The following is a 72089-nucleotide window of genomic DNA, read 5'->3' as shown; positions in this document are numbered from 1 at the left end:
CAATGGCCAAAAAAGATACACCCCTGCTCGCAACGATGATCGACTCAAAACCCATAACACTACCATCCTATCTATTTGGCAAGCAAATGTTGACTACCAACCGGTACTCTCCATACATGATGTACATAAATATATCGCAAAATATGAATCCAAAGAAAAAATAATAATTGAAAGCTTCCACCACATGCTGCGAAGAATTGTCCTCACTTCACCTGATGCTGACCCAGCAAAATCTGCATTTCAAAAATTCCTTGCAGAAACCCTTGTTGATCGTGACATTGGAGCACAAGAAACCTGCCATATGCTACAAAAATTACAATTAACATTGTGTAGTTGATCATTCTTTTCTTTAAATGTAAGCCAAAAAAATTATATGTGCCTTCCACAAACTAACACCACCTCTTCTACATCACCACACATCATAGATACATATATCCAATGCCCATCTACCCTAGAATCCACATCACTTATAGAAGTAGCAAGATCTTGGTCATATGATCCTCATCGGAAAACAAACAAATGGAAACTTAGACCTACAAAAGCAATTATTCGGGTCATACCACGTTACTCCTCCATACCATCCATAATGAAACCTTGCTATGCTGACTTTTGTCGAGTTGAACTTATGCTATACAAAACCTTTCGCCATATCGTACAAGATATAAGAGATTCTGTTGTAGAACTCATCACAAATTGGAAAACATTTTGTCCTTTCTACAAACCTTGGCATCAACACTGCACACTATCTGATATTGAATCTGTTGCAAATGATAACTCAACTATTCATGAAACCAATCCTCCAGACACCATGGAAATAAATGAATGAGAATTACTATCCCAATTATACCCTACAAACGAGCTCCTCATAAATGACTTTGACATGCTTAGCCTTCGTGGCTTTGATGACAACCATAACTGGAATCATACCACTATCCCATTAGATCTACAAAATAATGGCATACAATTCATTGAGAATGGCCGCTCCAACACATTCTTCAAACACATAAATATATCCTGACGACCCTTACTACATTATCTCCAATGAAAAGAAAAGCTCAAAATATTATTTCTAATCATTTTTCTAAGAATGATATTTTAGCTGCTCTTAGAATGATAATACAAGACACTGTTGGTATAGGAAAATCCCTCATTATAAATTGCATAAAGAAATGCTCATAACCCTTGCAAGCTCAGAACCTTCACTGATTATGCTCCTCGCCCTTACAAGCGTTTCAACCTTCAACATACAAGCATCAACAATCCATTCCGCCCTCCACCTTACTATAAAGGATCTTACGCCCTTAGAAGGAAATGCTCTTGCAAAATTCCAAGAACTTAAACATATCAGGTACATACTAATGGATGCAATGAGCTTCATTGGGCCAAAGCTTCTCAACCATATTGATGAACGTTTTCGAGAGGCATTTCCACTACAAAGAAACACTCCTTTCGGTGGTTGTTCCATTATATTAGTTGGTGATCTTGGCCAATTACAGCCCGTCAAAGACATACCTCTATATCAAGCACGAGCCACGGAACCGCACTATGGAACACATTCAACACAATCGTCACATTATACACGATATTTCGTCAACAAGGCGACAGCATCACCGAAGTTACTTTCAGGAACATCCTAGGGCACATTAGAAATGAAAATCCAACAATTGACGACTACAACATACTCATGTCACGCACAAACTCCTTACCAGAAGATGAAATACATTCTTTCCATGATTCCATGCATCTAATCCCAACCAATGCTCAATCAATGATCCATAATAAGAAAATGATAAAATCTATAAACACTCCTGTTGCAAGATCCATTGTTGAAGATGACAACACATATTCCGACATTTCCTTAAAAGACGAGCAACTTGAGCGAATTGTGTTTCTATGCAAAGGCCAAAAAGTGATGCTAACTTCCAACCTTTGGGTTTCAGCCGGACTTGTTAATGGTTCCCTCGGAGAAATTATATCCATCTTCTACAAAGAATCAATTGCACCTCCACAACTTCCAACATTTGTTGTCGTAGCTTTTCCCAAATACATCGGGCCTCCTTGGGATGAAAGAAATCCCACTCACTTGCCTATTCCAGCAATAAAAAGAAATGGATGTACGCAAATTACACTAAATATGGCTTGGGCATTAACCATACATAAATCTCAAGGTATGACACTTCCAAAAGCAAAAATTGACATTGGAAAAACTGAACGTCAAGGTCTCACATTCACAGCAATTTCAAGAGTCCCTTCTCTACAAGATCTTCAGATTTGCCCTGCGTTCAGTTTCGATCGTTACAATAAAATGAAAGATAACAATAACATTGCTAGCAGAAAACACGCAGAAGAAATTCTCCATTCAATGCCACCTCCAGACAATCTTCTCCAATCCATATGTTAACATCACCAAAAGGTTTCCTATATTTATTAAGCTCAATCTATTTCATAACATACCTTTCATATCTTTGGACAATAATCAAATTTAATCATTATTAATACATGGTTGCAAATATTACATTTTCATTATATTTTCTATTTACTTGGTTCTAACATTTTCTTTCTTTTGCAATAGGACATATGGACTCAGAAATAGCACAACTATATAACTACTGCAACGAAATTGAAGCATCAATACTTACATTGCAAAATATACAAAACATATTTCTACCGGTACCAAATCCAGAAGTACCATTATACCGCCTCCATCCAACTATACAGTTATTACTACAAATAAAATCTACTTTGAAACACATAATCCACATTCATCAACGTGACAGAATGCGAAAAATATGAGCAGACTGGCAATCAAGAAATATGCATCTCCAACTACGCATAAATCTTCAATGGTGTTCGATATGCCATCATTCGCCTTGCATTTTCGACTAACAATATTTAAATCCCCATGACAAAGGTAAATTCATTTCCATTCATTCCAAATTCATTTTAACACAACTCGCATGCAAACTATTACTAATAATTTTTTACAATTAATTTACATATTACAAATTTTAATAAAATATACATTTTCCAGGTTCATTGCTGCTTCTTCAAGTCTTCGATGCCTCCAAAAAGTTTCGATGCATTTTCAAATATGGAATGACAACCACAATGTTCTTCACAATGTTATATTTATTTTTTCACCTCTTCCATTACAATCTACTACTTGTATTTTTCAATTGAAACTTGAAAAAGCATCTTTGAAGATCAAGAGGCATTCTTCGTTACAAACATTGTACTATCTGTAAATTCCACCTAATGTATATCACTTAGCTTCATCTTCCACCGTTACATGCAATCTTGTTTATTAATTATTATTTTCAATAACCTTTCCCATGTAAACTACTACTAATGAATTTCCACAATTAATTTACATATTTCAAATATTAATAATACTTCTACATCACTTTAACAAAATATACATTTCGCAAGTACTTTACTACTTCTTCAAGTCTTCGATGACTCCAACAAGTTTTGATGCATTTTCAAATATGGAATGACAACCATGATGTTGTTCACAATGTCATATCGTTTTTTTCACCTCTTCCATTACAATCTACTAGTATTTTTTATAGAAACTTAAAAAATCATCATTGAAGATCAAATTATGATTAATTCTCAATTCCCCCAGATATCAAAAAACAACACCATAAATAGGTAGCATATGGAAAATTTACATCTCCAAAGAAAAATATCACATCTTATACAATCTTTCGTCCCTCAAAATTGTTTAAAAAAAAAAAACCTTAAAATAATATATGAAAACATGTTCATATAAACAACAACAACTACATGGATAATGGATAACCTCTACATGACACTACTATTATTTACAAAATATCCATATTCATAATACACATAACTAATAATTTCAACTATAACTCATTATCATCCACCCTTGCTTTCAACAATGTCCATTCACATGTCGCTATTCTTCCACACGTTATGCCTTACAATGTTTCCTTTGTAGCATTAGGTGCAAATGCTAGTTATTTTTCTATGAATAATAACATGTTTCATAATTTGTGATACTTGTCATTATTTTTACAACTTTTTTTCTTTAATAATCATTTTCTATGTACAATAATATTTGAAAAATAAATAATTTTAATTATTTTTCTCCATGATAATCTAAAAAGGAATTGTTATCTTTTTTACACAGTAGGATTCTATTTTGGAGCTTATGTATCTATGTATCTTCTCTTTATCCAAACTATATCTTAGTAGTGTGCATTGAAGATCAAAAGCTTTTGTTGTGGTGAATCCATTTGTTTCTCACATAGGAGATATAATTCCAGTTTCAATCAGTGCTTTATCTTCTTGGGATCCGATTTAAAATGGTACCTACCAATCCTCCATCCCTCCATCTACAGACCTTCTTACATCCTACTCCATTTGCTTGTATTTACCCCCTATATAGCTTGTTTGTGCTTACTACTAGCAATTACATTTTTGAATATTACCTTCATGTCTTCTTTAAGTCTATTTAATATGAAGACACAATAGGGCACTGGAGATCAGAATAAATTAAATGTAGTTATGATTCTTTATTATAATAAATTTGACACTAAATTAAATAATTAGTCTTTATTCATTTTTAATGACAAAAAATAATGTTATTTATGTGTTCTTTTGTAGATGGGCCCTATTTTTATTTTTTTTTGGTGTAAGTTTGGCAATACCTTTCTTTTCTATTCATCATATATAACGCAGGTAACAAAAATACGTCCAATGGTCTCAACCTACTTGAAGGAAACCAAGTTTGTTGGCCATCGATCAACATCATATGCTATCCAAAACTTAAACAGTTTGAGCATGTCCATCTAGGCTAAATAAGCTCCTATGTCTACTATATGTTTAAACATACTACTATCAATGTAAATGTTATTCGACCAGATCATTGTGACAAAACAACAAAAAAATTCATTACTTCCTAACTTCTTAGCATTCAATCATCTGACGATTCTATGGGAGTCGGGTCCTTAGCACTTGACCTTGGCATTTTGTTCTGCAATAGGCTTTGAATTTGTTTTTCCATGTGGCCTAAGCGGACATTCTCAGGGTAATCTTGCACCTATATTGCCTATATCTCCCTTTGAATATATTTTAAGCTAGGCCCCTCTTGCTGGGTTTGTGGTGGATCCTCCAAATTCCTGGTTGTTGTCATTTCTTTTTCCAATAAGTTCTTCATGACCCAGTAGAGCTGGACTCTCTGTTTGAAGAGAGTCTTCCTACCTCAGGTGTGTCCCATTTCTAAAAGCACGGGTCCCAATCCTCCGCTAGAAGCGGCTCTGTCACATCCTTTGGTGTTCAAATATGCCTCTCATGACAAAATTAGGGACTTGACCTTTCCTGGAGTTCCCCTACTGTTGTTAGGTCCCTATACTACTAGTGTAACCCCTTATTGTTATTAGTACAACCCCCTTATTATATTGTTGTGCCCATGTAGTCCCCATATTGTTATTATTGTGCCCCATAGAAGCCCACTATTGTTATTATTGTTCCATTACATTATTATTGTTATGTCGACTGTGATTATATTATGACCCCTTAGACTCCTATATATAGAAAGGAGGTCTTGTCATTTGTATCATCCAAGAATTGTTCATTTGTGTAATGTAAAGGAGGTTGCCCCCTCGAAGAGGCTGAATTCTAAGGCGTTTATCTTTATTTTCTGTCTTTTTGTGAGCTGGTTTCATAACATTTGGTATCAGAGCTATGGATTCTAGGGTTTCGCTGCTCCAAACAAGTCATCGTGACATTTTCGCTATAACCTTTTTGATACGAAGTTTCAGAAGCTAAAAAAAAAATCCATTTGAGAAGGAATCGGTTTGAACCTCGTGTCCGAATTTCAGATCTTGTCTCGCTATATTTTTGGAGATATGATATGAGGAAGTTAGGGTTTTTTGCAAGCTCCATAATTTCATCTCAAACAGGTCATTGTGGAATTTTCAATATAATATTTTTTCTACGAAGGTTAAAATTCTGAAATTAAAACCCATTTGAACCGAAATCGTGGTGAAGCTGGAGTCTGAATCTTAGATCGTGTCTCGCTATATGTTCGGAGATATAATCTGAGGAAATTATGGTTTTTGCAGACTCCTGAATTACATTCTAAACAGGTGACCTTGGGAAAATCGTCATAATTTTCTCTCTGAGCAACAAATTGAAATTTCATAAGAATTTACAGAAAGAGGACGGACTGTAGTTTTCTATATATATTTTTCAGATCCGAAGGTTGAAACAGTGACACGTGGAACATCGTACAAGTTCGCTCTACTAAAACATTATATAATCAGGTCATCTTAGGAGATTAGGCATAACTCTTTCTTGGAGAATTGAATTCTGATCAGACTTGCGGGGTTAGAAAGAGGACTCAAAGGGCTACTGCAGGAGACAATTTTAGAACTTAGAGATCTAAAAGTACAGAATTATAGTTGTTTCAAGATCAAGCTCCTAAAATCAAGGAAAGGCGATATGAGGAAGTTTGATGGAAAGGATCAGGTAAATTGGATACTACAAATGGAGCAATATTTTGATCTACATGAAGTGAAATTGTTACAAAAGTTATGTTTTGCATCTTAATATTTAGAGCCAGATCAATTTTTATGGTATAAAGGGCTTTGTTCTCGTAAACCACTTGTTACGTGGTCAATTTTCACAGAGGAAATGATAGCACATTATGAGGATACAAAGAGAAACACCTTCTTTAGCCAATTGATAAATCTCAAACAAAAGTGTTCAGTGGCAGAGCACATTGAGGACTTTCAAAAATTGAATATAAGGGAAAATGCTATTCCAGAGAAGCAGAGGATTGACGTCTCCATAGGCACTTTAAAGGATAACATTCAACATGAGGTTCGTCTTTGGGAACCTGATTCATTGGAGAATGCATTCAAGTTGGAAAGAAAAGTGGAAAGAAAAATTATGGCAACAAGGAAGTCTACCCCTCACAACTATAAAGATGGAAGTGTTGTTTCTCCTAGCCTTCCAAAACCTACAAGGTTGACGCCACGACAATTGGAAGAAAAAAGAGCAAAAGGGATTTGTTATAATTGTGATAACAAATACATTAAAGGTCATAAGTGTGCTGAGAAGAAATTATTTTACATTGGTTGTGAAGAGGAGGAAGAAAAGGATCAAGAAACGTCAAAAGAAGAGGATATACACTAGGAACCAACCCCAGAGAAAGAAGAAATGAATCCGACCATATCTTGTAAAGCATTGGCAAGAATTACCACTCTTCAAACTCTCAAGATAGAAGGACATATCAAGAAGTGAAAGATCACATCGAGAAAGAAGAAAGGAATCCGGTCATATCTTGTAATGCATTGGCCGGAATTACCACTCCTCAAACTATCAAGATAGAAGGACATATCAAGAAGAAAAATGTTCAAGAAGTGAAAGATCACATCGAGCATCAATAAATGCATCCAACCATATCTTGTAATGCATTGGAAGAAATTACCACTCCTCAAACTCTCAAGATAGAAGGACATATCAAGAAGAAAAAGATTCAAGCAATGAAAGATCACATTGAGCATCAACAAAAATTTCTCCAACTTTTAAAGGATAACGCCACTTTGGTGCAGAATCGAATGAAACAACAGGCAAATCAACATCGCAGTGAAAGAAGTTTTGATTTAGGCGATTGGGTAATTTTACGTCTACATATCAAGCAAGATATTTATGAGAAGGAAATGTTGGCAATACTACATGCACTTAAGAAATGGCGACCTTACCTAATGGGAAGACACTTCAAGGTAAAAAATGGATCATGATAGTCTTAAATACTTTTTAGAACAAATATTATCTTTAGAAGAATAGAAAAAATGGGTCACAAATATGTTGGTTTATGACTTTGAAATCATCTACAAAAAAGGGAAGGAAAATTTTGTTGTGGATGCACTCTCAAGAAAGGATGAGGTTGTGGAAGCATTGTTTTGTGCTATTTCTATTATCCAACCAGATTGAATAAACAAAGCAAGGGATGAATGAAAGAAGGAGGAAGAAGTGTGGCCACTCATTCAAAAGTTGCAAAAGATCCCATTTCAAACAATATTGCCAGAACTTGACGAGGAAGGAAAATTCATATTGGAACTACGAAATCGATCAATTTCAGAATATCTCATCAAGTGGAAGAACTTACCCGCTAAAGATTCCACATGGGAGGACAAGGATTTTACACAGAAGCATCAAGAACTACTCAAGCGTTGAGGACAACACTTTTTGAAGGAGAGGGGCATACTAGGTCCCTATACTACTAGTGTAACCGCTTATTGTTATTATTACAACCCCCTTATTATATTGTCGTGCCCATGTAGTCCCCATATTGTTATTATTGTGCCCCATAGAGGCCCACTATTGTTATTATTGTGCCCTTACATTATTATTGTTATGTCGACTCTAATTATATTATGACCCCTTAGAATCCTATATATAGAAAGGAGGTATTGTCATTTGTATCATCTAAGAATTATTCATTTTTGTAATGTAAAGGAGGTTGTCCCCTCGAATAGGCTGAATTATAAGGCGTTTATCTTTATTTTCTATCTTTTTGTGAATTGGTTTTATAACAACTATAGGCATGCATGAGGTTTTGCATATTTTCCTCCCCTATTTTCCCGACCCTCTACAACAGGGTTTGAATTTGTTTTTCCATGCGGCCTAAGCGGACATTCTGGTGGTATTGTTGCACCTGTACTGCCTAGATCTCCCTTTGAATATATTTTAAGCTAGACCCCTCTTGCTGGGTTTGCAGTGGATCCTCCAAATTCCTAGTTGTTGTCATTTCTTTTGGAAATAAGTTATTCATGACCCAGTAGAGCTGGATTGTCTGTTTGAAGAGAGTATGCCTACCTTGGGTGTGTCCAGGGTCTAAAGGAACGAGTTCCCAATCCTCTGCTAGAAGCGGTTCTACTGCAGCCTTGGTGTTCAATTTTGCCTCCCATGACGAAATTAAGGACCTGACCTTTGTTGGAGTTCCCCCATTATAGGCATGCATGAGCTTTTGCATATTTTCCTCCTGTGCTTTCCTACCCCTCTTCCAATGGGTCTTGTTGGTCGCGGCCATCGATGTTTTCCTTTTCCTGTCAGTCTGTTTACAATTGCGACGCCGCCCTCTTTTCCTTGATCCCACTTCTTCCTTCACCATGTTGCCTTCGATTAGAGTTTCCTTCAACCATGGGGACTCCCAAACTCTTGCCTTGTCCCGTAGCAGAAGTGTTGGAGTCGGAGGGAGAAGAAGATTAGATGGACCTGTAAGAGTAGTGTAAGAAGAAAATTTAAAACCAAACCAAATGTCAGTGTTTCCATCCAGCCATTCCCCTTGGAGTGCGGTCAGTGAGTCGCATATCTTGGTTTGAGGAGTGAAATCCAATTTCCCCCCAACCCCTTCATCAGTTGCCTTCATCCTCTCAGTACCAAGACTTAGGTGAATTCCCTTCCTCTGGCTCACAATTCTCCCCACCAATCCATCCAACTCTCTAGCTCCCTGGATTAAGCCCTACCATTACCAACTTAACAAACTCACATGTGTTGAGACAATCAGGTATTGGGATGCGGGTGGCAAAACAGACCCTAACTAAATTAACAGACTTGACGGGGTTTGGTGACCACGACTCACCATTCATGCCCCTCTGCACCTTACAATTCCCAGAAAACTCGACCTTGAGGGGATTAATAGACAGGTTGGTAAAGGGCCCGCCCAAGTTTGATTGTATTCCCTCCCTCCCTAATTATTAGGCCTAGAAGTTATATTTCTTTTATGGAAATTGTGTTATTGAAGGTTTTAAATAGTTCTTATTTGTTTGTTTGTTTGTCTTTAATTGGAGATTGCAATGATATTCATATAATAATACTATTATATTTTGATTTTGTTGAAAAATTTATAGCAATTTTTTGGCAATAAAGAAAATAGTTTCATTGTAAAACAATTTCGTTTATTTTAAGAATGATGTTCTATGAGATGAAAAAGTAAGTTATCTTATTAATTCCCTCAAGATAATTCTTATATGGATTATAAGTAAATGGTGGAATTTAATTCCCCACATATGATTCATATGTAGAGTGTAAGTAAATGGTCCTAATAAATTTCTTCTATGTGATTTCTATATAAATCACAATATTGATGAATATTTTCTATATGTACTCAAGTGTACCTAAAGTTTTGGTCTAAATATAACATTATTTTAAGATTATTTATTTGAAATTATGTAAAGTATCTCTAAAATATAAAATTATTTTTCATTTGCCTAAGAAAAGAATATCTTATTTTAACTTAAAGTGGAGTCAACTTTTCAAATCAAAATGTAACTTTTTTCTTCAAATTTATCCCTAAATTGGGGTTTCAATTTATTTGAGAAATTCGTAGAAATGATTGTTTATTTCCAAAATGTTAACATCAACTAGTCATATACTTCGAGTTTGCAGACGCTTTTTCTTCTAATTTTTTGGGAAGATTTATAATGGCCTCTTTCTAACTATTCTAAGTTTTAAAGATTTTCGGGTTTCAATTTATTTGAGAAATTCGTAGAAATGATTGTTTATTTCCAAAATGTTAACATCAACTAGTCATATACTTCGAGTTTGTAGGCGCTTTTTCTTCTAATTTTTTGGGAAGATTTATAATGGCCTCTTTCTAACTATTCTAAGTTTTAAAGATTTTCTCGATATATTTGTTTGGTTAAATTTACCGAATATCAATTTGTTAAAATCATATATTGAATATGTAAATTGTGCATAATAAAAATGGCCTTAATATTTTTCAAAACCTAATTCATTTTTACATTAAAGCTTAAACCACAAAATAAAAATAAAAAAATAACACTCAGAACTCCAAAGCATAAAATAGTCATGCAACTACTTTCCAAAGTGTTAACATGACACTAGATTTAAAAAATGTCAAACTTTAGTTTGTCAGGGTCTTCCAATTTGGAGACATTCCGCTTCTGATTTCTTTGGACATTTAACAGATATCAACATCAACTTGCTGGGTGCTTCCAGTTTGGATATGCTTTCAACTCTGAATACTTTTTGGAAATTTAAGAGAGTTCAACATCTTACTTGCAAGGTGTTCCTAGTTGGAGACATTTCAGGTTAATAATTTTTTTTGGAAATTTAACAAATGTCTACATGCCTGACCTTGGTGGATTTTCAAAATGTCAAACATCAACTTCGCACCAGTTCTAAGGGGCTTCCTGTTGGCTTGTTGGGGCTTGACCCAGGTTCGGAGTTAATTAGCCAAGCAAATCCCTGTACTACTGGCCCTTTCTGCAACAGTCCGCGGAGAATGGACTGAGGTCTCACCCGAAGTAGTATGGGGGGGTGCTGGAACCAGGTTTCCGCACCATTGAGATGTCTGAGAGGTTGATTCGGTCCAACTGTTAGTCCCTGCGTGCAGGTTACTTCGCGCACTTCCCTGTCCTTCACACCCTGATGTATTCACCTTCGTGCAGCCCTAACCAAGGACTGTGGGGCTTCCACGCTGCTGGAGCAGCGCTCTACACTATTTACCGGTTAATTATCTTCGCGTAAATGGATGCCTTATGTTATATTTATTTATACAGCACATTCATATAAGTTCACGCAACAAATAAATAGTAAACTTGCAATTCATACCCAATAATACATAAAACAGGAAAAGATACGCAGAAATATGGTAAAACTTCTCTTTATTAATTCTTCCCACGATTACAGACTCGACCTGCCCTGCGCACTCAACTGTAGGGGTCCACACACTCAGTTGCAGACTACTAGGCCTTTGCGCACACAACTACAGAGCCTTCTCCTACTCTACGACCCAAAGACACAACTTACACTTTGACTCAATCAATTCCTTAGACTCATCATGCTTCTATCTTATTAGTTGTTTTCTACACTTAGAGCCTCACTCTATTTATACAATCCCATGGTCTGCGGACCATGGGTAGATCTTCCAAGCCGACATTATATTACAAAAACAAGGGCAGACAACCCTGTGACTCTATTATGACTTCGCGCTCCGCACCCACAAATCGCGGAGTCTTTACAACGGTCTTGGTAAAAACTTGGGCTTTAAGCCCCAAAACATGCCTTGGGGGGGGATTCCATGCCCAACACTTCCGCTTCGGATATTGTTGGGAAATATAACTTCAGAATCAGTCTGGGAATTTAACAAATATCGGCCATTTAACAGATATCCCTCTGCAGTTAGTTGTTTCAACTTTTGCAAAGCTATTTCAAATTTTTTCAAAAGACTCCAGGCCTGAGCTCTCTCATTTTGATACCCTGTCCTACTGTGTTTCATTCTCTTGAGATTTCCTAATGCTGAGGATGATCTCTGGTTTGTGCAATTTCTAGGTTCAAATCGAAGATAAGTTCAGATTCAGATGGTTTAGAAAGAAGATCAGGCTTGCACCCAATGGCTTTACAGGTGAATTCGATGCATATTATGCACGTTTAGATTGCTTAAATTTTATAAAAGAATGCCTTTAGTTGGTTCGACTGTACCTAATGGCTATAAGCTTTGCTTCAGCATGAACTATTTGCGACAATGTCACGGCTGAGTTCACTGTATGTACTAAACTTAAATTGCAATAAGTTGAGAATCAACCATGGTATTTGATTCTGAACAACACTTCACCAATATTTTGGATGCTGCATTGCCTTTATGGAAGCAAGTCCAGTACTTTCAAAATTTTCAGACAAGATTGGCAGATGTGGTTGGAGATAAAAACACATTAGGCATTATAAAGAATGCATTGTTCACATGTACCATGGGAACTAGCAATTTTGTAACAAATGAAAGTTAGCAATATCATGAGTTTCTACATAAAGAAGCCAACAATTTCATTCAGGTCTATGATATTTTTCATGCACCGATTTCTTGGGTTTTTCCATTCAACTGTGTTCCATTTTGAAATATTATCTTTGGGTTCTCAGAACAGAATAAGGGTAAGACATTTATGATGAACAAAATAAGGGTAAGTCATCTATGATGCATGAGTACTCATGTACTATAAAATGAGAACTATAAACTGATGAATTTATCATAAGTTTACTTAATTAGAGAATGAGAGTGATGTGCGAGAATAAAATATATCTTATTCATCAAAATGCTTGGACAACCAGTGCATTATATAGGCACACATAGACAACCTATAGGACAATCTAGATTCAAATAATTCGGATCACCAACTCACAACACAAACTATAAAGATGTAATTCATGATAGATAGACTCAACCACTAACTACGAGAACATTACTCATCAACTCTATCTAGACTCACCATTTCAATTGTATTCCAACATCCCACCTTAATGGAGAAATGGATTTTCAACAATGCCTAGTTGTTGTCTACATATTTCAAAGTTCATATTTCCAAGAGGCTTGGTAAAGATGTGAGCTACACTGCCACTTGTATTACAATAGACTATATGAATCTCACTTGATTGTATCTTTTCCCTTACAAAATGATGTTGGACTTCAATATGTTTTGTTCTGACATGATAAATTGGATTATTTTCCAACTTAATAGAACTTTGGTTGTCACATTTGATACTTGTTGGTCCCCTTTTTTTTCTCCAACATCATCAAGAATCCTCCTTAACCAAATAGATTCACAAGTTGCATTGGTCAAGGCTTTATATTTTTCTTCTATGGATGACAAAGAAACAATTGGTTGTTTCTTGTTGCTCCATGATACGATCCCTGATCCTAAATTGAATGCATATCGTGATGTCCTCCTTGGAGTTTTACTGTTTGCATCCTTCTTTAAGCTTTGTGGAGTCTCTTGCCCTCTTCTTGGAGTGTCATGACTGTTGGATGCTTCCTGCTCTTGAACCTCTACCTATTCTTGTACCTTTTGTTGTACATGTTCTTGTTCTTATTCTAAACTTGCTTCTATTTTGACATAATCATCAGTTTTCCATGCATTAATATTATTTCCTTCATCTGCATTCTCATGAAACACCACATCCCTAATTGCACGTAATTTATGTGAACTTGTATCAAACAACTTGTATGTTTTTTTGGTCATCACAATAATCAATGAATGTGCACTTAATTGACTTTGCATCAAGATTTCTTCTTTCATCTTTTGGAATATGAGCAAATTCCTTGCATCCAAAAACTCTTAAATGATGCACTTTTGCTTTATATCCATTAAATACTTCAAAAGGTGTTTTCAGATCTAAACATTTGGCTGGACCCCTATTTTTCAAATAAACAACAGAGTTAATGGCTTCAACCCAAAAACCATTAGAGATATTTTTACCTTGAAGCATGTTTCATGCACATTCCACTAGTTTTATGTTTTTCCTCTCGGAAACTCCATTTTGTTGAGGTGTATGAGGCACTGTAAATTGTTGTAGAATCCCATGACTTTTACAATATTGATTAAATGCTTTTGATTTATATTCTCCCCCCTGATCATATCTGAGAATTTTGATCCATTTGTCAGTTTGTTTTTCCACCATATTTTTGAATTCTTTAAAGTACTAAAAAATATCACTCTTATTTCTTATGAAATAGACCCAACTATATCTTTATATATCATCAACAAAAATAGGAAAATATAATGCACCACCAAGAGATCTAGTTTGAAAAGGTCCACATACATCAATATGAATAAATTCAAGTATTTCTCTTTGTCTTTTTCTTCATGTACAGGAAATTCCTCTCCATGATTGGCAAGAAAACTGAGCTAACTACCCAAGAAGTGGTTTACAATTACAAATTCAGTTGCTACAAATTTGAGCTCTAAAAATTCTTTGTTTACAAAATATGTCAGCTTAAACCTTGCTCAAAATCTCTCGACTCTGTTATAATGTCAAAACCCAATTAAATGGTTGACCATGTGATGCCTTGGTTGGAGGTGTTACATAACAATGGAACCTTAAACATTAAATAATATATATCATTATTTAAATCATATGGCCAATCTATCATGGGAGGTCGTGAGGTCAACCCACATAGCCTAAATATAAGTTATCCAAAACTAAAATAACCACTGATCTGCGACCCAAAGGATAGGCCATTGGTCAGTCTTCGTCAAGGTCAGGGATTCAAATCTCGAAAGCTCCATTCCATCAAATCCATCAGCTATTTTGGAAAATTCTAGGCCTTTTAGAGGTTTCCACATGACATCCTTTGATTGACCAACATCACTACTAGCCCAATCAACATATGTCAGTGCCACATCATCATTATTTTTATTATTATTACTTTCAAATGCTTATTTTTCTTTTTTTTTCTAAAGCAAGAGTCGTACCTTCGTTATCATTAATTCAGAAAATAATTTACATAAAATACAGCCGTCCACGTGGACCCGTGGACCAAGTAAAAACTACTCTCTAAAAACCAAGGGCATCGAGTTAAGGGTAAAAACCCCGATCCCTACCAACAAAACAACAAAACCCTCAAATGCCAGATAGTACCAAGGCCAAACATTCGACCCACCGAAATCCGAATGGGGGAATAACACTCGTACAAATGAAATACCCAACATCCTCGAAACCTGCCATAAAACAGAAATCAGACTTGAAGCCTTTAATCTCCACCGTCAAAACTCCTTGCCTGAGCCAACGGCTGAGGAAGACATCGCAATGCCAAGAAGCCCGCCGATTAACTGCATGGACCCACTGACATGCTCGTTGATTCCTGACCGTAGATCCTCCATGCTTGATCCGATGGCTGAGGAAGATATCGCAATGCCTAAAAGCCCACCGATTAACTGCATGGACCCACTGACATGCTCGTTGATTCTTGACTGTAGATCCTTTGTGCTTGATCTGACGGTTGAGGATCATATCGCACGGGTCTAAAGCACTGATAGTTAGCATGTGATGAGGGCAGTATTCATTCCCACCCCTTGGCCACGTGTAGCGTGGTGAGTGGAATCGCTCCCATTTCATAAAAACTGCTTCCAGCTTGAAAGGCTCGCGATAAACTGAAAACCACTCCGCGAGCGGAATTGTGTCCCTGTGAAGAGAATCTAGGGTATTCCGGCCACTAAGAAATCCTGGATTCTGGCTTCTCGCTCCATCCCCTCTACACCAGTTTATGAACCCATGTAAAGTAAAGCTCCATCCCTCTGGCCAACTACCCGAGAAGCAAAATCTGCCGAGCAACCCATGAAGGAAGAGACTGAGGAAAAAATAGCAATTCATAATGATACCAAATTATCTGGACATAGCCTCCATGGCTTTATTTCGATACACCATCATATCTTCATCCGCTTGGTAGTAACACTGTGCCTTAAGTCTGTTCTGAGGCAACCCTTGCCAACCCATCGTGACCCTGCTAACGGTACAATTCACTCCTTGATTAGCCAGAAAATCCGCCAGTTTGTTGGCCTTCCTTCGCACATGGTTAAAACTTACAGTGTGAAGGCCCAGGAGGTGGAACTGGATCCGTTGAAAGACCTGGATCAACCTCCAATGTTTTGAGACCTTCTCCGGCTCCATACCACAACTAATTCTTTTGACCGAGTTAATGATTAACTCAGAGTCAGCTTCGATAATCACATTTTGATGATTATCCTACTCCAGGAGTTCTAAGCATTGCTCCATAGCCATTAATTCTGCCATATTGTTAGTGGCTCTGCCTAAATGGCAATGGAAGATGGAAAGGATATTTCCGTTTTCATCCCTTAACACCCCTCCAAAGCCAGCAGTGCCCGGGTTGCCTTTTGAGGCCCCATCAATGTTATATTTCAAAAAACCCTGAGGGGGAGGATACCAGTAGTCCTGCTCAGTGTCCATTTTCCTAACCTTCCTATCCAGGCCCTGAGGAATAAGCCCCTGCATACCCAACTATTGGAGAATCCTCATTTCAGCATCTGAAGGTGGATTCTTAGGGGGATTTCGCACTGTAGTACTAACCGTCTCCTTAAGTTGTTTCAAGAGCTGCTCAAAAAGACATTGGTAGGGTCTCTTTTCATTTTTGAAGATTCTGTTGTTCCTTTCTTTCCAGACATTCCAAATAATGAAGCTTGGCGTAAGAGCCCAAGCTGAGCCAAGAATTTCATAATCAGAAAAATTTCACCTCCAGTTGTTTAGGGTATTGATAATACTCCCTCTATCCCTGTCGGTCTTTTGGAAAATGGTGGCAAAAGAATCCCACAACCTAGAGGTGAAGATGAAATTATTGAGAAGGTGTTCCATAGTTTCCTCTTGGGCCTCACAGAGCTGGCATCTGGAAGGCCCCAGAACACCCCGCTTCCGAATGTTATCCCAAATCAGAATTTTCTTATGATGAAGCAACCACATGAAGAGTTTAATTTTCATCCATCCTTGATGTCTCCATAGGTTCTGCCAAATTCTATCCGAAGCATGAGAATCTAGCTCAAGGAGTATGTGTTTTGCCTCCTTAAGATTAAAGGTACCCTCATTATTGTTGCCCCATCTTAATTGGTCATGCCCCCCTGTTACTAGAATCTTCCTTTGTTCCAACATTTTCATAAGAGCCTCTACTTTAGCTTTCAAGGGGTTGTCTTCCCTGTAATCAATGTTCCTCCAGTTTCTCCATTTTCCTACATTATTGGTTTGGTCCCAAAAGTCTTTTACCTTAGATAATCCTATGATGTCTGTCTCTTTCTTGAGGTCCACAAAATCCTCTTTTAACAGTATTGGTTCTTGTTGCCATTTATCTTCCCAAAATAATGCCAGATCTCCCTCTTTGATTTCCCAGAAGCTGTTCTTTTGTACTAAGCCTCTATTCTCCCAGGCCTTATTCCAGATGTGTGAACCCTTTATACTTCCAGACATCCTTATATGATCATTAATTTTCCAAGTGCTGGCATATTTTTCTTTCTAGATACTAGCCCACTGAGCCTTTGGGTCTTTTACCCAACGCCACCATAATTTAGCCCCTAAAGCCCTACTTAGAACCTCTAGATCGTCCAAACCAAGACCCCCATGATTTTTAGGTTTGCAAATATTTTCCCAGGCTACCAAGGCCCATTTCTTTCTTTTCTCCCCCTTACCCTAGAGGAAGTCTCTTTGAATGGTTTTGAATTGTTGTAAGACTCCTTTTGGTGCTGGGAGTGCTGATAGCATGAAAACTGGGATTGATTGAAGAACAACCTTTGTAAGCACCAACCTACCAGCCATCTTTAAAGATCTAATGGTCCAATTCTTGATTTTATCCTGCATCTTATTAATCACCGGCTCCCAAATGCTCTTATGCAGAGGTTTAGCAGTTAGAGGAACTCCCAAATATTTTGAAGGAAGGAAATCCCTTTGAAAGCTCAGAATTCTGGAGATATTCCTTTGAATAGTAATATTGGTATTAAAGAAAAAAATCTTAGATTTGGAAAGATTAACCTCCATACCTGTATCCATGGCAAAGTCACTCTGGAGTTGTTTGTATGCAAGAGCTTCTTTGACCGTGGGGATTCCCTGCAACATGGTATCATCAACAAATTGTTGATGAGTCAAGGACTATCCATTCTCAGAAAGTTGGAGACCCTTGATTTTGCCGACTTCTTTTGCCTGCTTGATAGACTGACCAAGTCCTTCCATCATGAGTATGAAGAGAAAGGGAGAGAGCGAATCACCCTGCCTGAGGCCTCTTGAAGGAATAAAAGTCTCGGAGGGAGAACCATTTACCAAAATTGAAAAGCTAGAAGAAGTTACCAGGGCCATGACCCATCTAACCCAGTTATGATCAAACCCAAAAGTAATAAGAACCCTCCTAATATAGGTCCAGTTCAACTTATCATAAGCTTTGGCTAGGTCCAGTTGCATGATCATTCCAGCCTTCTTGTTGCTAGTCAGTGAGTGCACCACCTCCTGTGCTTGAATGATATTATTGAGAATTTGCCTGCCTTCCACATAACCAAATTGTTCCCCAGACACTAGAGTAGGAAGAAGAGGTTTGAGTCTATTGGAAACAACCTTGGATATTATCTTGTAAACCACATTGCACAATGCTATGGGTCTAAACTTATCTGGAGTTTGGGCATTGTCCTGTTTAGGGATCAGAGAGATGAAGGAGGTGTTGAGTACCTTCAAAATAGTTCTATTCCTCCTGGAATCTTCTACTACATTTAGAATGTCCTTTTTAACAATATTCCAGCAAGTCTTAAAGAAATCTACATTGAAACCATCAGGGCCTAGCGCTTTACCATTCTACATTTCCTTGAGGACCTCACTGACCTCCTCTTCAGTCACTGGCCTATTGAGGTTGAAATTATCCTCTCTAGACACCAGTCTAGGTATATGTCTTGTTAAGTCCTTGATGAAATGCTCTCTGTCTGAAATGGTTTCCTTTGCTATCCCACGAAAGTGCTGAACTAACACAGCTTCTATGTCTTCGTGGGAACTAAGAAGTTGCCCTCCCTCATCCTTGATCGATGAGATGAGCTCTGTTTTCCAAGGTGGGTCTGTGGAAAAATCTGGTGTTTCGCTCTCCTTCTTTTAGCCATTGCACTCTAGATTTTTGTCTCCAAAATATTTCCTCTTGTTTACATAAGTTCTCCCAGTCTTGCTGAAATTTGGTGGCTTGATCATTTCTGACTTTATCAAAGCCATCTGTGATAAGGGTTTGGTTGAGTTCCTGCAATTTGTTTTCAACAACCTTTTTTCCCTCAAAAATATTGCCAAATTCATTCTTGTTCCAATCTTTTAGCCTGAGCTTGATGTGTTTTAGTCTTTTGTGTAGAAGAAACATTCTTGTACCCTAAATATGCAAATATTCAGACCACCAACTTGTAATGTTGCTGATGAAATCTGGATGGGTGAGCCAGATATTCTCAAATCTAAAAGGTCTATTCCTGGGGGTACCAATGCCCTGAACCTCCAGTTGAACCGGCCAGTGATCTGATCCTCCAAAGGGGAGAATTCTTGCTACCATTTCCTTATCATTGAGCATAAGGTCCTCTGAGATGATGAATCTGTCTAACTTTGAGGCTACTTGAGACTCTCCTCCTCTTTTATTGTTCCAAGTAAAGAGACCATTACTCGAAACAATGTCAACTAGCTTCATATTATCCATAAAAGTTTGAAATGATAAGGAGTCTTTGTTTAGAGTTCTGGTTCCCCCTTTTTTCTCCGATAGTGATTTGATCATGTTGAAGTCCCCACCCATAATCCATGGTATTCCTACATATCTCTCTCTGAGATCCACAAGAGAATCTAGAAACCTGAGTTTGTCATCCATTCTCTGAGGGCCATAAACATTCGTGACCAGATAGGTCTCCCTATCCCCCACAGGCTGAATAACCACTGATAAATAATTTCTAGAAGCCTCAGCATCTATTATACCAATCTTTTGGGGGTTCCAAAGAGTTAGTATGCCTCCTGCTGTATTTTCTGCCTTGACTTCTAGAAACTCAAATCGATTGAGCCATTTGCTATATATTTCTTTAATTTTTTGAATGGAACATTTAGTTTCCTGGATAAAAATCATATCTGGAGCTTCTTGTTTCATTCTGTTACTAAGTAATCTTTGTTTCCTTTTACTACCTAGACCCCTGATATTCCAAGAAGTGAACTTCATCATTAAAGATTTGTGAAGGAGTAACTGGTTAGGTCTTTCATCTTACCTGAATCTATCATTAGCTTTCCACATTCCATCAAAAGCTCATTCTGCTTTTTTCTGCCTCTTTTCTTTCCTGGGTATCTAGGTGCTAATCCTGGTGTGTTTTTCATAGTTTTCACACCTTCATTACCCTGTCTTTCAGTGTTACTTTGCCTATCCATCCCTTTAGCCTGAGTTTTCCATAAGTACAGCTGCTGTACTCTAGTGAACTCTTCTTGAGGTAATGAGTCTACCCCTCCCATGGTTCCCTGTTTCAAGAACCCTTCCAAATCTAGGTGTTCTCTATCAAGAATCTCCTGTAGTTCATGGTCCTCCATTTCCATCTCGCTCTGGGTCATTTCCTGGTCCATCTCCAGTTCTACATCACTCATCATAGCCTCTTTTTGTTTATTATTATCCTTTGTTTGATCTTTGTCTTCTTCTTTCTCCTTCTCCACTGGACTTCCCTCCATTCCCTGATCTACTTTTGTTATCTCTTCTTCTTCTTCGAGTACTTGGTACCTGTTCAGACTGGCCTGTGGCCCTTCTGCTTGATGTTGCTTAAGTCCCCTTTTGCCCCCTTTTCCTCTATGGCTCACTTTGTGAAAGCTTTCAGTATCTTTCATTGTGGTAGCTTTACTTTTGTTCTCTATTTTACTCAGAGGGCAATCCCTAAAAAAGTGCCCATGCTCATGGCATCTGTGACATCTAAATGGAATATGTTCATAGTCTACTGTTTGTACCCATTCTTCATCAAAAACTTCCAAAATGACCTCATTCGGTAGAGCTCCGGAGAGATCTATCTCCACACAAATTCGTGCATAGGAAGTGTATTTTCCACTTCTAGTGGCTTCAGAAGCTTTGAAAAAATTCCCTAATTTATTTCCTATGGCGGTTAACGATTCTGTTTGCCAGTAATCAAGAGGAAGGGAGTAAAGTCTTACCAAGACCGGAACCGAAGTGAAAGTCTCCCGCTCCAGGACAAAGTTCATCATCCACGGCTGCATGTAGAGGCCTGCTGCTGCGTAGAAGTAGGGCCCTCCTTCAAACACTCTGTCTTTATCCTCAATATTTGTGAAGACCACAGTAAAGAATCCCTTTGACCCAAGATGTAGGTCAATGCTTCCTTTTGGTTTCCAGTGGTATTTAATCCATGTCTGTAATGCCTTTTCAGTGGGCCATACTCCCATGAATTTACAAATGATAGCATATGTCCGCATGTGGTCCCTATGTGCCTGCAGAGCAGGATCATTCAGAACTACTTTGGGTGTGACTTCAGTTTTGGGTTTACATGGTCCCTTCTGTGCCTTGGTTTTTGCTCCCTGTTCCTTGTCTTCTTCCTCCTTTTCTTTTGTGCTATTATTCTCCCTTGATTTGATTCCCTCTTGCTCTTCTTCCATGCTTTCTTTCCCTTCTTCTGCAAGACCTCTGACCTCTTCTATTGGCTTCTTACCTCGGATGGCTATAGCCTGCTTGTAGGAGGGAGTGGAGCTCCCTCCTTTGCGCCCTTCCATGGAGTTCAGCACCTATAAACCCTAGCTATTCGTCCCTGCTCCAGCGTTCTGCTCGTCTTCATCTGTCTTGTTTTTGATACTACATAAAAATCTTCAAATGCTTCTTTTTCATTCCTCAAACTATGGAAAATTTTTAATTTCCCAATTGCCAATTCCATATTTAAAAAGTCCCCAGGCACAATGATTTGAATAGCCTCCATAAATTTTTGCTAGGAAGGAAAGTTACCATTCAACATGGTAAAAACGAAGTTGATTTTGGACCCTTTTGTTTCCATATATGTAGACACAAAATCTATAGCCTCTCTTTTCCAGTTTTAGCACGAGGGAACTTTGTATGATCTCCTCTACCTCTACAGAAAGGTTTAAAAATTCTGCATCTGCTAGAAGATCCACATACGGTAGCTATTTGATGACACTTTGTAACAATCAATTTATCAAATATTAGGTTAATTATAGGTTTTAGCGATGTCCTCAAAGAGTGCTCAAGAATAAATTTTCTGCACTTGCACATGAAGCCCCAATTCTTGCACTAGCCACGCACTGCAGTAAGGAACGAGGACTGCGAGTTAAGGAATGGTAATCTCTTCTTCTCTCTCAATGGGCTTGGAGGAATGGATAAGCATGATGCTTGTCGCTTCCATCTAACTCAAATTTGACATGAATACACATGATACTTGCTGCTTCCAGTCAACTCAAATTTGGAAGGTGGGGATGGTTAGTGAGGAGATGACAATAGCTAGAGACTGCTAAAACAATCATGCTGACTGAAATTGGTTTCATATATTTTTTATTTTGAAGAAAACATATGTACAAAATTTCTTATATATAATGTTTTGAGATGGCCAAGATTGATCTGAAGGGCATTGTTGCAATCATCCAATGCCCATTTGAATTTTTTGATCTGCATATATTTTCCCTGTTGGAATACACACGTGAAGACCATTCATGATACTTTTGTTCTCGTTGGAGGAGCTCTCCTTGAGTTGAATTAGAGCGACATCAATGAATTTCAATTTCCCCTATTCTAGTTCCCTTACCTTTACACTAGTTCCATTTTATTATTCCTACCCCTAGGCAGGTATTATGCATGGGGTATTTGTTGACTGTCTATTAATTCAGTTAAACATGATAAATGTTTTTCAATTTAACAAAGTGCAACTTTAAAATTTATTTTTGTATTTTTTGCCATTTATTTTATTGGAATTTATCTCTCATGGTTGGTTCTCAATTTGGACATGTTATTGCCCAATGCTTCAAATACTGAGCCAATAGTACATGGGTCACATCAAAATTAGTTTTTTTTTTTTTTTATTGCATTCCATAATTAAGTGAGTGAGACATCACATAATTAGGTAATTGATAGATTTATTTATTAAAAGGTAGCAAAATAATTTTTATATTAATTAAAAATTTTAATATTATAATTAACATAAAAGTTGTCTAATAATTTTGCAAGCTAGTTTTGAAATCTCCATAATAAATAATTTTTTTTTTAAATTAATTTTTTTAAAATTTAAAATTTATATCTTTATCGTCACTAAATATGTTTATCATTCTATATTTACATAATATAGTTATAACATCTAATATTTCAAACAACATCCAAAATAAACTATATACTACAAACAACTATTTAAAAATAATACATTGCATTATTTCTTAATTTTTAAAGTTAAGATGTATATTAAATAATAATTTTCAAGATTCTGAAATATATTGAAACCAATCCTACCCAAAGATACATTTTACAACTACGTTTACAAAGCTTAGTTGTTTATTCTTTTATTTAATATATCACAATAATCTGATAACTGCTTCAAAGATACATTTTACAACTACATTTACAAAGCTTAGTTGCTAATTCTTTTAATTTATCGCAATAATCAAATTGTTTCACTATTTTTTTACAAAGGGGCAGGGACAAGCTACTATGTAGCACTTGTTTTATTTAGGGGGTGAAGACAAAAATGGGAATACATTTCCCTCTATTCAACTCCAAAGCAAGCACATTATTGGAAGTGTTTTGATAAAAGGGAATTGCATAACCAAAAAAAATAATGATGCAGTACTAATTATAACTGATGAAAGATTTCCAAAATGCATATAACTGATGAAAGATTTCCAAAATGCATGTTTATAAAAAATATATATGCAACTATTCTTTTATTTGACAAATAAAAAATTCCATCAATGTTTTACTCAGGAAGAATTAGTTACTAGTTCTTAGTTTGACATATCTCTTTCATGTACAAATTCATATAAAAAATGATAAATATTGTACTAAATCCTATAGAATAAGAATCATAGATAAAATAAGGGAGAAGGTTCAAAACTTGGAAAGGATTTTGGCAATATGAGTGAGTCCATTTTATCTAGTTTTTCTCATTGTCATAAACAACAAGGTACCCCTGCAAATATATATTTGTAAAATACAACACAATTTTGTTACATTATCTTAACACCATCACCAACATGTAGATTAGAGACATGTCTCAAACACCCTATATACAACTCCACCCAGGTTCATTTGCGGCCATGTTTGTAGAAAAATTGGATTGACATAAACACAACCAAAAAGCAACAAAATAATATGGTGTTTCATTACCACCCAGAACATTTGTGCCCACAAAATCCAATGTTGTACAATTCATGATTCCCAAGAAGATATTAGATTTTTTTTTGTGCATTGAGACTCATTCATTAGTGTTTTTTATTTTTATTTTATTTTTATCATTAAGGTTGATCAATAAATAGCTTCCACAGAAATATCTTCTTTAGCAAACTCATATTGTTGATCCACGAATGATAACTTATGTTACAATCACATATGGTGGGAAGCAGTAGTTTTCATGGAGTATTTTAAAACTTAAGCATGCTTACATCGACAACCAAATAAACTTATGGAAAAAATCCTCTCTGTTTTGTTTTTGTGCTTCTAAATTTGAGTGTTAACAACTTAAAGTATGATACAACCTCTACAACAGAGCTGATACATTTCACAAAATTAAGGAAGAATTCCAGATACTAATATCTTGCCAATGATCAAATTCTATAATTTGTACTCTAAATAATCTCGAGATTTAAATGTTGGAATTGAACTCGCACTCAACTTTCTATTCATAGTAATTATAATTTATACTCTAAGTATACTTGAGATTGAATTGTTGAAATTGAACTTTTACTTGATTTCCCAAACTTTTAAGCAAAAAACTTTACTTGAACCTATTTTTCCTTTTCCAATAGAGTGGTAAGGTTGAGTGTAGTAAATCTTGTTGCAATTGTTTCCCAAATAGGTTTTCTTTAACTTTTTAACCTTTTCTTATCAGAAAGAGACAAAGTCCTCATAACACAATGAAATGGTCATTTGTGATACTTATAGCTAGGAGGAAAGCACCATAAACTTGATTTATGAGGTATGTGCAAGAGCTATCACTATCAAATATTATTTTTCTTAAAAAGTTTCCATCTCCATATTTTTCAAGGGGATTGTTCTGAAAAATCATCTCTAGAGACCCCACATTAGGTGTTTTTGAAAAACAAGAGAACAATATGTCAGTACAAGTTCAACTCTCTCTCTCTCTCTCTCGATATATATATATATATATCTATATATATATATATATATATATATATATATATATATATATATATATATATATATATATATATATATATATATATATATAATGTGGTTCATAGACCTAAAATATTAGTGGTTGCTACATCCATGGAATCTTTATATTAGGCAGATCCATCCAAAGGGTTCACCTCTTGCTGGCTCAACCAGTGAGCCTGACCTTGAGAGTGTCGAGAGAATTAAACCTGTGACCTGAGTCTCAGTAACAAAGGTGCTTTAACAACAATGGATCAACTAATTGAGATAACCCTCAAGGCTAGTAGTTCATAAATTATTTTGAATATTAAACCAAATCAAGAAAGTTTATTTTATGAGTAATTCAACTTACTTATTAAAGAAAAATACATGGTATTTGTTTCTAACTAGAGGCCTATAAAGCTACTTAGTGTCCCTACGAATTATTTGTAATGACTAAAATGCAGGATGCTATTTTAAGTAAATAGAAAACTAGCTCTGTGAGGGGAAGATAGTTGTTAAAGAATATAGTTAATTTGTAGGAAATTCCAGACTGAGCTTCAAGAAAAAATCAAAATATACCAAGATTATTGATGTATCATTTCCCCATCAAAGATTCATGTAATCTAATAAGAAGTCATAAAGTATACAGTTGCCAAATATATGCCACAAAGAGAGATGATTCACCATGTTCTGTAGTATTCAACACAACGAAATCGACTTGACTTTAAAAAACTCAAAATTGTGTTCTAAGAAAAAATTTCAAGGCAAGAAAATAAGGGAAAGGTGTCTCTAGAATGTCTTTTGTAACTTGAGCAAGAGAATGTTTGTGCTTAAGTATGCAGAATCTATAATGACATAACCTTAAAAGCTTGCCAAAAAAAGTAAATAAGGTAATCATAGCTTTATCACATATATTACTTTATCCAAAATTCAAAATTATTTTCCACTTCAATTACCTATCAATAAGTTAGGTAAAACTAGTTGTTTTTTGGATGGTCAGAGTAGTCTATAAAAGTCAAGGGGCATAATAATATTAATAAAATAATAATAATTTAAGCTTACATAGTATTAGAGGCCCAATTGAGGTTTGTGATCCCCTTTTTGAGATGAAATAGGGGAAGACTAGCTTTGTTTGATCACACTCATAACTTTGTGATATGCAAATGGCCTACCACTTGGCCTCTTTGTTAAAATGAGAAAAAAATAATAGTAACTAGCCTTACAACATCATACATATTACTTTTTAGAGGGCTAAGCCACTTTAGGTAGTTATTCAGACAAAATATAATCTTCCCACACTTTATCACACAAACTAAATCATGAACATTCAAGAGGCTTGTCCATGCCAACTAGTTGTTGATAAATGAATGGATGATAGATTGTTCACACTTATGTTTAAACCTTGAGTCTTTCCAAACTAAAACCCCAAATAGTTGTTAGAGGAAATGGAAAACAATATTTTGGATTTTATCACATATTATTCAGTGAAACCAAGGGATCCTTCAACTAATGTTTGAGAAAAAAGAGAGAGATAGGGGGTTTTATTCTCTTGAACACTCACAAAAATAGAGAACAAATTTAGGATAAATGTGAGATGCATATTATTCACATGATATACACATTAATACACATTTTGCCGACCCTTGGTTTCCATCTTCCAAGGCTTCTTGGACTCCTATGACTATTGACCTTCACCTGAGGCTTTTCGCTTTCTATTCAAGTGAATGATCTAGGAATAAATAACACAAGAGGATTATGTTTCCGACATGTTCAATTATAATTGGAGCTAGATGACATACAAAAGACCTTAATAATCAAACTAATAGTTAAAATGACACAAAATATTGTGTATTGATCAAATGTATTGCATTATGTAAGTACTAATGGCTCTAACAACACCAATTAGCTCTTTGTAAGAAAATAACAAAACAACATTTTTGGGTCACAAATATTACTCTTAAATTTGAAAAGACCTAGACATTCCAACTAGTTGTGTATGGAAAATGTTGAAAGTAGAGACCTCATTTTCTTAACCATAGATGACACTATATTAAAAAATAGTAGGGTTCAACCATCTCATCTAACTCCAAATTTACCAGTTTAAGTTAGATATAGTTGATTTTAATATTTCAAAGTCCTAACCAATTTCAAATAGCCATGAAAAACAACAAAATAGATACACAAACGTCATTCTATGTGAAATTTAAAGGCGTGGCTATTCCAACTAGTTTTCAAGAAGAAAATGAATGGTGATGATATTGTTGAGTCACATAGTTTCTAAAAGAAATTGAAATGCTTCACAGTTCCAACAAATTGACAAAAATAGGTAAAAATAAAACATTTATTATTAACTCATTACTTGATCTATGATGATGACCTACTTGTGCTATGTAGAGAGAATTTATGGTAAACAAGCTTCAAAAATGTTAAAACGCAAATGCATTTTGTTGATAAACAAATAAATATGAGACATTAAAATTGCACACAGGTGCTCTTTTGAATAAGGAGATGTTAGAATGACCCAAGACACGACTACACTGAAAATTATGAGAATTTGATGAGCTCTAACTGTGTGAATTAAGCTTTAGTCTATCATTGAAACCCTTATATGCAAAGCACAGGGTAGTCCACCAACCAATTCACTCATCAAACCCAAAAACATCGTCATCACTCTATGGTCCAACAATAAGAGTTTTATTTTATCAACCAATCATATATCAAATAAATCAATCGAAATATTTGTAAAAAATGAAAAGTGCAGATAATTAATGTGAAATAGTAGAAAATATACAAAAGTATTTTAGTAAAAAACAATTTAATAACAATGAATCATCATGATTTTACAAAATATTTATAATAATGATTAAATTATTGATTTCCTTTATGTTCTTGAAAATGATACAATATTATTTATTTTAGTTATAAATAAATTTAAAAACGCATAGTCTAACTAATAGATGAAATGACAATTTTCTGAATATTTTTATGATCAATTTTGTTTAAAATTGGGATTTTTTTTAATCATAAGTGTAAGTTTTTTAACATGCAAATCTTGAGTGCCTTAGGGGTTTTTTAAGGTGTTAAATCTATTTATGTGTTCAAAAATGCATTTTAAACATTAAAAAATTACAATTATACTAAAAATTTAGTGTCAAATTACCACTAAAAAACATTTCATTTATTAATTAAACTATGTCATTTTAAAATATAAAATCCGTATAATTGTAGGAAAACTATTAAAAGCTGTGAATTTAATAATGCGATCTGCCTCTAATGTCGGCCAAAGTTAGTGTAGTGAATTGAATTTAACTTCATGGTGGAAAATAAAAAAGTATGGCAATACACGTCTTCACCACTATTATCGACAAATGCCTAAACTCAACTTTAGAGGCCCTCTAAAGATCACTTCACACGGAAAGTGCCAAAAGTAGAGTGATTATTTTGGAATAACATTAAGCGAAAATACGTTGAAAGCCATACTCCATGATGTGAGTGGAGTGGTGGAATCCCTTAGGGTGGTTGTATCGCATAACCATCATATTGTTTAGGGTGGTTGTATCGCATAACCCATCATATTGTTTAGGGTGGTTGTGCCTCCTTAGGTGCTGGTAGGTAACTAAAAGGAAAGAAAATCTTAAGGTTTATTAATTTGTAATTTTTTGATGTGGTTTATTATTATTTTATTCTAATTTAATGTTAGAACCAATCATTTTAATGTTCACTAAAATATTGAGAATACATATCTTTATCACTAATACTTGAAAATATAATTCTTACTTGTATTAGTGGTGATTTTTTCTATGTAAAGGAGTTTGTTCCTATTATTTAGGAGTTTTTAGATCTAGTTGTTTCCTAGATTGGTGTGTGGTTGAGATATTCTCTCAACCAAGTGATTGTATGTCCAAGATAGTCTACCTATCTTGAGACAACACTACATGTATTTATATATAACATTATTTGATGTGAATATAGAATTAGTGTGCATTATTGAATTTTAACTTGGTATCAGAGCGAGTCTAGGCCTGACTCCCTCACGGGACGACCCAGGTAAATTTTGCAAAGAATAAAAGTATTTGTTAAAGTTTGTTGAAATTTTAGTGCTACCGCTTGCATAAGGGATCTATTGATGGAGGGGTAGGGATCAATTGGAAGCGATCTTCTAAATCATTAAGCCACTGCTCTATTGCGAAATTGTTGTTCTATTGTGAATGTCAGCACGTGGTCAAAGAACGTTGAATGTGCTTGCGTTCTTGAGGAGGACTTGTGGTATGGTGTTGGACCTGCGAAGCTTGTGCCTGAACTGTTTGCAGTTTCACTCAGAGGAGCTTACAATCTCAGTGCTGCAGAGACGACCTGTGTGTTGTTGCGTGCTCTGGAGAAGAGCCTATGGTGAGTGATTGGCAAACTCAATGCGGGTAGCGTCTCTGTGTGAGCTTTGCATCACCGTTTCTTGTGTTCAACCTTTGTTTAGCTGCTATGGACATCTACTCGTCAAGATGTGTTTTAGCATGGGTTGAGGAGATCCACTTTTCAATTTGACATCAAGTTGTGTTTGAGCATAAGCGACATAGTCCTGTAGCTGATGGTTGAGTGCACTCTTTTGGTGAAGGCCGAGAATATCCTTCATGTGGAGTTTGCAAGTACCCTTTTAAGGAGGCCGAGATTCATTTTTCGTAGGAGGAGGAAGAGCCTGTGTTGGAGCCGAGCATTGTTGCTGATGTTCTTTTAGGAGAAACCCACTTGTAAAATCAAGCATTGTTGTAGTTGTGCATTGTTAGATGTGCAGTCGACCACAAAATAGGGGCCGCCAAAGTCAGTGACAAGGTTTGAAGGCATTGGTTTCTAGTCATCCTATCCAAGAAAGTTTGAAGGCGTCTGCTGGTACTGTGAAGAAGGTCATCGTATCTGCAGGAGGTCAATTGGTGCTTGTTTTTGAAGCAACGTGGAGCAATTTGACATGTGAAAATCTGGTGCTTGGTCTCGGCATCACTAACAAGATGAGTAAAATATCTCCTCAACGATCTGACAGGGATAAAATCGAAGGCATCGAGCAATGTATGACACTGGATGTTCCCACAATAGTAGTGTGGGCGGTTTTCTGGTGAGCTGAAGTTTGGGGCGGTCTGTCCCTGTTGAATCGACTGGTGTAGCGTGAAGAAAAAAGGTGTTGTTGAACCTGTTGTGTGTCGGCATCAGTGAATGTCGTGGCCCTGTGTTGAACGTTTGTCGGTCAGAATTTCTTCAGCTGACTCAGTGACAAACTTGGGAGAAACAAAGTGTATGGCATGACGTTGATGACCATGGTATTCAGTGCCATAGTTAGCAGAGTGTTCAGTATAGTGGTGTCCACAGTTGAGGACAAAGTTTACATTTTTTATTCATGGATTCGTAAAAATGGATATTGCATTACTGTCACGATCATCGCTTGTGCTTATATTGTTATTTGGTATTGTTTTTTTTGTATTGGCAAAGGTGAATAAGTCTGAGAATTTTGTATACATATTGTGATTCGCAACCTCAATATGAAGTCATTTTGTTATAATTTGTGACTCTAATTGATGACAGGTGAAGCATGGAGATCCAAGACCAATATGCCAAAGACTCAAAAGTATAAAGCCTATGATATTCAAGTGGGAAAGCAGTGGTGTGTTCCAGCATATGAATGGAACAATGTAAACTTTGAAACAGGAACTATAAACTCAAAACGGGAACTTTGGCCAAAAAACCCCGAAAAAAACATCAAAAACAGCGTTAAAAACGAAAAGTGTTGATGCTAGAATAACACCTTTTTTTTTCCAAGCTAAATTTTCAACATGCTTTAAAAATGACAGTGAAAACCAATTTTTGGTGCAAAAATTGTCCAAAAAACGCCCTCAAAACGAAGTGTTGATGTTCGAATAACATTTTTTTTTCCTCAATGGTAAATTTTGTGCAAAAAACACCCTCAAAACGAAAAGTGTTGATGCTGGAATAACAATTTTTTTTTCAAGGGTGAAATTTCAACATTTCAAAATAATAGCATAAAATATTTTATTATGACCCCGAAAAACATTAAAATTTCAAAAAATAAAAATAAAAATAAAAATAAAAATTAAAACAATGAAAAAACACAAAACAAAAAAATAAAAAATAAATATAACAAAACATAAATAAAAATATATACTAAAACCAAAACATAAAATAAAAAACACAAAACAAAAAAAATCAAACATCAAAAATAAAATCAATCATAAAAATGTAAAATGTAAAAAAAAAAAAAAAAAAACAAAATTAACCTATAAAAAATAAGAATTAAAAAACCAGAAAGAAATTACAAATTATAAACAAATAAATAGTAAAAAAACATATCTACAAAAAATTGGGGAAAAAAACAAATATGTAAACCATAAAAAAATTTGGGAAAAGAAGAAAAAATACATTTAAAAAACTATAAAATTAAGTAGGTAACAATAGAAAAATTAAAAAAAACATTAACAAAAAACTTAAAAAAATTAAAATTAAAAACAAACTAGATTTAAAAAAAATAAAATGGAAAATTAACTAAAAATAAAAAATAAAAAATAAAAAATAGTGAAATTAAGATTAAAATGATGATTACTTAAAAAATAAATGTAAAAATACATATATATGAGACAAAATATAAATAAAAAATATTAAAAAAAAATTGTTTAATCATAAAAGAATTTGGAAAAAAAAAATAAAAAATTTATATATATAAATTTAAGTAAGTAAAAATATAAAGATTAAAAAAATCATTAACAAAAACTAGTCCAAAAAAAAAAACAAACTAGATTAAACAAAAATAGAAAATTAACAAAAAAATAAAATTAAAAACTAGTAAAATTAATATTAAAAATATTTAGAAAAAACTAAAAAGACAAAAATAAGCTCAAATTATTAAAAAAAAAATAAAAAAATATCGAAATTTTAAAAATATAGGTATTTTCCAATAAAACAAAAAAAAAATTAAAGAACATTTTCAACTTACAAAAAAAAGTCTATTTGATTTAAGAATAAATAAATAAATAAATTTTTTTATTAAATTTTCATTATTTATTTAAAAACAAACAAAAAAAATTAAAGATATATATATTTTTTTTAAATGTAATTTTTTTTTAATTTGACAAAAAAAAAATTCATTAATTAGTAGTAATAAAAATTATTAAATTTTAATTTATTAAAAAAAATTAATAAAAACAAAATTAATAAAAAAATCGATTAAAATATTTTAATCAAAAGTAAATTTTAATTTTTTTTATAACTTTAGTTTTTAAACCATATGTTATTTATTTCAAAATATAAATAAAAAACAAAAAAAATTAATTTTTTTAAAACAAATTTTAATTTTTTACTTTAAAATTTAAAAAATTAATAATTTTTTTTTTAAATTAATATATTAAAAAAATTAATTATAATTATATGTGTTATAAAAAATTTAAAAAATATTATTAAACTTTTTTATTTTTTATTTATTAATTTTTTTTTAAAACATATTAAAAATAATAATAAAAAAAATAAAAAATAATAAATATTTTTAAAAATAATAAATTTTACGGCCCTCCCGCTGCTCGCCGGTGGCGCGGCCGGGGGCGCGGCCGGGGGCCCAAGGGCCTGCACGCAAGCCCTTGGGCCCCCGGCCGCGCCACCAGCGGGCGGCGGGAGGGCCGTGGGTCGATTCTGGGAATCGACCCACGGCCCTCCCGCCGCCCGCCGGTGGCGCGGCCGGGGGCTGTTTTTTTTTTTATATTATTTTTTAAATAAAACAATAAATAAAAAATTTATTATTTTTAAAAATATATTTTTTTATTTTTTATTTTTTTAATATGTTTTTAAAAAAAAATTAATAAATAAAAAATAAAAAAGTTTAATAATATTTTTTAAATTTTTTATAACACATATAATTATAATTAATTTTTTAATATATTAATTTAAAAAAAAAATTATTAATTTTTAAATTTTAAAGTAAAAAATTAAAATTTGTTTTAATTTTTTTTTTTTTTTTTTTTTTGAAATAAATAACATATTTTAAAAAAAAACATAAATTTTTTTTTTTAATTAAAAAAAGATAGTTTAAAAAAATGTAAATTTAATTTTTTTTTAAATTAAAAAAGATAGTTTAAAAAAATGTAAATTTAATTTAATTTTTTTTTTTTTTTAACATAAAAATATAGGTTTACTTTTTATTTTTTTTTTTAAATATAAAATGTAGTTTTAATAATTTGAATTTTTAAATTAAAAAATAATAATAATAAAATTTGTTTAATTTTTTTTTTTAATAAAAGACAAGATTGTTAAAAAAAATTATATATATTTATTTATTTTTAAATAAAATAGGTATATTTAATAAAAGATAATTGTATTTTTTGTTTTTTTTTAATAAAAAATAACCATTTTTTTGGGTTTATTTTTTTTATAATTTAAATTTATTTTTGTTTTTTTTAATATAAATTTTACTAGTTTTTTGATTTTTTTTCGTTAATTTTCTATTTTTTTTAAACTAGTTTGTTTTTATTTTTTATTTTTTTATTTTCCTAGTTTTTTATAATGTTTTTTTTTTAATTTCTCTATTTCTACTTACATATATATATATATATATTAATTTTGTTTCTTTTTTCCAAATTCTTTATGGTTTGTGAGAGTTTTTTTTTTTACATTTTTTGTTTTTTGTTTTTAATATTAATTTCACTAGTTTTTTAAATTTTTTTCGTTATTTTTCTATTTTTTTCTTTAAACTAGTTTGTTTCTATTTTTTTTCCTAGTTTTTGTTAATATATATATTTTTTTATTTCTCAATATTTACTTATATATATATATATATATATCTATATATATATATATATATATATATTTTATAATTTTGTTTTTTTTTTTCAAATTCTTTTATGGTTTATGATATAATTTTTTTTTAACATTTTTTATTGAAAATTTAATTAATGATGTATAAATATGTAAAATATCGACCTTCTTCTTTAAATATGCAAATCAATAGAAGCCCCACTACAAAAATAAAAATAAAAAAAAATAAAAACTAGAAAATATGAAGAAGAAGATCACTTCCAAAATTATTAAATTTACGAAATAATTATTTACATTTCATACATTAGAGAATTTAAAGTAAAAAAATAGGTCTTTTAAAAAAAGGGTTACGAAATAATTATTTACATTTCATACATTAGAAAATTTAAAGTCAAAAAATAGGTGTTTTAAAAAAGGGGTCTGATGCAGAATAACCATTTTTTAAAATTAGCATGAAAATCGCTACCATTCTAAAACGCAATGTACATAAAAAAAAATGAAAGTGCAAAAAACTATGCTCTAAAAAAAACATGTGTATTCTGCATCACCCCTTTTCAAAATCGGGTCACTTTTTTGCTATCTCTACAAAACGGGTAACAGTATCAGTTCCCGTTTCAAAGTTTACATTGTTTTGGTATGGTGTATCTAAGATGAATGGAAAAGGATCCAAATGGGCATGAAAGTTTGTTTGTGTTTGTAGAATAGACTCATGACCATGATAAAGTATGAGTCACATATTGTAATTAGAGAAAATCTAGATGTCATATATTGTCTTGTAATGCTTAGTTGTGGTCCTTGAAATGTTTAATGTACCTTTTATAATACCCAGAGAGGCATGCATTAAACTTTGTTATGTGTTCCCTCTTTTAGAGATATTTTAACACCCTGGAAAAGTGTGTTATGCGGGATGAACACACTTGGGTGGACCGTATTGGTTATAGATTCCATGAGGTGAAATTTTATATTTAGGGGGAGTTCATCGAGAGGTTGGTTGAACCATGTATGTGGAGGACTTCCTAGTAGACTGGCAGTTGCATCAGTTGGGAACCCATGCATTCTAGTAGATGGTTGTTCCTTTATATGGACATCAACAATTGTATGAACAAGGCACAATGTGTAATTACCAGACTCGACCAGATGTAGATCTTTGCTGATTGAGATCCACACTAGTAGTCATTAAGGGGGCGACTTGAAAATATAATTCCTACTTGTCTTAGTTGTGATTATTTCTATGTAAAGGAGTCTGTTCCTATTATCTAGGAGTTGTTTAGATCTAGTTGTTTCCTAGATTGGTGTGTGGTTGAGATATTCTCTCAACCAAGTGATTGTGTGTCCAAGATAGTCTACCCAATGTTTTAAAACTCCGACTCGGGTTCGGAACCGGCTGAGGGTCGGATCCAACTCCAAATCCGACTCGGTATCGACTCGATTGGTTTGATTTCAATGACTTGGTCGTTGTAAAAAATACATTAAATATATATATATATATATATATATATATATTTTATGAAAAACATAATTTTAAGATTTTCATTCATGTTTCCAAACACAAAGAATTAGAATATAGAGAGAGGACAACATATGATCAAAGTAGGCTCATGAATATATCCATTATATCAAAATGGAACCCAATGTACTGTCCAATAAATACATGATATAGAAATCAAAGCAAAAACACATAACCAAGGAGGCTCTAAATGGCCTCTAAAACAAAAGTAAATTGTAAAACATCACTAGTAACTAGTACTACTGGCTACTGCTAGAGAAGCCAACATCCTCTAGCTCAGACTCTGAATCAGAGTCAGATAAGGAAACCCATGGCTCCTCCTCCTCCTCATCACCATCTCCAACTGCAACTGTAGAAGCAGTAGCACTAACAATAACAGCATGTTGAGATAGACAAGATATGTGCTTGCATCGTGGCTTAGTAGAGGAAGTTCCTGCGGTTGCAATTGGAGGACTTCGGGTTGGGCCTGGTACAAGTGGATCAGCATTCAACTGAAAATTGTGTTCAACTAATGCCTCCATATGTAAATCCAAATCAAGACCAATATCCTCATCAAAATCAAACTCTGTTGAATAAATCTGCACTACCCAATCTGATGCTCGATCAATATCTTCCAACACAATGGGAGTTGTATCAAGTGTTTTGTTCAACAATTGGTTGCATCTTAGTCATAGGTTGTATTGTACATAGACTAGATCATTTAACCATTTTTGTTCCAAACAATTTAACTTCTTCGTGTGAATCCTCTCAAAGACAGACCAATTGCGCTCGCACCTAGTAGCACTGCAAGTTTGATTCAAGATACAGATTGCGAAATTCTACAATTGAGGACAATGACTACCAAAAGTCTCCCACCATTGTGCTCCAAAAAACATAGTAGTGTAATGAGTTAAATCAACAAATTATATCCAACTTTCAAATTATAAACAATTTAACAAAATAAGAATTTGAAAATTGAAATTTTTGTTTACCTGGGTCATCTGCTTCCCTTGTAATCCTTGCTAGGTTTTTTCTAAAGGTACATGTGGCTCTACTGAAACAAGTGATTTGTCGGTTTATCTCCAGTTGATCACTCTCCTTAGGGACCATGAAATCAATCAATCCATCTCTAACCTCCCCAGTCAAAGCTTCTGCCTCTAGAGCTTTATAATGATAGCTTGGGTTCATAAAAAACCTATCTGTATGTATATGTGGATGGAGTTGATTGTTCCATATTTGATCAATGATTTCTAAAATGGGCCCATACTTAGCCACTCTATCCTTGTATATTTCTTTTATTTGCTCCTTTTCTTGATCCACGTCCTCATAAATGAAGCCCATAGCCAATCTTTCCCTATCCACCAACCGCAACACCTTAACCAGTGGCTCAACAACCTTCACAATCTCTACTATCTTTTTCTAAAATATTTATTCATTAACTTTATTTCTCACATCTTTGCCACCCTATTTGCGACACCATTGACATTCATTCCTTTCCTCACTAGAAAATACCCTTTGCAAGTTTCTATGTTGGGAAAGCATAGATTGTAATGTAAAAAAATGAGTTGCAAATCTAGTGATGATAGACCTAATAATATCCCTACCTCATGTGTGTTTCCTCATCAGACTCAAAATCCATGAGTGATTGTAGATATATTCTGTTTGCTTTTGGAATGCTCTACAATGTTCTTGACCCAATCTATTTTGCTATTATCCTCAAGCATGAGGTCAACGCAATGTGCAGCACATGGGGTCCAAAAGATGGTTTTGTGTTTTTCCTCTAACATTTTACCAGCAAGAACATAGTTAGAGGCATTATTTGTGATGATTTGAACAACATTAGCCACCCCCAACTCTTCAACAACCTCATCCAAAATCTGAAACAAGTGTGCATCTTTCACCCCATCAAATGCATCAATTGATTTTAGAAACATGGTTCCCCGTGGGCAAAAGATAAGAAAGTTTATGATGGTACAGTTCCTTTGATCAGTCCATCCATCTGACATGATGGTACATCCTATTTTTTCCCATGAGTTTTTGAAATCTTTCAAATATTCATCAATGGAGGAAAATTCTTTTTGCAAAAGAGATCCCCTTAACTCATGCATAGTAGGGCCTTTGAAGCCCTTTCCAACAACAAATATGGCATCAAACATAGGTTCATAATATGGTGAACAAGAAGCATTGAAAGGGATATCAACATCATACCACCATCTAGCTATGTAATCTCAGGCATTCTCTCTCAATTCTTTCTTCCAATGGTCATCTAAAGTGGGCTACATATGACTTATATTAGCTTAAGGACCATGTGCATATGATGGAGAGGAGAGTGTGAAATAACTTTTGATATCACTCTTCTTTTTCATTTTACCCTTACCCTTTTCTTGAATAGACTCCAAAGAGAGAGGAACATAGCGAAAGGGGTTGATGCATCAGTGCAAGGGATAGATGAAGGACCCCCATAATCAAAATTGGGGTTGGCAACCATCATTTGTTGTATACTCCTCTTCCTCCCAAGTTTAGCCTCTATTTCATTTTGCCTAAATTTTTCTTGCTCAAGCTTTTCAAAGTTATCTAACAACTCCTTCCTAATCTCCCCAATTTGTGATGATGGTGCTTCACATGGAGTAATTTGGTCTCTAACACTAGCCAAGTGTTGTTTCAACCTATGAATTCCCCCTCCACCCCCCTAACTTTTTCTATGACAAAATTTGCAATGCATTTGATTATCAATCATTTCAGCATATGCCCAAGCAACATCTTTCATTTGACTAGGAGACATTTTCTAATATTTGGACTTGGAAATGAAAGGAAAAAATCTGAAAATGAAAAAAAATGCTTCAATGTTCATTTCTTTTACAAAAAGACTCTTTTCAATTTCCAGATTTGCACAAAAAAATAAACAAGCAAAAATAAATTTTATAAGTGAAAAAAAACCTCTAGGAACAAACCGCTTCCTCAATGCTGCACCAATAAACAAACTCCTCAATGTTGCTCCAATGGTTTCCCAAGAAGCTCCTCACTACTACTCTAATGATTGCCCAAGATTCATCACTGCTACTCCAAAAACAAACTCCACAACTCTTCACAAACTCCTCACAAATTCTCAGACAAATGCAATGAGATAGCTGTGAAGAAATGTGAGGGGGTTGGGTAGTTTTTATAGGCTTGGGAGAGGTAAGTGGCCTTCAAGACAACTTAAAACCCAAGTAGAATGGAGTTTGGGGTCCGTTTCCCCCCCCCCGCCCCCCCCCCAAAAAAAAAAGATTCGCTGGGTGTGTTTGGGCATCGTTGGCCGAACTAGCCGGTTTAACTCGGGCTCGGCCAGACTGGCCGGTTTGTTACCGAACCGACTTAGTCGATGACCGGCTAAGCCAGTTTGGTAACAAACCAGCCATTAGACTGGTTTTTCTGCCGAGCTAGACAGACCAGGGGTATGGCTTGGTCAACTCGGTCAATTTTTAAAACAGAGAGTCTACCTATCTTAAGACAACACTACATTAACATTATTTGATGTAAATATAGAATTAATATGCATTATTGAATTTTAACTTTTATAAAATTTAAATTTATTTTGTAGATCTAATCATTTGTCATTTATCACTAAATATTAAATTTTTAAAAGTTATATACACATTAATAACAGCGGTCGAACAAAATAACATTGAAAATATTAAAAATGTAAGTTACTGAATGTTAAATTTTATATTAAAAATGTAATTAATTGATATTATATTAAAAATGTAATTAATTGATACTTAAAAGTGTTGAAAATTGAATAAAATTTAAGAAATTAAGAGAAAATGAGACTAAGCCATCAACATTATCAAGTGGTTGATGAAAACAGTTCCTTGTTAGCGGTTTGTGTGAAAAAGTTGTTGTCTGCCCTATAAACGGTTGGCAACGTTGACTAAAACTATCACGCGTGTCCCTTGGTTCAAATTGCATCGAATCTAAAACTTTGGTCTTTAATTGAAAAAAACACATATTCATGTCACTAATTTTTATTTTAAAAAAACATAAAAAAGAATTATTTAAAAAACAAATGTAAAGAGCAATTGGAAAAGGAAGAATGAATAATTAAAAAAATGAACAACTAATTACTTAGACGTAAGAAATATATATATATATATATATGTATGGGAAAAAACAAGTCACAGATAGGAAACAAAATCTGACCTACAAATCCTTAAATTTGAGAAAGTGGTTGTTGTCTTCCTCTGCCTATAAACTTTCAATTTATCCAATTAAAAAATTAATTGTAGCATCAAATACGGTTCAATTTTCTTTTACGAGAATCACTTTGGACGTTGCAGAAAACATGGAATTCCACGGAAGATAAATAGAAAATCATAGTAATTAGAAAAACATTCCACGGAAATCTAGGCCAGGGTCCACCATCACGGACTCAACGGTAAAGTTTGGCAACACATCATATCACAAGGAACGTGCAAAACGTGGAGCACTTACTTTGAAATAGCATTTGTGATAATAGCATAGTTTAATGTTTTGAAAATTATTAGAATTTTATCAAGATTATGATAAAATTTATTTCTATCCTAAAAAGTAATTTAAACACTTTAATATTTTGATTAATAGTTTTTATCAAATTCTATGGGAAAACCCTGACCTGGGTAAATTTGTGGCATTGGTAAACAACGCTTTCGGGGAAAATTTGTTGAAAGTCATGCCCCATGATGGGACTCGACTCCATGGTGTTGGTGGAGTATGGTCTGCGACAAAAATGAATTGAGAAGCGTGAGGTAGTTAATTTGGAATATCGTACAACATACATTTATGACTATGGTTGTAAGGTTCAACTGATGGTGTTAAAACTAGCAATTGCACCAAATGTTGCAAAGGAAATGTTGTAAGTCGGTGCATATGAGAAGAAAGCATAGATGAAAAGTGATATGTTATGTTATGCTATCTAAATGTAGCCCAATTTAGAAATCTTAACATTGTCCTCCTTGGGCCTTGTGTCAAAGGAAACACCGTAAGTGGATAACAATGGAAGATGAACATAGATGAACACAAAGTTATGCATTGGAAATCCTTAGGTTTGGTTTTGAAAAACTTGGTACTAGATCTAAATTCAGTATCACCTTGTCGAATCTCATTCTCTACAACAAATTTGAGATCCAAGAGTCCACAGTAGGCTTTATGTTTTCCAAAATTGATTTCACTTGCTTATGATATCATATTGAGAAGAATGGAATTACCTGAACAATTTAAATCAACAAAGAACTATTTCAAAATACAATATCCATCACATACCTTGAAAGGGGAGAGACAATGTATGATAAGTTAAGAAGCAAACCCACAAATCCCTAACAATACACCCATTCTATGCTTGTTGGGGTTTAAAGCTGCCAAGTTGCCTTAGTTAAATGAGCTCTAAGACAATTACCAGAATTGGGTTTTGTCTCATTCATAAGAAAGTTAAAGATAGCCATAAACCCCATGAGGTCCACACTACAAGTAATTTTAAGTTGTTGACCATTAAGGTGCTCCATTAAACCAAATGGTACTGAAATTTTGTAGAGCATTTTGCCAACTTCATTTTCATGACGATCCCACAATAATCTAGGAGTTATAGGGGATTGGGACCAAATTGTAAATGAAGTCGAAGAAGTCATGGAGGATTATATGAAACTATAGAAAATAAATGGCAGTATTAATGAAGCTATGGCACAAGAAGTTGTGGATATTTAGCGTGTAAATGTGGCTTAAGAAGATTGAATTTCAGAGCTTGGTTTCCCTCCCTTATCCAAAAAAATATTCACACGTACCGATCGAATATGGTTTGATGACTAAGTTAACAAGAGATTAAAATATATGATATATACTAAAAGAATTAAGAGACATCAATGGATTCAAATATGTGTAAATTAACAAGAGATGAAAATATATGATATATTTCAAGAACAAGAATAGAGGGACAAGTTACAAACCCATTCCCTGAGTTCATCCTATCCAATGTGATCATTAAATTGATGCAACATCCATAGAAGATATACCCATATTGACCTAAATTAGCAATATCCATTTGAATATTATATTGTAATCTAGATAAAGATAACAAACAGAACCAACATGATGACAAGAAAATAAGCAATAGTAATTGAAAGCAATTGTCTGCATCTAGATGGTACAAATAATTGTCATAATGAAGTTTTAACAATTATCTTCAACTCTGAGGACAAGGAAAATGTGTTGTAAGAACAAACAGATCAGAAATACAATAGCTGATGAGTGTCATAAATATATGATTCAAAAGACCTCAACAACGGCACATTAGTAAATTGTTTGCTTCCTCGGTGCACCATGCCAGGTTGACCATGAGAATGATTAGTTTGTGTTTCCAAGGAACTATACATGAGACCTATGGTGCCTTGAATATCTTGTGAGCTTGCAGCCTGAGAGCCCTCGAAACTGCTCCCCTGCAGCATGCCAAATATATTTCCTCCAAAGTTTCCCATTTCATCTACATTGGAAACAAGTAGCTGACCTTGCTGGTGTTTATCCATAGAATTCATAATAGTTGTAGGGAACCCACCCGTTGCAAGATTAGTAGAGGAATGGGGATACATTGTTAATAACTTTTTTGTTGCAAAAAGACCAAAGTTGTGTTAATGTGACTTGTGTTTGAAAGGGAAACTCACTTTCTTCCCTCTGAACCCAAAGTCTATTGGAAAATGAAGCAGGATCTAATAGAGAAGGTGTCTAATTTAGATGTTCTAGCAGCATTATCATCCTTTTAGACAGAGAAAATCTCGGGCCTAGATAGGGATTGCGCGCTCTGCCCCGCCTGCTAGGTCAAGCCGCTTCTGAGCTCACCTTGGCATTCGGCTCTCAGCCATGGCCCCTCCGGACGCTTCACTGGAGGCAGCCACCGCCCAACAAGCTTTTTCTGCCCTGGTTGAATCCTTACCCCCTCAGCACCCTCGCCCAACAATTTCGAAGTTCGTAAAGAAGCTAGATGTTCTACAAGAGGTCAACCTTCCTCCAGCTCTTCCTTGCATGGGCGCTCTTTCATTAGTATAACGAGGTCTCATTGGACAATTCACTGGCCTCTAGCCATCTCCGAAGATAGTGCAAAGATGGGTCGAACGAAATTGGTCAGATAAAATACAAGGCCCAATCTCCATTCGCTTCTGCGGGAAAGGGTATTTCACCTTCCATTTCAAATCAAGAGAAGACAAGGATCTAATCTTCAGAAACAGACCATATTTCATGGATTCTAGAGGCCTATACCTCAACAAATGGACTCCGGATTTTGACTCGGAATTGGATGTCCCTAGCGTTGTTCCGGTCTGGGTTCGGCTCCCTTGCCTTCCCCTCCATTATTGGGGAGACGAATTGGTTCGAGCTATCGGGAATGTTGTTGGAAGATTCATTGACCGTAGTGAGCCAAAAGACAACATGCAAGCCTGTGCTCGCATATGTGTTGAAGTTGACCTAGGCAAAGGTCTTCCTGAGACCATCAAACTCAAAGTGGATGATTGGACTCACATTCAGCAACTGGACTACGAGAAGATCCCGTTTAAATGCAAGGTATGTCACGAATATGGCCATTTTTCCAATCGTTGTTCTAAACTTGTTGATGTTGAGAATGTTTCACAAGATGAGCAATGGGAAACGGTCAAGAAAAAGAAGATTGCCCCCATCTCCAAGGCACACCCTGAAGCTGCCCCTCCCAAACATAATGCATCCATCCCCTCCACCTCATCCCTCTCTAACTCCTCCCTCCCCTCTCTAGCCCATCCTCCCCCTCCCCCTTCTTCATCCAATCCTTTTTCTGTCCTCTCCGCCTCTGAAGTCAACCCCCCTCCCCAAGCTGATACCATTGAACCCTCTCCTCCTCTGCTTATCTCCTCCTCCCTCTCCCTAGAACCTCCCTCTTCTAGAATTACCAAGAGTTCTTTGAAAGAGCATGGAGTTTCTGTGGATGCACAAAAAAAACATGGGCTAGGAAGGAAGTCTGCCAAGCAGTAGAGAGATGAAAATTCTCAGAAGGATATTGCCATGGGTACTCAAAACCCCATAGAATCCTACATTTTGGGGCAATATGATAAAGAAACAGTACACAAGGAGACAGGAGGGCGAGAAACTCTCCGTACCCCTCACACTCTGTTACATAGTAATTTTTCACTGTCCTCATCTCAGTCCTTCTGCTATGTCATATGTCAAATAAACATGTTCATATCTTCCCATTGATATAAGAGGATTAAGCAAATGCTCTCTGCTGCTGCAAATTGACCCTCATTCCCTAAGTTTCTGCCTCGTCGCGAGTAAAACCTTAATAAAAGCGATGATCCTATGTCCATATCGGTCTCATCGCGACTCCGTCGCAGGTGTACATCTGTTTCCCGCAACGGTCCGATTTCTAGACCCAGCGCGAGGTTATGAGTTATATCTAGTGATGATGGGTCTGCGTGCATTGCCTACTAGCGATGTCGTAGCGGAGACTTAGTTTACGACTAGCCACAATCCAGATTGTGCGAATTTGTTCCAATAGTCGGCCTTCTAGATGTCTCTAGACCTGGTTGTTGGGTCAGTTTGGGTTGCCCTTCCCCCTCTGGAATGGTAGTTCCGTCTTTTGTGCTACCTTCCTTGAGGATAAGCTCCCTCTCCCTTATTTCATGGAGACTCCTTCTCCTATGAAAGCACTCACCTTGCTATGATCTGCCAGCTTTTTGAACTATTTAGTAGTTCTTTTGGTTGAGCAGTGCTGCTAGTGCTTTTGAGTTTGATAGATAGCTAGTGTGAGTGTGACAAGTGTGGGATTGTTGATAGCTTGTGGAAGGTTGTGGAGTGCCCTTAACTTTGTGTTAAAACTTATGAGTGTGAGAGAGACATTGTATGTTGGGAGATTCATCTTTGAAGAGTGAATGCTTGAGAAACATACTGGCTAGACCCTCTGAGAAGGCTTGCGACGTCAAGACATGGTTGTAAGATTACTCTTGATTCATTATTAATACAATCAATGATGTTTTCCTATGTCTTGTATGTAATTTACTTGATAGCTCATGACTTCTTGACTTTGTGAGTAAATAGATCATTGTTGTTTCCTGGTTATGTGCTTTGTCGTTGTCTTGTGTTGTTTCAGGTCAATTACTCATTGAGGAGAAGGAAACGGAAGCTGGAGCAGCGCAACGGGACTTCATCAACCACCAGTGTGAGGTAGGCCTCCAACGATGACTGTTTAAGGAAAACAATTGTTGATTTGTCTTTGCTATGACTAGACCCGCTCTAGGGCTAGAGGGGTTGCCTCTGTCCGCGGAGGGAACACTTTCCTGCATCACACACTCAATGATGAAAGTTCTATCCTGGAATAGTAGGGGACTAGGGCACCCCTCCAAAATAGTTGCCTTAAAAGATCTTATAAAATATGAGAAACTAGGAATTCTATTAGTACAAGAAACAAAACAAGGACAACAAGAAATGAAAGGAATCATTGGTCAACAAAAGCAGTATAATGGCAGCATTAGTGAATCAAGGGGCGCCTCCAGTGGAATTGCAACCCTCTGGAACCACAGCATTTGGAACCGCATAACAGATACAGTCAGCCAGCACTGGATAAAAACCGTTCTAGAGAACATAACAGATAACCAAAGGATAGTCATCTATAACATCTATGCACCAAACCATTACAGAGACAAAGAGCAGTGTTGGGCTGCTCTCAAAGCAAACATAGATGAAGAAGAAAGCAGTAATATTATTCTCGGGGGAGACCTCAATCTCATACTCCATTCCAATGAGAAAAGAGGAGGTTGCTTCTCTCCTGACCCTTACAGAACGCAGTTGGAGACCATCATGCAGGATCACGATCTTATTGATGTTGTTCCAAAAAATCGAAGGTTCACATGGAGCAATCGCAGGTTGGGCAAAGGCAATATCATGGAAAGGCTTGATAGAATCATGGTGAATGTCACGTTCCTCTCCTCCTACTCCACTGCTTATGCCACCATCCTACCCTTCTCTGCTTCTAATCATTACCCCACAACTCTTGTTCTTGAAGCCCACTGCCCCTTAGGGCCCATTCCCTTTAAATACAACCCTCTGTGGAGCAGCATTCCCACTGTCAAAGAGATCGTTCAAAGCACTTGGTGTCAGCACATAGAAGGATCACCAGGATACATATGGGAAAACAAGCTAAAAAGGACCAAATACGCTTTAAAAGAATGGGCAAAAAACTGCTACACGGAACCTGAGAAGGTTAAAAAAGAGATAAAAAGCAAATTGGAAAACATTCACAGCATAACAGAGGAACACGGATTCTCACAAGAAGACAAAGACCATGAAAGCGATCTCTACTTCCAACTATATTGTGCAAACAGAGAGGAGGAGAAGAAATGGAGAATAAAATCTAGGCAGCTATGGCTGCAAGGAGGAGATAAATACTCTGCTTTCTTTCATAAGCAGGCTACCATCCAGAAAATCAGGAACAATGTTATTTCTATCATAGATGCAGAAGGTAATCTTCAAACCTCTCAAGGTGCCATTAGAAAGGCAGCCTCAGATCATTACAATGCTCTTTTAACAGAAATGAAAGAGGAGGAAGATTACTCAGATCTGCTGCAATATCTCCCCACTGAGATCAGCAAGGAAATAAATGATAATCTGAACACAGAAATCGAAGAAGAAATAAGAAGAGCTATTTGGACACTCCAACCAGACAAAGCTCCTGGCCCAGATGGTTTCCCCATCTGCTTCTACCGAGCTTATTGGGGAATAATTAAAAAATATCTAGTCAAAATGATAAAATGGATTCAACGCAAGGGAAAAATTGGAGGTTTCACCAATGCCACCCATCTTGCCCTCCTTCCCAAAGAGAACCGACCTTCATCTTTTTCCCGATTTCGACCCATTTCTCTTTGTAACTCATCTTACAAAATCCTAACCAAAATCCTTGCTTCTCGCCTCAAACCTCTCCTCCCCTCTCTCATCTCTGAAAACCAAGGAGGATTCTTGGCCAATAGGCAAATTTCCGACTCAATCCTCCTTGTCCAAGAAGCTATTCAATCCAGCCAATCTAGAAAGGAAAAAGGCTTCATTCTAAAATTGGACCTTGCCAACGCCTTCGACAGAGTAAGGCATTCTTTCCTCATTGCTGTTATAAAGAAAATGGGGTTTGCTACGCCTTTCCTTGATCTCATCAAAGCTTGCATTTCAGGTCCCTAGATCTCTCCTCTTGTTAATGGCAGACCAGGACCTTCTTTCCAATCCTCTCGAGGACTAAGACAAGGCTACCCTCTCTCCCCTTATCTGTTCATCTTGATGGTTGAATCCTTCAGTAAAGCATTGGACTGCAATCGGCGGGTCGGTCTCATCACAGGTATAAAATTCGGGAATGGAGTCAAAAACTGTTATGAAACCAGCTCACAAAAAGATAGAAAAGATAGATCAACGCCTTAGAATTTAGCCTCTTCGAGGGGGCAACCTCCTTTACATTACATAAATGAACAATTCTTGGATGATTCAAATGACAAAACCTCCTTTCTATATATAGGAGTCTAAGGAGTACAATATAACCCAACCGACCTAACAATAATAATATAAAGCCACAAAAATAAAGATAAAGGGATTCTATGGGGCACAGTAATAACAATATGGGGACAATAGGGGCACAACAATATTAATAAGGGATACAACTACAATAGTAATGAGGTAATCACTAGTATTATAGGGACCCAACATGCCCCTCTCCTTCAAAAAAGTGTTGTCCTCAACGCTTGAGTAGTTCTGGATGCTTCTGTATAAAATTCTCATCCTCCCATGTGGAATCTTCAGCGGATAAGTTCTTCCAGTTGATAAGATACTCCGAAATTGATCGATTTCGTAGCTGTCGAGTTCTTGTTTCTGTGACTGCTTCCGGTTCCAATATAATTTTTCCTTCCTCGTCAAGTTCTGGCAATATTGTTTGAATTGGGAGCTTGTCGCCTACAACCTTCTTTAAACATGAAACATGGAAAATTGGGTGCAACCGAGAAGCTGCAGGAAGCTCCAATTTGTATGCCATAGTACCAATCTTTTGCAACACCTTGTACGGACCATAATACTTTGGTGATAATTTATTATCCTTCTTAGCTTGCTTGAGGGACATTTGCTTATATGGTTGTAGCCGTAGGAATACCCAATCACCTACATCAAAACTTATTTCGCTGCGATGTTGATCTGCCTGTTGTTGCATTCTATCCTGTGCCAACATGAGGTTATCCTTTAAGAGTTGGAGGACTTGTTGTTGATGTTCAATGTGATGTTCCACTGCTTGAACCTTAGAATTTTCTCTTAAATATGATGTGATGGATGGTGGCTGATATCCATAAAGTGCCATAAATGGGGTCATTTTTGTTGCTGTATGGAAGGAAGTGTTATACCACCATTCAGCCAGAGGCAACCATTTGACCCATTGTGTTTGTTTATCAGATACAAAGCAACGAAGATATACTTCCAAACATTTGTTTACTATATCAGTTTTCCCATCAGATTGAGGATGATAAGATGAGCTATGAGCTAACTGAGTACCAAGGCAAGAAAATAATTTTTTCCAAAAATTTACAGTGAAAATGGGATCTCTGTCACTTACAATAATCTTTGGGTTTCCATGTAGCTTTTGAATTGTTTCCATAAATGCAGTAGAAACTGTACTGGCTTTAAATGGATGTGATAATGCACAAAAGTGTGCATACTTGGTAAGTCTGTCAACTACCACCATGATGACACTCTTTCCCTCAGACTTGGGTAAACCTGTGATAAAATCCATTGAAACCTCCTCCCAACGTTGGCTTGGAATGGATAAAGGTTGTAATAGACCCGGTGTCTTAATTGTTCCAACTTTGTTTTGTTGGCAAACCAAACATTCCGCCACAAACTTTTGAATATCTGATTTAAGTCCATCCCAAAAAAATTCCTTCTTAACCCTGTGGTAAGTTTTTAAAAATCCTGAGTGCCCTCCTAAGGGAGAAGTGTGCAATTCCATAAGAATATTTTGTTTTAGTTGGGAATTCTTACAGAGGTATAAACGATCTTTGTACCATAACGAATCATTTTTCCAGCTAAATGTATCAGACGTACTAGAATCTTGTTGTAACTTTTGAATAAGTGCCCACACTTCTTCGTCATTCTTCCATTCCTCCCTTGCTTCGTTTATCCAATCTGGTTGGATAATAGAAATGGCGCACAACAATGCTTCCACATCCTCATCCTTTCTTGAGAGTGCATCTGCCACCACATTTTGCTTCCCCTTTTTGTAGATGATTTCAAAGTCATAACCCAAAATCTTTGTGACCCACTTTTGTTGCTCTTCAGAGGATAATCTTTGTTCTAAAAAGTATTTAAGGCTATCATGATCCGTTTTTACCTTGAAGTGTCTTCCCATTAGGTAGGGTCGCCATTTCTTAAGTGCATGGAGTATTGTCAACATTTCCTTCTCATAAATAACTTTGTGTAAAAACTTTCCCTTGATTGGACGACTTTCAAAAGCAATGGGTCTTTCATCTTGCATTAAAACAGCACCAATTCCATTTTCTGAAGCATCACATTCCACAATAAAGGTTTTTGTGAAGTCCGGTGTAGCTAAGACCGGTGCTTGGCACATTGCCTCTTTAAGATGTTCGAAGGCATTTGTTGCTTCTAAAGTCCATGAAAATGCATATTTCTTCAATAATGTTGTTAGAGGTGCTGCTATTGTCTCATAATTCTTAACAAACTTGCGATAATACCCTGTTAACCCGAGAAATCCTCGCAATTGCTTTATGGATGTGGGGGTTTTCCATTCCTTAATGACTTTAATTTTGCTAGGGTCTACCTTAACTCCTTCATGAGATACAATATGACCCAGCTATTCCACCTCTTGTACTCCAAAGAAACATTTGGATCTTTTTGCATATAATTGTTTCTCCTCCAATAGTTGTAGCACCCTGTCAACATGTTCAACATGATCCTTCCAAGACTTGTTGTAGATTAGTATATCATCAAAAAATACAAACACAAATTTTCTAAGGAATGGTTTGAAAATGGAATTCATCAAACCTTGAAATGTTGAAGGTGCATTGGTAAGGCCAAAAGGCATGACCAAAAATTCATAATGACCCTCATGAGTTTTAAATGCTGTTTTCGAAATGTCTTCAGTCTTCATTCTGATTTGATGATATCCTGAACGAAGATCCAACTTGGTGAAGTAAATTGATCCATGCAATTCATCCAGTAATTCATCAATGACAGGAATGGGAAACTTATCTTTAATAGTGAGCTTGTTGAGCTCCCTATAATCCGGACACATGCACCATGATCCATCCTTCTTGTGCACCAATACTACTGGAGCAGAGAAAGAACTTTGACTCGGTTGAATTATACCAGCCTCTAGCATTTCAACAACCATACGTTCAATTTCACTCTTTTGGGCATAGGGATATCTGTACGGCCTGATGTTTGGATGAACACTTCCTGGAATCAGATGAATAGCATGATCATGATCACGAATAGGTGGGAGACCTTTGGGAGTCTCAAATACCTTGGAATGATTGTCCAAGACTTTTTGGAGATCTGGAGAAATAGATGATTCCAATGTGGAAACATCTAGCGAACATAATTGTGCAATTACACCTCTTTGTTCCTTTTTTAGAAGCTTTGTCATACCATTAGAGCTGATTATCCTTCCCGGTTTCCCTGCAATACCCCTTAATTCAACTTCCTTTCCTTCCACAGAAAATTTCATGAAAAGTTCTTGAAAATTAAAAGCTATTGTACCCAAGGATTGTAGCCATTGGACTCCTAGTACAACATCAACACCTCCCATTGGAATGGAAAGCATTGGGCTAGTCAATACATATTCTCCCATGGATAGCTTGATATTATGGCACTTTCCAGAGCAATTTATTGTTCCTCCATTTGCAACCATCACTTGACACTCTGGTGCTGGATATAAGAAGCAATTCAATTCTTTTGCTACCTTACAATGAATAAAATTGTGGGTACTTCCTGAATCAATCAACACTATTACCTTTTTCTTCTTGATTTGTCCTTCTATCTTGATGGTTTGAGGAGTGGTAATTCTTGCCAATGCATTACAAGATATGGTCGGATTCATTTCTTCTTTATCTAGGCTTTGTTCCTGGAGTATATCCTCTTCTTTTTACCTTTCTTGCTCATTTTCTTCTTCCTCTTCACAATCTATGTAGAATAATTTCTTCTCAGCACACTTATGACCTTTAGTGTATTTGCTATCACAACTGTAACAAAGCCCTTTTGCTCTTTTTTCTTCCAATTGTTGTGGTGTCAACCTTATAGGTTGTGGAAGACTAGGGGCAACAACACTTCCATCTTTATAGTTGTGAGTGGTATGCTTCCTGGTTGCCATAATTTTGCTTTCCATTTTTCTTGCTAACCTGAATGCCTTCTCTAATGAATCAGGTTCCCAAAGGCGAACATCATGTTGGATATTATCCTTTAAATTCCCTATGAACACATCAATCCTATGCTCCTCTGGAATATTTTTTACCCTTATGTTCAATTTTTGGAACTCCTCAATGTGCTCCATTATTGAACCCTTTTGTTTGAGACTTATCAATTGGCTAAAAAAAGTGTTGCTTTTTGTATCCTCATAATGTGTTGTCAATTCTTCCATAAACATTGCCCAAGTGATAATTTGTTTGCAAGAGCAAAGCCATTGATACCATACAAACTGATTTGATTCCAAATATAAAGTTGCAATACGTACCTTTTGTGTGTTTTGCACATTATTGAGATTTGAAAAATTGCTCCATCTGTAATATCCATGTTGCGGGATCCTTGCCATCAAACTTCGTCATATCAATTTTTGGAATATGGTGGGTCTTCGATCCCACATTAGAGTCTATGAAATCATGATTAACATTTCTTTTGTTTGCATCATGAGTTTCCTTTACTAACTTTTCACCATTAGTAAGTATTTCTTGTAGAAAATTTGTCAAATCTGTCTTCAAATCTGCCATGTCTGTCTTCAAATATGCCATGTCTGTCTTGAAATCTTTCTTCAAATCTATCTTCAAATCGTTCATCTTAGCTTCCACGCCATTCATCTTAGCTTCCACGCCCTTTATCTTAGATTCCACGCCATTTATCTTAGCTTCTGTTAGCTTTTGTGAGAGTGACATTTGTTGCACTTGGTCTTGTAATTTTGATATATCATGTAGTATTTCTTCCTCTTCTTCATGAGTCATGCTGGAGCTTTCACGTTGCTTACTAGGTGTTTGCATTTTCTTTCCTCGGGGCATCAGTTACCGATAATAATTCACTACTATGCCCTTTGAATTCCTTCAAAATAATTTTTTCAAACCAAGCTTAAGCAAAAATTTTAAAAAATCTACACACCTTTTTTCACTTTGTAGGAGCTCGATATTGCCTCTGATGTATCTCTGTACTTTTCGATCATCCAGTTCCGAAATTGTGATCTGAAGTAGCCCTCTGTGTCCTCTTTCCAATTCCACCAGTCTGATCCAAATTGGATTCTCAAAGGAAGAGTTATGCGAAATCTCCCACAGTGACTTGATTGTAGACTAGTTCAGTAGAGCGAACTTGTATGACGTGCCACGAGTCACTGTTTCTACCTTTGGCTCTGAAAAATATATACAAGAAACTATAGTTCGTCCTCTTTCTATACCTTCTTATGAAATTTCAATCCGATGCTCAGAGAGAAGGTTGTGGCGATTTTCCCCAGGTCACCTGTTTGGAATGTAATTCGGGAGTCTGCAAAAAGACCAACTTCCTCAGATCATATCTCCGCAAATATATCGTGAAAAGATTTGAAATTTGGATCCGAGGTTAAGTGTGATGTCTTCTGAAATGGGTTTTCGTCTTAGCTTCTGAAACGTCGCAGAAAAAAAAGTTATAGCGAAAATGCCACGATGACCTATTTGGAGCAGCGAAACCCTAGAATCCAAAGCTCTGATACCAAATGTTATGAAACCAGCTCACAAAAAGATAGAAAATATAGATCAACACCTTAGAATTCAGCCTCTTCGATGGAGAAACCTCCTTTACATTACATAAATGAACAATTCTTGGATGATTCAAATGACAAAACCTCCTTTCTATATATAGGAGTCTAAGGAGTACAATATAACCCAACCGACCTAACAATAATAATATAAAGCCACAACAATAACAATAAAGGGATTCTATGGGGCACAGTAATAACAATATGGGGACAATAGGGGCACAACAATATTAATATGGGATACAACTACAATAGTAATGAGGTAATCACTAGTATTATAGGGACCCAACAAAAAAATAAAACACTCCCAATTTGCAGATGATACTTTGTTAATTGGAGGAGCCTCCAATATAATAGCCCGCCGTTTCAAAGCCCGCTTAGAAAAATACATGAGATATTCTGGAGGTATGGTCAATCAACTCAAAAGTTGCATCTATGGTTGGAACACTACAGCTCAAGTCCTCCATAACATCGCCAACACCTTTGGGGTCCCTTGCAAATTAGATTGGGAGCACTTCACTTATCTGGGCATGCCAGTGAGTGCTGGTCCTCTGAAAGCTGAAGTCTGGGATACTATCATAGATAAAATGAAGAGGAAAGTGCAGCAATGGGGTTCCACTTGGCTCAATCCTGCAAGCCGCCTAGTTCTCCTGAAAACAGGTCTCTCTTCTCTGCCTTTATACCAATTCACGCTTTTGCAAGCTCCTGCCATTTTCCATCATAAAATGGAAATCATTCTCCACCATTTCCTTTGGCAAGGGGGAAAATGAAAAAAAGAAGTTCAATCTTGTTAGTTGGAAGCAGGTCATTCAAACCCAAGATCGTGGAGGCCTAGGAATTAGATCTCCCAAGTTCCTAAATCTGGCTTTTGGTGGCAAGATCGTTTGGAGATTCATTAGCAGCCACTCCGCTTGGTGGAAAAGAGTGTTGGAGGCCAAATATCTAAACTTTCCAAGACAACACCTCTTGGATTACGATATCCCTAATAGAGTTTGCTCTAAAATCTGGAGATTGTGCAAGAAAGAAATCCCCTTTCTGGCCCAAAACATTTCTAAAGTTCCCAAGGGCGGCACCAATATCAAAATCGGAGTAGATAAAATTATGGGACAGCAGCCTATCAGCAGCCAAACTGGAACTGATCAAATTCTCTCCTTCTTTGACAGCATAGGGCTTCAGTACTTGGATCGGATTTCTCAATGGGATACCCAATCTCAGATTTGGATGGGATGAACCTTCCCAGCCATACCCATAGACCTCAAGGCGAGTTTTACTATTATTCAAGCTCACCTTCATAGCATAGCTCCTATTAAAAAAATGGTATCGATGGCTTCCATTGGGATCCTTCCGGTTCCAATTACACAATTCAAGCCGCCCATCAGTATATTTGCAGCAATGAACACCCCATGCCCATTTGGATGCATTGGAAAACTGTTTGGAAGTCTGAGGCCCTTCCAAAAATTAAATTCTTCATCTGGGCTCTCCTAAAAGGGAAAATCCTCACTTCTGATAACTTGCAAAAGCGAGGCATTACCAGACCTTCCCGCTGCCCAAACTGCCAAGCTACTGAAGAAACCATCCAGCCTCTCTTTATCACCTACCCCTTTGCCACCACCTATTGGAGAGAAATATCCTTCAACGCCCATCTCCCTTGGAGTTCCCATAACTCTATTGGAGAAGTTCTGCATCTTTGGAAGAAGAACTATCCGTGGCAAAAACAGGCGAACAATATAGCCAAAAGGGTTTGGGACACTCTTCCCTATTCTCTTCTGTGGAACATTTGGGTGGTAAGAAATCACAAGGTCTTCAAAGACAAAGAAACAATCACAAGGCAACTATGTAACAAGGCAAGGAGTCTTACTCTAGAAACCATCTCAGCTAAAAATCAAAAGAAAATCGATATAGCTGGCCTCTGTGTTGAAGAAAGGAACTTCATAGGCTATTTATTGAATAAAAACAACAGTAGCCAGAGTGGGAGTAACATCAACAATCAGCTCAACAACGCTCACCACAATTGGAAGGTAAGATTGAAACATGAAGAGTTCTCAACTTGGCTCAGAAATAGCAACACTGTTATAGACATTTTTGGGCACTACAACCCCAAGCATGAAATGTCCATAAACCAAGGGCTCCTAAGTCCCTAAAAGTGTTGTTCTAACCCCTAAAGGAACAAGGTCAACTGATTACAGCTTCTCCCAGAAGTTCTCCATGAAAAACTGCTCAGAACTGGTCAAAACAGGATCATTTCAGCTGCTCCATAGGCAAAGTGCGTTGCATCTCACCTAAATACACTGTGTGGGTGCGTTGCATTTCAAAAAGCCCTTCTATGGGGTGCGATGGGCGAGAAGTGACAAATGGCAGTGTCATTCCGCGAGGTGGAGAGGCATGGAATCTTCCAGAAACTTCTCCTGTGACACTTGCCTCTCTGAATTCGACCAAGGATGAGTAAGAGATCATCAATCTCCAAGTGGGAGCAAGAACTATCAGAGGGAAGACACTAATAAAATCACAAGATGACTCATCCCCCTTACAGATATCTATATATGGATCCCTCATCCCAGAGATCCGGAGGCTGGAATTTTGCATATTGTAAGGAATTGCTGTTGGTTTCTTGAGACAACATCAGATTGTTGGGTGATCTAAGCTTTGTATGAGGTGAAGAGGGGCTTCCTTGCTGAGAGGATGATGCTGGGTCAGAACAACTGGTTGTAACTCCCTTGGCTCTTTCTTGTTTATCAATAAAAGCTATTCAAGTTTTCCTCCATACTCTTGTGTCATTTATGTTTTATGCATTTGTATGGTCAATTTACATCTGATCCTAGATTGTTTATGATTATAGATCCATGTTCTTGTATAGTGCTATGCTACTGTGATCTTACAGGTACTCTGTGAAGCTGAGCGTACAAGGAAGCAAGTAGCGAAAGACTATCAAGAGAGAGAGGAATCGAACTAGGAGATTAGCGCAAGACAGAGGTTGGTCTTCTTTGTTCTTCTCTCATCTATATTTCATAAAGGAAAAACAAAAGTAGCTTTACTTTGTTTGTTTCTAAGGTAGCTATCACACCTTAGTGGGATAAGCAGTTCTGTGTAGACACTTTTCCTTGTAACAAACACCTGCTATCTCTTCTTCAATGGTGCTTCCAAATCTAACCCTGGAATAGCAGTGGCAGGTGGAGCCATCTACAATGCCAAAGGAGACATCAAAGTTACTTATGAATGGGGGTTAGGCCCCCTATCCAACAATAGGGTTGAAGCACTAGCTCTATACCAAGGGCTAGTCCAACTACAAAAACTTGGCATAAACACAACAATGATCATTGGCGACTCTGCTGTCATCAGTAGTCTAATGGTTCACAACCGAAATGCCTCCAACATGCTATTGCAACAAACTATCAACCGGTGTCAAGCTCTCGTTCAACAAATGACTGACCTCCGATTCTTCCATGTTCTTCAAAACTTCAACAAGGAGGACGACACTTGTGCCAATAGAGCTTGTAGCAGTTCCATAGGCAACCTCCTATGCAACTCAATCGAATCCCAACAATATCTTCCATGATCAGAATCATATCAAGGCTCAGAACGGCTTGTAGCAATTCAACTGTCACTGAAAATTGCAACGTCTTCAAGAAGATTCAGGTACTGATCGCTGCAAAAATTCGCCTAGATAGTCAGCAACATTATTACTTCTCCACTGAATCTCTGGAAATGATCCACAATACTCTTTTTTGTCCCATCGCCCATGTCGCTCTGCACCGCCATTTCCTCCCTCGTGATCCTCCTCGTCATTTTCCCTTGATCTCTACCCCCCTCTCCCTTAACCCCTCGTCAGACCTCTTGTCAGATCTCACCTTCTTATTCGCCCTCTCCCACCTTCATTTCCGCACCTCCTCTTCTCCATGGCAACAATCGCTCCCTCTATCTTTTTCTTCCAATTGTTCCTCTGCTCTGAGCCATCGTTGTCATTCTCTCTTCACTTTCATCCCTCCACCTAGCTCCCTTCTCCCTGACTTTTTGGTTCAGCAGTTTAGCAGAGCTCTCCTCTCTCAAAAGCACCGAGAACACAGATCAGCCTCCATCAATGGCAAGAAGCGAAGATTGTCTCCACTGCGCTAATCTGCAAGCAGAATTGGAACAAATCCGTGTTCATAAGAAAAAATTTGGATGCCAAGATCAACATGCATACCTGGATCACTAGTGAGAAGCATGAGGCCAACCTTAATCTTTTCTCCACAGAGTTACTTCACTCCAGGAGCAATTTAATGATCTCTCCAACAAATGAAGCCATGCTAAGGAGTCCATCAACATTCTGAAGTTTATGATGAAAAAAATAAATGTACCCAACACCAGCTCTTCAAGTCTAAGGAACGCTGAAGTTAACAGCAAGCCCGAAGAGTCTACAACCCACTAGATCAGTCATATAAACATAGACTAAGCATGCACTGCAAATTCTGTTTCTTATTATTCCGGTTCATTAGAATCTATACTTGTTCAGGTTTTCGAAAACTCTGAAATGGCAGGAGCAAAGAGGAATTTTGTCTTCTCTGTAATATTTCCTTGCTTTGCTTCCTGGGCATAATACCTTGTAACATAGGAGCTCAGCCTCCTCAAACTTTTTTTGGAATATAAACATCAACCGATTATGTAAAAAAAAAGGGACCAAAGTTGTGTTGTACTCCTTGCATTGATGGTGCTTGGGCCATAAGAGGTTAATCCTCTAGCATAAGTTGATCCATTATGAGACCTGAACCAATGGTCATATCAAATGAAGTTAGATGTTGAGCGTTTAAATGTGGGTTAAGAAGATTGACTTTAAGAGCTCAGTTTGCCTCCCTTATCCAAAAAACCTTCACACATAGCCATAGAACGTGGTTTGATAACTAAGTTGACAAGAGATGAAAACATATCATATATACTAAGAGAATTAAGAGACATCAATCATGGATATTTTGATGAAATGCTATGCAGGGATTCAAATAGGTGTAAATTAACAAGAGATGAAAATATATGATATATACTAAAAGAATTAAGAGACATCAATCATTGATCTTTTAATGAATGCTATAGAGGGATTCAAATAAGTGTAAATTAATTTTGTTGAGAAATAATCCTCTTTTCAAGTGAAAATCTAATAAGATTATAAAAAATTCAATCAAGTTTTAAATAAATAAGAATCATGACTTGCTATAAGGCTAGATTCAAGGAGAACAATTTGCTACAAGATTAATTGACTCAATTTAAATATATAAATATTAGGTTTAGTCAACTACAATAATAAGAACCATGCAGATTCTTGGAGAATGCTTGCTAGCTCATCACCAAGCAGGTTGGAACCATGAACCAAGACAGTTCCAACCAGAAATTTATTACAATTCTGCATCGTAACACGTAGTAAGAAAATTTAACAAATCAAAATATACTAATATGAAATTGATATAACAAGTAAAAATATATGAGACTTACATAGTTTAGCTTTAATTAGATACATGACACCAGGTGAGAGGGGAGAGCAATGGAGATTGCGCGAGAAGGTTTCGGTTAGGGTTTCGTTTTACTGCAGCTAATCTATGGATGACCGGTGAACCTGCACTGTCGCTATCGTTTGTATCACCTTCTGCTTTCTACTTGCTACGGTTTCGATCCTCCGGTGGTCATTACCTAATCGTGTTTCTCGGGGGTTTTTCGCTGTTCAGTTACTGACCGTTTCCACTCGCGGTCTGCTCCTGTTACCTGGCTGACCGGTTTGGGGGTTGTTTGGTATCTTTCTCCGTTTCTCCTGCAGTTACGAGGTGTCCTCCATTCCAAGGTGCAGTTGTCGACATGGAAGATTTAGACGCTGTGGATTACTCCGAAGACCCGCTGGAGGGGGTTTCCATCTGGCGTTCCTCTTTTCCCACGTCGGCTAGTTTGTTCAGCTCTAGCTTCTCTTTGGCTGAACCCTCCCGACCTCTTGTGGTCCTGCCGGACGACCCTCCTACCTAGCCATCGTTATCGACCCCTCCGGCCTCCCCGTCATCCCTCGGGTTCGTTTCTGCCTGCCTAAACCCTAACCCTGGTTTAGACCCCCCAACTTCGAGCTCTCACTCTCGGGTTCTTCCACCGGTGACCGGAGGATCTGTCGTTTCGACCTTTCAGTCCTCCTTTGCTCCCCCTTCTGGCTGTTTTTCCGCTGTCCTGCCTCTCGGCGGTACCTTACATATTTCGGCTGATGGTCTTCCCCCCTCCTCGTCAAACCCTTGCCCTCCCCTTGAGTCTTCGGACCCTCCTCCTAGCAGGGCACCGCATCCACCTCCCCCTCAAGGGACCAAGAAGAAGTACAAGTGCTTCAAATCTAAGGCAGACGACATCTTCCTGCATCTAGAAGAGGACATTCATTGGGGAGAAGCTATGGATTTCGCTGACAGAGTCTTGGTCGGTCGCATCAGGGGAAGGAATTACTCGGCTGCCCGACTGAAGGCCTGGGTAGCAGAGGTATGGGGTCACCATCTGGTTGACATCCCATTCGTGCAGACGTTTGTGAGGAGATGGTTCGCTTTGAGATTTGCTCGTGCCGATCACACAAATTGGGTACTATCCTCCTATTGGCACTTTGAGCATGCCCCGGTTCTGTTGAAATGTTGGACGCCCCTCTTCGATCCTGAGACTGAATAGATTGGTATAGGGCCTGTATGGATTCGGCTTCCGGGGCTCCCATTACAATACTGGTCTAAAGAAATCTTCAGGAGGATCGGCAATGCTATTGGCACCTACATGGAGTACGACAAGTCCTACCTTCACACGGGAATGATGGCATATGCCCGCCTCCTTATCAATCTTGATACAAGAGGAGGGCTTCAAGAATTCATCACCATCCAGTGGAGGGACACATCCCGGAAGCAGCTTATCGACTACGAAGGCATCCCGTATCGTTGTCGCAGATGCCACAAAGTTAGCCACTTGTATAAGGACTGCCCACTCTTGCATAAGAATAGGGGCTTTGAGCAGAGACAGGAGACCGAGCAGATGGGAGGGAGTCCCTCTCAGCACAAGGGAGACTTTGTACCGGAAAATACAGGGGCTGCTCAGAGATCCCCTGACAAAGCATCGGACAAGCGACCAACAGACTCCATCCCTACCTCGCCTCCTCCTCCATCAAGCTCTAGCACAACAAAGGATATCACCTCGACTGCGGGTATGTCTTTCCCTGCCCCTCCTTCTGTCTCTGGTTTAGCTAATGTTATTGCATCTCTTTCTTGCATGGGTACTTCCCCCCCTACCTTTCCTTCCTCGGACACTCCAGCTCTCCCGATATCCCTGGGCTTTATCCCTCCCTCCTCTCTCCTATGCTCCCTTCCCCTTCCCTCCCCCTATCCATCCCCCTGCATCCCCTCCCTGATTTCTTCCTCCACCCCTTCTATCCCCCCCCTCTCTCCCCCTATTACCCCCTGGTACCCTCTCCGCTCCAGATCTAAGGTTAAGGATGTTGATGCGATTGGTCTAGACCCTGTTTGTCCCCCGGCCTCACATAAATCATCCAGGGGATGCCCCTCTCAGCTCTCAAAATCCAGACACACTGTGGGTGAAGAAGTTGCCCTTGGGCGACAACAAACCATTGACAGGGCCCTTAGAGCAAGGGACGGCCCTCTGCCTCATCCTCCATGAAATTCTTATCTTTCAATTGCCAAGGGGTTGCTAGCCCCCCTAAAAAACTAGCCCTTAGAAGACTGCTCACTTCAACCGAGTTGGATGTAATTTTCCTACAAGAAACCCTCTGCCCGGCTGCCTCCCTCATTCATACTCTCAACTCTTGGCTGTCGAACTGGACATTCCATGCTATGGACGCGTCCAGGAGATCGGGTGGTATTGCTATAGGTTTTTGTAACAAGTCTATGGAGCTCAGAAACCCTTAGGGAGGCAAAGGTTATATTGGTATGGACTTATTCGCCCACTCTCTTGGAACTGATATCCGTATCATTAATGTATATGGCCCTTGTGTGGAGAGGGAAACATTTTGGAGGACCCTTCTTGACTCTGAACTACTACGGGCTGATAATATCATTATGGGAGGAGATTTTAATTTCTCATTGGGATACTGTGAATCCTAGGGTCACTCAGCCCAGGTAGACAGCCTCTCCGACACGATCTCTACCTTACTCAAAGAGCATTAGTGGGTAGACATTCCTCCTGTGAGATTACAGTATACTTGGACTAATAACAGAAGCGGCGATCACAGTCTTGCTAGAAGGCTAGACAGATTTCTTATCAAAGAAGTCTTCCTTACCCTTCATCCTCGCATCAGGCAGTGGGTAGGTATTGGAGGCATATCTGACCATTGGCCCATTTTTTGGAACTGTCAGATAACACTCCGAGGATTAAAAGCCCCTTCAAATTCAATGCCTCCTGGCTCAAGTATCCCTCCTATCTACAAATGGTATCTGAATATTGGAGAACCAACCCCATATTGGACCGGGAGGATCACATTGCTGGTTTTATTAGGAAACTGTCTGATCTTAAGAGGATCTCCAGAAACTGGGCACATCAGAAATGGATAAGTGATGATAATGTGTTGAAGGAAGCAGAACGAGCCATAGCCATATTTGAGGACTCATCTGATGGTACCTTCTTATCACAAGCTAACAAGGACCTATACACTTCCCTTGTCTCAAAGCGCTCCCAAATCCTGAAGGAAAGAGAGGAGAGCTGGGGCCTCAGAAGCAGGGCTATCTGGCTGGCTGAAGGTGACAACAATACTAAATTCTATCATAAGTTTGCTAATGGTAGGAAAGCCATTAACACTATCTAGGAGCTACAAAATGCACAGGGCCAAGTGGTTTCTGCTCAGTAGGGATTGGCTAGGCTCTCCACTTAGCACTTTAAGTCCATCTACAAGGCGCCTAGAGAGGTGAATATCTTGGAGATTATGCAGGTTGCTGAACTCTTCCCTAGATTTGTAGAATAGGAGGACTCGAAGAATCTGTTGATGGAAGTGACAAAGGAAGAACTTGAAGCCACCATTAAATGGTTTAAGAAAGATAAGAGCCCGGGACCTAATGGGTGGACCATTGAATTCTATATTGCTTTCTTTCATATCCTGGGGGATGATTTACTCAGGATTGTGGAGGACTGTAGAAGAAGTGGCAACATTCCCTCGGCCATCAAATCCACTTTTATTGCCCTCATTCCGAAATCTCATTCCCCCACCTCCTTCAATGATTTCAGGCCCATCTCCCTTTGTAACTGTCTGTACAAAATCATTGCTACAATTATCGCAAATCATCTAAAGCCCATTTTGTCTAGGCACATATCTCTTGAGCAATTTTCTTTTCTACAACACCGACAGATACATGAGGCGATTGCCACTACCCAGGAACTTCTTCACACTCTGCAGACAAAGAAGCAGAAAGGCATGATCTTAAAGGTGGACCTATCGAAGGCCTTTGATAGAGCTAATTGGATCTATATCAGATTATTATTGACTCATCTGGGGTTCCCCTTCGCTTACATCAAATGGATTATGAGCTACATCAAGGATGTATCTTACAGTGTCTTACTTAATGGGGAAGCTACACCTTTCTTCCTATCTGAGAGAGGACTCAGGCAGGGTTGCCCCCTCTCCCCACTTCTTTTTTTACTAATAATGGAAGGCTTAAGCAGAACCATCATTTCTGCCCGCAACAGAAATCAGTTGATTGGTATTAAGATTTCGGAGAACTTTTATCTGACCCATCTTTTGTTTGTTGATGACGTCCTGATCTTCTTAAATGTCAGCATTGGTGACTCCTCAGTTCTTCATAATATTTTCAAGCTCTTTCAACAGGAAACCAGGATGATAGTAAATGATGATAAATCAAAAATTAGCATATACGGATGCTCTCAGCATGAGACCATATATACTACCCAGCGCTTCCCCTTCTCTACACTCAACCTGGAAGACGGGCTTAAATACCTGGGCTTCCGGCTAAAGCCTCTTGGATATAGGATTGCAAACTGGACGTGGCTTATTGCGAAAGTGGAAAAACGCTTACAGATCTGGTACCATAAATACCTTTCCCGGGCCGGTAGATTAATTCTCATAAAGGCGGTTATTGAGGCCACACCTGTGTTCTGGATGACTCTAGCATGGATACCGAAAGGCATTCTGAACAGACTCCAAAGTATATGCTGCAGATTTTTATGGAAGGGTAACCAACCCGAGAAAATTTTTGCTTGGGTCAAATGGGATAGAATTGCGTTACCAAAACGATGGGGAGGATGGGGCATAAAAAGGCTTGATCTATTTTCGAAAGCCTTGGCTGCTAAACTTGGCTGGAAACTCATCACCTCCAACAGTCTCTGGTCCAGGGTTGCTCAAGCAAAATACATATGGCCTATGAACTTGATGGATTGGTTTAGGCGGACACAACACTCGATCAACAACATCTCCAACATTTGGAAGGCAATGATAAATGCGCTTCCTCTATTGCGACAAGGAATTACATGGAGAATTAATGAAGGAAATGCAGTTCGTATTGGCACGGATCCATGGGTGGGATGTGGGAACGCACACAGATTGCCAGCTGATTTGATAAGATTCCTGAATAACAGGGGCATCATCTACATCAAGCACATTGGAGATCGTAATAATTCCACTGTTCTACAACAGGTTTGGAAATCGGCACACGACTTGGATATACCTGAGCATTGGCGACCTGACTGGCTACAATATACTGAAGCTCTCACTCAGGCACATATTCGACTGTCTGAGGAACCAGATGAAGTTATTTGGGCATTCGCAAAAAATGGAACATACTCCCCTAAAGAAGGATACATCAGACTCATGGATCCCCATAAACCTCTGTCTATTGACCCGAATTGGAGATCTTTTTGGAAACTCAAGGTTGCCCCTCGTACCCGCCTACTACTGTGGAACATTCTCTTTGACAAGATCCCTACAGGAGCCAATATGATGAAAAGAACATTTCATGGCCCTTTTCGGTGTCATCTTTGTCGACTTGATGAAGAAAACACCAAACACCTCTTCCTAAACTGCCCATCCTCTAAGGAGTTTTGGAACTGTATTTCTACACACTACCCTTCCCTGAACCCCTGGCATGGTAACAACATTCAAGAAGCCTGGAATTCTTGGTGTCAAGCCCACAAAGGAAAAGCCAGGAACATGCCTCTCCTAGCCTGCTGGGCTATTTGGATTGCTAGAAGCCATTCCATATTCAATCTCAAGGACCGTCACTGGCCTTCCATTTTGCTTCATACCATTGCTGATTATGATCTCCTTCCTGAGGATGAAATCATAGCCCCTACGCGCACCATCATACCTGAAATCATAGACAAATCTAAACCATGGGCATACTTTGATGGCTCTACTCAGAAAGCAGGATGTGGTGGGGGAGCCATACTTTTCCTAAATGATTCACACAGGTTTAAAATTCAAATCAACCTGGGCAGGGGTGCTAACAATTTTGCTGAACTCTGTACAGCAAAACATCTCATATACTTTGCCTTAGAACATCATTGCAGTCATCTTCAATTGTTTGGTGATTCAAAAATTGTGTGTAACTAGCTCAACAATGCATCACATTGTAATGCATATACTCTGAGGCATATTCTAGGAGAAGCTCGAAGATTGATAGCCACATTTGACTCTTTTGTCTGTCGACATATTTACAGGGAACAAAACTCGGAGGTTGATCAACGTTCAAAAGAGGCAGTGCATTTACAGGGCAATGGCTGGTTGATACAGGAGGAAATCGATGGTACCTACCATCAATACTACCACAGACCTTTTGTAGAACATGGACAAATTGGGCTATAAGCCCAAGATTTTGATGAACTCATTATATAAATTATGTTTTTCCTATATCTATCTTAATGGTTGTATATACAACAGTATTGGTTTGGTACATAGTATATCTCTCTCTGCGCAGAGACGATACAATTTTGGACCTTGTTCCCTCCTTCTGTTGAGGGAAGCTTTGATACAATATGGTTGATAGCAGACTCCCTGCGTGGAGTAACAACGATTAGCAGTTAAGTTTTTATCTTTATCTAGATAGTTTCACGTATCTTGATAGGCAACCATGCCTCCATATGCATATGCCTCGGCATCTACAAAATGTAATTTCTTATATATTAATAGAAATTACGACTTTTTCCATGGGAAAAAAAGAACAAATAAAAATATATGAAATATACAAAAATAATTATGCAAAACCAACCGTTCGTCATTTAATGAAATGCAATCCACACGAGTTCACAATCACTATGGTGGATACTGAGAATACGTTACTTGAGCAACAAATTTCAAACATTTCCTTAATTTTGTGGCATAAATCCCCAAATTGATAAACATGAACCATTGCAATAGCTATTCAAATATTGAAATAATAAGAGATTTGGGCATTGGATGGTTGGAAATTGTGTACAAAATGAAGAAGACCCTACAATCTTAGTATTTGGATTGGTAGCTTGCACTGGGAGGCCTTTACGAAGGGTGTGTACTACCATATAAGATTCTTTTATAGATAGATAGATACCAGATAGAAGAAGAGGAGAAGCCGAAATAGTCTTGTGTATGTCAAGTAGGGAACCAACAAAACCATTTATCAAGTTCTATGTAAAGTAGGAATAACCAAAACAACAGGGGATTTCTTGGGTTGTATGTCATCACGTTGATCAAACAAGAACAAGTTTTGGATGTTTAGTTTAAAAGCAAGTACCAAAATCATAGCCACAACAAAGAAGGCTCGTAGAGAAGCATCCCGTTGTATATTCCAAAAAAGGTGAAGTGATTTTCCCAAGAAGTAGTTTCGGTCAATTCAAAAAATGTTCTAAAACACGCATCATTCTATAAAGAACAACTTGATTTGAAGGGGGTTGTGGGCAATTATATCGATCCATTTGGGTCAAGAATTCACATTTTTCCTCTAGGTAAATTGATTTCATGTAATGTTCCCTCGAGCTTTGGCTTGGGCACTTTTATCTTCAAGTGGGAGCTAATTCTATGAGAAATAACCTAAATCTAATTTATTCTCATTTCAATGGGAGAGTTGCATAGAAGTAAGTCTAATTTCTCAACTATTGGGACTCAGAATAGCACTACAACTATTTCTTGTTACAATGGAGAATGTATTGAGTTTTGGTTCAAGAAAGGTTACACCTATAGATGTGATATCATGTCATTTTAAAATATCTCAAATACAGATTTAGATACTAATGAATAAATGCGATCAATTGATTTCAACTCATATCTATCAAAATTTTAAACTATTTCTATTCCTATATCTACATGGATGGATCACTGTTTCCAAAGAACTTGTTTAGAAAACCATTCCATCATAGCTAACTCTATCTTTTTGAGATAGTACAAACGACCTAAAGATATATGGTTTTTTTTGGGTGTTGGGTGTAGGACTATCCAGATGTGGAAGAAGTTGTACACTGAGATGGACAAATTACTTGCGACCTAAAATCAAGCGTGGAGCATTCTCCATGCATGAAGATCTCACCATCATTCGTCTCCATGCTGTTCTTGGAAATAAGTAATGCGTTAACTTCTACCTCCTAGCCTATTATAAGATTAAGTTATTGTTTTACACTTTCCATCCATAGGAATTAGAATGATTCATTTCCAAGATTGCATGTGCTTTTCTTACCTTGCCAAAATATTGAAGTCCTTCATTTTATTTTGAATTTTAGATGGTCTGCTATAGCCTCCCATCTTCCTGGAAGAACGGATAACGAGATAAAGAATCACTGGAACACTAAACTGAGAAAAAAACTGCTTTTGATGGGAATCGATCCAGTTACCCACATGTCACTGCCTGCACCAGATATGTTGTCATCTTTCATGGCGCAGTGTTCAGCTGCCATAGCTTCTCTATTGAATTGTGCATTGTCTGAAGCTCAATTAGGACGAATTGCGAGAAAGTATCTGAATTTTCCTCATCACGTGTCTGCTTGCAGTGTTCATCAGTCCTCATGGCACCTATTCCAAATTCTGAAGCTCTTGGGCATACATAACAACCCGGTGTGGGCACATCCATCGGAATCATTATGTTTGACTTCAACTGATCAATTCCCCCAACCCGATGCATTAAGACCGTGTCACAGATTGCAGAACCAGCGTAATCAAGGATTCGTTTCAGGGATGAGGGATGATTCTATCGAGTATAATACGTCTTCTGAAGGATCTATACAATTTTCTGACTTGGAAAAGAATTCAGAAAGAATAAACCAACTCATCAGTATTGATCACAGAAATGATCATCGCATTATACCATCCTTGACAAAGGAGAAACCCTCAACCTTTGAGACATAAATTATTGATTGGAATTGAATGCCCATTCTGATGCCATCTAGCAATATTGTAGCGATAATAAATATCCATCTACTACATCTACAAATTGCTATAACGGAGGATCAGATATTCTAGAAAATACCATTCAATATCACCAAGACAAACTGCATGGATCAATGATGAGAACTTCAGAACCCGTGTCACTGCCAACAACAAGGACAGATCTACAAGAAGACGAAAATAACCACTGGGTTAACTTGTTAAGTTCAATTGAGGACAACACTCCTGATCTTAATTATATAAGGTTACCACTCCCTAGTCAGTAACAACATGTGTTATGGAAATTTCTTTGCATGGTGCTTGTATGCTCTAGAGGATTGCACAATTTGAATGTCGCCTCCCTTATCATTTCACATTGATTAAAGGCACATAAGAATTTCTTTTTCTAATTCTTTGATAGTGCATTTATTTGTTATATTTATTTGAAGGCAACTGGGGATGAAGGTTCTATACCCTTGGCGTAGTTCTGTTGTAGAGAACCATAGTGCGTGGGCACATATTCTACAAACAAGCCACCGTTGACCTTTTCCATCCCTGTTATTGATTTTGGATTGGTTTATTTAGATGGTTCACAAGGTACCAAGAAAAATAGATTCTGGATTGGTTTATTTAGATGGTTCACAAGGTACCAAGAAAATTTGACAAAAAGGAACAAAGGGTTGGCCACCTAATTTTGGATCTTATGTTTACACACTAAAACTATATTCAAAGACTGATAGTGAACTATATTATTTTACATTGTACATTGTAGGATTAATTCAAATGTATGGAAGCAAAACTTGTGCCAGAGTCAGGTGTCCTTGAGGGCATTAATATAGATGATATTGAAAAGGCAGGAGAGTGTCTTGCATTTTAGGATGGATGTGCAAACTTCTTTGAAAAAATCCTAACGAAGATGGATGATTTAAATGTGGGAGTGCACATAACTTTTGTTTGTTGGGGTGGAGATATCATTAGGGCCAATTTTTCATCAAGTGGTTTGGATGGTTTACAAATTCATTCAAATAAACTTACCTTTGTGGAATCAGCCTCGACCAATGGTATTGATAGGTGTGTTGAGTCCCTAGTTAATAAACATGGCAATCTCTGCTTCACGGCAAGAAGCCTCATGGGTTAACCTAAGGGGAAAGGAGTGTAGAGTAGGGGGGACAACAACATATTTGGTCATGGTGGCACTTTCAAGAATCTTTTTTTGAAACTCCATGCTCTTTCCCGTGAAATCATGGCAGTTTCTATGAAATTGTGAAATGATACCTGTAACAAGACACCTCCACCATATAAATCTGTTTCGGTGCACATAAATAATATATCAGTATACTCGCCATGGCACAAATTAGGGGAAAAATCCATACCATTTCACCCACAACAACTACCATTCCCTGTATTGTAAATACAAGTGCAACAGTCTCAAGGAATCATGACCACCATACACTGGTTAGCAAACAAAAGTATTCCATCTTTATGCTATTAAATTCCCTAATCTCTGCAAAATCAAAGGGCAACTTATGAAAAAAATTTGTACAGTTATACAAATTTGTATCGATACCTGACCTCCTCTTCTTCTCTACTATTGTGAGTGATTTCTTCGGAATTGTGCATAGCATTTACATTGTTCATCACTACTGCGAAGATATGACTGACTTCTACACAAAATTTATAGTCTCAATGAACATTAAAACCCGAGAGAGTTAGTTAGTTAGTTAATGAGTTGGGTAACAGTGGACAGGGTGTATCTGAGGGTGGAAAAGATTTGAATCGTCTAACATCATATCAGACAGGCATAAGGAAGTTCTTCCCATAGGTAACGCCTTACGACGTAATAAAATTTGTGTCATGGCAACGTCTGCGTTTTAAATGTGCATGATCGCTTGCATTTTTAAGCAAATATAATCTATCACCAGACCTCCATTTGTTGATTATTGTTTTCAAATCGCTTGGAGTTTTGAAATCATCTCACTTAATATATGGTCGCTTCACTAGATGTGCATGGTCGCCTGCAGTGTTTAATGAATCTATTCTATTGGGTGCCCTTCGTTTCTTATTATTATTTTCATCATCCCTGCAATTCTCCACATCCAATGTCATAGCCTACAGTCGTCACCCCTGCTCCCTCAACTGAGGCGACTTCTTCTGCCTCCACCTCTTGTCCCTGCTACAATGTTTTTATCAATCATTGTGGCCTCGACTATAAACACACCTTTGCGACTTGTCTCTACCGTCGGCTTCATGACCAAGGAGTGCAAGTATTTATGGACGACCAAGAATTGATAGAGGGATATAACATTAATTCTCAATTACTAGCCGTCATTAAAGGAGCCTCCATCCAGGTTGGCATATTCTCTCCTACTTATGAAAAATTAGAGTGGTGCCTTAATGAGCTAGTCCTCATGGTAAAATCGGTGGCCACTGTTATTCCCGTGTTTTATGGTGTTGATCCTTCTATGCTCTGTTGGACGGTCAAAGGCGGAGCGTACGGTGAAGATGTCGAGAACCTCTAGTAGAATACAACATGTGACCCTCATACTAGTAAAGAAAAACCATGCTATGACTGAGAGACCATTCAAATTTGGAGAGATGCGCTTTCTCATGTTGTGGGTATAAGCGGTTTTGTGATGCGTGGGTAAGCTAGATCTCATCTCTCTCTTCCAATACATTTTAGTTTTCAATTTGTTAGAGTGATATAAGGTGATAGTCTTTTTTTCGCTACTTATATCATTCTCTCAACTAATACACAGAGATGAGTATGACGTCTTGGAGAAGTTCATGCAAGGAGTTGTGAAGAAAGTTCCAAAAGTAACGTTGGATGTGGCAAAATATCCAACTGGGTTGGGTGAGAAATTGCAAGATTTTGGAAGGACGATCCAATCGAAGCAACGGGAGTTGGAGACTGTGAGGGCTACGGTTGTAGTGATTGTGGGTGCAGGCAGGCTTGGTAAAACTACTCTGGCTAAACTTTTTTCAACCTCAAAAGGTCACATTATAGAGAATTAGTATTTTTATCTAATGTTTGAGAAACTTGTTGGAAATATTAATTCCAACCACCGCCTTAAACACACTTATAACCACCATACTTTCCCAATCAACCTTTGCAGGTTGCAATTTTGTTTGCAGGTGGAAGGACTAAAGTTCTGAGCAGAAGTATAACACTGACCCATTTTGCAACACATCAGAGAGTTAAATCACTTAATGAATTTTTGTAAATACGTATGGGAAAACATTCACTCCGTGACTGTTATCTACACTCCACAACACCTGCAAGTTCAGAAAATCATTTATTATGTAAAATTTCCCATACTATGTATTAATGTTTTCATATGCCATGAACTAATGAGTCAAAGTTGTATGTTTTGATAAATATGAATGTAAAATTCATTTGTAGAGTTGAGCGAGAGAGGGTGTAATTCTGAGAGGTGAAGAGAAAATCATAGAGCAAATTTTGGTGGGCGCATGAAAACAACAGTTACTGTGTGTTACTCTGCAACCCCTGGTGAAGTGTAAATTGTTGTAAACCTTGTTTCTACTTAGTGAATGAGTTGCAGTTTCATATGAATGTATTTTCATGCATTACAATTTATTCCAAAGTTTTATTGTGTTGCTCCAATATTTACTCTATTTTCTATCAGTTAAATTTCCGTGTCATTTAAGCCTCTGTCCAGTTGCGATTTTCTTGTCGCAACTAGATATTTGACTTGTCACAAATGATTTTTTGAAGCAAACTCCTCTCCTCTGCCCCCTGTAAAATTTCCTAACATGGTATCAAATCAGGTTAAACTTTTTTAGTGTAAAAACAAGTGTTTTTTACTAGCAATTAAAAATGGTTTTGAGGGCATATTTTTTAAGCATATTTACCAATAGGTAGAAAGTTTTTTTTTCACTCAGAAATGGAAACATCAAGCACAAGCTTGACTAATCCTCAAATACCTCAATTTAATGGGAAAAATTATGATTATTGGGCTATTACAATGAAGGCCCTGTTTTCTTCTCAAGACATTTGGGATTTGGTGGAGAATGGTTTTCAAGAACCAGCAGATGCAACAACATACAATGCCTTGTCTCAAGAAGAAATGGATTTGTTGAGGGACAATAGGAAGAAGGATGAAAAATCCCTCTTCTACATTTTTCAAGAAGTTCATGAAAGTATTTTCCCAAGGATTGCAACAACAACGAAGTCCAAGCAAGCATGGGACACCCTCCAGACAACCTACCAAGGCATGGAAAAAGTGAAGACAACAAAGCTACAAATGCTAAGGAGAGACTTTGAGACACTTTGTATGAAAGAGTCTGAGAATGTAGACTCATTTTTTACACCTATAATTGGAGTGGTTACTCAAATCAGGTCTCATGGTGAGACACTTGAGGAAAGGATAATAGTTGAGAAAGTTTTGAAAACTCTGCCAGCAAGGTTTGATTCCTTTGATTCCATTATTTTGGTCATAGAAGAGACAAAGGATCTCTCATAGTTCTCAGTGGATGAGCTTCATGAATCACTGATTTCTCATGAACATAGACTGAATAGAGCAAAAATCTCCTGAATGGAGCATGCCTTCAAGGCACAAGTATCATTTGGTCAAGGTAGAGGCAGAGGAAGATCATATGATAGAGGAAGAGGAAGAAGCCCACACAGAGGTGGAAGAAGCAACACTTCAAGCTCAAGTGGAAGGGGCAGCAATCAAAATCCAAGTCAAGACCTAAGCCAAAATCAAGCATAAGGTCAGAGGTATGATAAATCTCAAGTTCAATGTCATTACTGTAAGAAGTGTGGTCATTATGCAAATGAATGTAGAAAGAAGAAATATGACATTAGTAACAAACTGTTGAGGCCTCGAAAATCGTTGCTTCAACACAAAGGGAAAACCACCCGATTCGGACCTTAAGACAACTCCTTTTCCAT

General features: G+C 37.1%; 1 protein-coding gene and 1 pseudogene across 1 annotated transcript; one reads left to right on the top strand and one right to left on the bottom strand.

Annotated features, from left to right (window-relative positions):
* Window positions 1–42124: 42124 nt before the first annotated feature.
* On the bottom strand, window positions 42125–57626 carry LOC149162400 (uncharacterized; annotated as a pseudogene).
* A 4856-nt stretch (window positions 57627–62482) lies between these two features.
* LOC149162399 (uncharacterized) lies at window positions 62483–70189 on the top strand. Its single transcript, XM_089435178.1, has 3 exons — window positions 62483–64260; window positions 66538–66768; window positions 69934–70189. Exons 1-3 carry the CDS (start codon window positions 62483–62485, stop codon window positions 70187–70189), a joined length of 2265 nt encoding a protein of 754 aa, XP_089291304.1.
* The last annotated feature ends 1900 nt before the right edge of the window (window positions 70190–72089 follow it).

Source organism: Pinus tabuliformis, chromosome 5_2, assembly GCF_031772625.1.
Source record: "Pinus tabuliformis cultivar Carrire ecotype Pingquan chromosome 5_2, CPIR1, whole genome shotgun sequence".
Lineage (NCBI taxonomy): Eukaryota > Viridiplantae > Streptophyta > Pinopsida > Pinales > Pinaceae > Pinus > Pinus tabuliformis.
Note: the sequence above shows the minus strand (reverse complement) of the source record. Positions and strands in the feature narration are given on the sequence as shown.

Excerpts from the sequence above, each read along its gene's own strand:
- LOC149162399 (XM_089435178.1), top strand. The coding sequence starts at position 62,483 with ATGGAAGGCTTAAGCAGAACCATCATTTCTGCCCGCAACAGAAATCAG. Across the intron at positions 64,261-66,537 it reads TTCCTAAATGATTCACACAG|ATGGTCTGCTATAGCCTCCC; the intron begins GTTTAAAATTCA and ends TTTGAATTTTAG. Across the intron at positions 66,769-69,933 it reads TTAGGACGAATTGCGAGAAA|AGATGAGTATGACGTCTTGG; the intron begins GTATCTGAATTT and ends ACTAATACACAG.